The 72,089-nt window shown below is 47.1% G+C and overlaps 1 protein-coding gene across 2 annotated transcripts; it reads left to right on the forward strand.

Annotated features, from left to right (window-relative positions):
• The first annotated feature begins 21,243 nt into the window (after positions 1-21,243).
• Positions 21,244-45,390, forward strand: ZNF326 (zinc finger protein 326). 2 transcript variants are annotated; one of them, XM_069737540.1, is made up of 10 exons: positions 21,244-21,417; positions 25,810-25,885; positions 28,286-28,694; positions 30,244-30,442; positions 38,866-38,965; positions 39,256-39,403; positions 42,632-42,728; positions 43,289-43,419; positions 43,780-43,875; positions 44,771-45,390. In XM_069737540.1, the coding sequence occupies exons 2-10, from the start codon at positions 25,812-25,814 to the stop codon at positions 44,945-44,947; spliced, it is 1,431 nt and encodes a 476-aa protein (XP_069593641.1). In that variant the 5' UTR covers positions 21,244-21,417; positions 25,810-25,811; the 3' UTR covers positions 44,948-45,390. The 2 variants fall into 2 exon arrangements, with proteins under 2 accessions (XP_069593641.1, XP_069593642.1); XM_069737541.1 differs by having other exon boundaries at positions 38,866-38,953.
• Positions 45,391-72,089: the final 26,699 nt, after the last annotated feature.

Consider the following 72,089-nt stretch of genomic DNA (forward strand, 5'->3'; position numbering starts at 1 on the left):
GCGACAATGACCCCAGATGACGCAGCATCACGCGAGACTGCTACGTCATCACAGGTTATTGCCGAGAGGCATCACTGGGAATGGGATAATCGCGAGGAGCGGGAAGGCAGCGGGGGCCGCCGGAAGGTGAGAATATCATGATTTTTTATTTTAATTCTTTTTCTTTAACAATTATATGGTTCCCAGGGTCTGGAGGAGTCTCCTCTCCTCGACCCTGGGTACCAACCGCACATGATCCGCTTACTTTGCGCATGGTGGACATAGCCACATGCGGAAAGTAAGCAGATCAATGCATTCCTATGTGTGCGGAATCCCCGCGATTCCGCACAAAGAATGAACAAGCTGCTTTTTTTTCCAAAATGCGATTCCGCCGCGGAAAAAAATGCAGCATGTGCACAAAAAACGCAGAATGCTTTAAAAATGATGGGATGCTTATGTAAGCCTTTTTTAGCATTTCTTCAGCGGAAAACAGCCAAAAAAAACACGAAAAATCCTGAACGCGTGCACACAGCCTTACATCTCTGCCCGGGAAGCTCCACCTACTGTGCAAGAATGTCGCTGCTGCAGACAGGACCGGGGGCTATACAGGAAAAGACACACTGTGGTGACCCTGACCAATCAGCGCTGAGTGTATTTTTATTACAATAAGCAATAGTGATGAGCGACTGTACTCGTTGCTCGGGTTTTCCTGAGCATGCTCAGGTGGTCTCCGAGTATTTGTTAGTGTTCGGAGATTAAGTTTTCATTGCCTCAGCTGAATGATTTACAGCTACTAGCCAGCCTGAGTACATGTGGGGGTTGCCTGGTTGCTAGCGAACCCCCACATATAATCAAGTAGGCTAATAGCTGTAAATCATTCAGCTGCGGCGATGAAAACTAAATCTCTGAGCAGTCATAAATACTCGGAGATCACCCGAGCGTGCTCAGGAAAACCCGAGCAACGAGTACACTCGCTCATCACTAATAAGCAACACCAAAAATGTAGGTTTTATAAATCAGGAAAAAAAAAGAATTTAGCCCGAATACATAAAATCTATATATATAATTGCCTAAGGGGTACTTCCGTCTGTCTGTCTGTCCTTCTGTCACGGTTATTCATTCGCTGATTGGTCTCGGCAGCTGCCTGTCATGGCTGCCGCGACCAATCAGCGAAGGGCACAGTCCGGAAGAAAATGGCCGCTCCTTACTCCCCGCAGTCAGTGCCTGTGCCCGCATACTCCCCTCTGGTCACCGCTAACACAGGGGTAATGGGCCGCGGGTAACGCACTCCGTTACCGCCGCTATTAACCCTGTGTGTCCCCAACTTTTTACTATAGAATTGACGCTGCCTATGCGGCATCAATAGTAAAAAATGTAATGTTAAAAATAATAAAAAAAAAAAAAACCTGCTATACTCACCTTCCGTAGCCGCTCACGCCGCCCGCCATCTTCCGTTGCAGGTTCCGGTGGCAGAAGGACCTGCCATGACGTCACGGTCATATAACCGCGATGTCATCACAGGCCCTGCGCGCCTGCGCAACAAAGACCTGCCATGACGTCACGGTCATGTGTCCGCGACGTCATCACAGGTCCTGCGCTGATACCAACCCTGGGACTGGAAGCTGCCGTGGACTACAAGGGATCCCTCGGAAAGGTGAGTATATGTTTATTTTTTAACCTGTGACAAACCTGGCTGGGCAATATACTACATAGCTGGGCAATTTACTACGTGACTGGCCAATATACTACGTAGCTGGGCAATATACTACGTGCCTCTGTGCTGTATACTACTTTTCTGGGAAATATACTAGTTTGCTGTGCAATTTACTACGTGGCTCTGCGCTGTATACTACGTCGCTGTGCAATATACTACGTGGTTCTGTGCTGTATACTACGTCACTGGGCAATATACTATGTGACTGGCCAATATACTACGTGACTGGCCAATATACTACGTCACTGGGCAACATACTACGTCACTAGGCAACATACTACGTGTCTGGGCAATATACTACGTGGATGGACAATATACTACGTGGCTGGGCAATATACTACGTGACTGGGCAATATACTATATGGCTGGGCAATATACTACGTGACTGGGCAATATACTACGTGGCTGGGCAATATACTATGTGGGCATGCATATTCTAGAATACCCGATGCGTTAGAATCGGGCCACCATCTAGTACAGTATATACGTGTAAAAAAAAATCCATGTCTGACTTGTGATGTTTGCTCTATTACAACCTTGAGCATTTCCATAAAGAGAATTAAAAAAGATTAAAAAGCCAGATGGGGGATTAAATTGAAGAGTCTGTGAGGGTCCTGTATCCGACTCCAGTCTGTCTTGTCGGTGCTGGGTGGTCTGCATTGGAGGGGATCATCTGAGGCCCTCGCTGCAGCCCCTCTATTCTAGTCACTTCACCACTGCCGGGGATAATCTGAGGCCCTCGCTGCAGCCCCTCCATTCTAGTCACCTCACCACTGCCAGGGATTATCTGAGGACCCCGCTGCAGCCCCTCCATTCTAGTCTCACCACTGCCGGGGATTATCTGAGGCCCCCACTGCAGCCCCTCCATTCTAGTCACCTCACCACTGCCGGGAATTATCTGAGGACCCCGCTGCAGCCCCTCCATTCTAGTCTCACCACTGCCGGGGATTATCTGAGGCCCTTGCTGCAGCCCCCCCATTCTAGTCACCTCACCACTGCCGGGGATTATCTGAGGCCCCCCCCTGCAGCCCCTCCATTCTAGTCACCTCACCACTGCCAGGGATTATCTGAGGACCCCGCTGAAGCCCCTCCATTCTAGTCACCTCACCACTACCGGGGATTATCTGAGGACCCCGCTGCAGCCCCTCCATTCTAGTCACCTCACCACTGCCGGGGATTATCTGAGGCCCTTGCTGCAGCACCCCCATTCTAGTCAGCAGGGCTGGCTCCAGGTTTTCGAGGGCCCCGGGCGAAAGAGTCTCAGTGGGCCCCCCCCTTTAACACATACCCCGATTTATGATGCACAGATACGGCAGAGAAATGCATAGTACAATGCCAGATTTCACTTCTTACATGAGTGACAGCTGTTATAAATTCTGCAGTGTATATATACAGGGGGAGAGGTGCTGTGCAGTGTATATATACAGGAGAGGTGCTGTGCAGTGTCGTGAGCAGGGCGTTGTTGTATCAGAAAATCTTTTCTGTTTTGAGTTTTTCTATGAAACAAAGACTTTACACAGTAAAATATCGATATTTGCAGATGATACAAAACTATGTAAAGCAGTTAATACAAGAGAAGATAGTATTCTGCTACAGATGGATCTGGATAAGTTGGAAACTTGGGCTGAAAGGTGGCAGATGAGGTTTAACAATGATAAATGTAAGGTTATACACATGGGAAGAGGGAATCAATATCACCATTACACACTGAACGGGAAACCACTGGGTAAATCTGACAGGGAGAAGGACTTGGGGATCCTAGTTAATGATAAACTTACCTGGAGCAGCCAGTGCCAGGCAGCAGCTGCCAAGGCAAACAGGATCATGGGGTGCATTAAAAGAGGTCTGGATACACATGATGAGAGCATTATACTGCCTCTGTACAAATCCCTAGTTAGACCGCACATGGAGTACTGTGTCCAGTTTTGGGCACCGGTGCTCAGGAAGGATATAATGGAACTAGAGAGAGTACAAAGGAGGGCAACAAAATTAATAAAGGGGATGGGAGAACTACAATACCCAGATAGATTAGCGAAATTAGGATTATTTAGTCTAGAAAAAAGACGACTGAGGGGCGATCTAATAACCATGTATAAGTATATAAGGGGACAATACAAATATCTCGCTGAGGATCTGTTTATACCAAGGAAGGTGACGGGCACAAGGGGGCATTCTTTGCGTCTGGAGGAGAGAAGGTTTTTCCACCAACATAGAAGAGGATTCTTTACTGTTAGGGCAGTGAGAATCTGGAATTGCTTGCCTGAGGAGGTGGTGATGGCGAACTCAGTCGAGGGGTTCAAGAGAGGCCTGGATGTCTTCCTGGAGCAGAACAATATTGTATCATACAATTATTAGGTTCTGTAGAAGGACGTAGATCTGGGTATTTATTATGATGGAATATAGGCTGAACTGGATGGACAAATGTCTTTTTTCGGCCTTACTAACTATGTTACTATGTTACTATGTTACTATGTTACTTTTCTACATAAACAAAGTTGTTTGGTTTTGCGGCCCTAACAGATCTGTGCTACAAAGTAACAGGCGGCTCGGGCATTAATGAGGGACCTGATGCTGAATCCTTTCCACAAACCCTAATGACCCAATTAGTGCCCCGTCATTAGAAGCTCATTAAACGCCTCCCTGTCCCGAGCAGTCATGTACAGTATGGGGGGATCCTGCAGCCCACCCCCTGACTGCTCCATACCATACACTGCCCTCTGTCGCGCTCACTATTATCCTGTGCATTTCTCCTTCATCGTTACCTCATGTTACACTTGTCACCCCCCACTACAGAGTAGCAGGGCAGCCAATGTCACAGGTCACCCCCTCCCGGACCCTAATGGCAGCAGGAAATGTCTGCTCCTCTATTGGGTTGGAACCTGATTTAATCAAGGAATAATGTGGATTTGTTGCCGGTGGCTGCAGGGGAAGGGTTAAGTGATGCCATGTCCTTGGTGGGAGCAGTGGCAGCTGCTGGACCTGGACAGAGACAACCAATGTTGCTGTGACTGCACAGTGTGACCTGGAGGAGAGAAGCTGAGACTCCGGAGCAGAAATCACCCACATGCCAGCACTGGGCACAGTCCCTCCAGTCACCAGCCTGGTGAGTGAGAAGATGCTTGTGTCAGAGCTGGCACATAGGGGTTAGGAGAAGGCAGCCAGCAGTGACTTTGTGGGCGGAGAGAGCATGTTCTCCTGCTCTGCTCTCCCAGCTGTATCTATGACAGCGTGAGTGGGCCCCCCTCTCTCCCCAGGGCCCCGGCATTTGCCCAGGTGCGCCGGGTGCTGACGCCGGCCCTGCTAGTCACCTCACCACTGCCGGGGATTATCTGAGGCCCCCCCCTGCAGCCCCTCCATTCTAGTCACCTCACCACTGCCGGGGATTATCTGAGGCCCCCCCCCTGCAGCCCCTCCATTCTAGTCTCACCACTGCCGGGGATTATCTGAGGCCCCCGCTGCAGCCTCTCCATTCTAGTCACCTCACCACTGCCGGGGATTATCTGAGGCCCTTGCTGCAGCCCCTCCATTCTAGTCACCTCACCACTGCCAGGGATTATCTGAGGACCCCGCTGAAGCCCCTCCATTCTAGTCACCTCACCACTGCTGGGGATTATCTGAGGACCCCGCTGCAGCCCCTCCATTCTAGTCACCTCACCACTGCCGGGGATTATCTGAGGCCCCCGCTGCAGCCCCTCCATTCTAGTCTCACCACTGCCGGGGATTATCTGAGGCCCTCACTGCACCCCCTCCATTCTAGTCTCACAACTGCCGGGGATTATCTGAGGCCCTCGCTGCAGCCCCTCCATTCTAGTCTCACCACTGCCGGGGGCTCTGAAGCATTACAATGAAACCCTGCAAAGTGCTCTGGATGAAGCTGCTCCTCCTATACATAAAACAACTCAGCACAGACGGCAACAACCGTGGCACACGCTGCAAACACGTTTCCTGCAGCAGTCCTCCAGGTGCGCAGAACGTCTGTGGAGAAAATCTAATCTACCTGAAGATTTCATCCATTATAAGTTCATGCTAAAGACATACAATTCTGCCCTTCACCTCTCCAAACAAAGCTATTTCAACATCCTCATCACCTCCCTGTCCAATAACCCTAAACGTCTCTTTGACACGTTCCAGTCCCTACTCAACCCAAGAGAGCAGGCCCCAACCACGGATCTCCGTGCTGACGATCTGGCCAATTACTTCAAAGAAAAAATTGACCACATTCGACAGGAAATCATCTCCCAATCTCTTCATACCATGCAGTGTCCTCCCTCCCCCACTGCATCTAGTTCACTCTCTGACTTTGAACCAGTTACAGAAGAAGTAAGCAGGCTCCTTGCATCTTCTCGCCCGACGACTTGCACCAGTGACCCCATTCCGTCACATCTCCTCCAGTCCCTTTCCCCGGCTGTCACCTCTCACCTAACATAAATATTCAACCTTTCCCTCACTTCCGGTATTTTTCCCTCCTTATTTAAGCATGCCATCATACATCCATTACTTAAAAAACCATCCCTCGACCAAAACTGTGCCGCTAATTATAGACCTGTCTCTAATCTTCCCTTCATCTCTAAACTCCTCGAACGCCTGGTCCACTCCCGTCTTACCCGCTATCTCTCAGATAACTCTTCTCGACCCTCTTCAATCTGGCTTCCGCTCTTTACACTCTACTGAAACTGCCCTCACTAAAGTCTCTAATGATCTACTAACAGCTAAATCTAATGGTCACTACTCCATGCTAATTCTCTTGGATCACTCTGCAGCATTCGATACTGTGGATCATCAGCTCCTCCTCACTATGCTCCGCTCCATCGGCCTCAAGGACACTGTTCTCTCTTGGTTCTCCTCCTATCTCTCTGACCGATCCTTCACTGTATGTTTTGCTGGTTCCTCCTCCTCTCACCTTCCCCTTACTGTTGGGGTTCCTCAAGGATCAGTCCAAAACCCCCTCCTCTTCTCGTTGTATACTGCCCCTATTGGACAATCAGTAGATTTGATTTCCAGTACCATCTCTATGCTGATGACACCCAATTATACACTTCTCCTGATATCTCGCCTGCCTTATTAGAAAACACCAGTGATTGTCTTACCGCTGTCTCTAACATCATGTCCTCCCTCTATCTGAAACTAAACCTGTCAAAAACTGAACTCCTCGTGTTCTCTCCCTCTACTAACCTACCTTTGCCTGACATTGCCATCTCCGTGTGCGGTTCCACCATTGCTCCAAAGCAACATGCCCGCTGCCTTGGGGTCATCCTTGATTCTGACCTTTCATTCACCCCCCACATCCGATCACTGGCTCGCTCTTCTTACCTGCATCTCAAAAACATTTCTAGAATTCGCCCTTTTCTTACTTTCGACTCTGCAAAAACTCTTACTGTTTCACTTATTCATTCTCGTCTGGACTATTGTAACTCTCTACTAATCGGCCTCCCTCTTACCAAACTTTCCCGGCTCCAATCTGTCCTGAATGCTGCTGCCAGGATCATATTCCTCACCAACCGTTACACCGATGCCTCTACCTTGTGCCAGTCATTACACTGGCTACCCATCCACTCCAGAATCCAGTACAAAACTACTACCCTCATCCACAAAGCTCTCCATGGCTCAGCACCACCCTACATCTCCTCTCTGGTCTCAGTCTACCACCCTACCCGTGCCCTCCGCTCCGCTAATGACCTCAGGTTAGCATCCTCAATAATCAGAACCTCCCACTCCCGTCTCCAAGACTTTACACGTGCTGCGCCGATTCTTTGGAATGCACTACCTAGGTTAATACGATTAATCCCCACAGTTTTAAGTGTTCCCTAAAAACTCATTTGTTCAGACTGGCCTACCGCCTCAATGCATTAACCTAACGATCCCTGTGTGGCCTATTTAAAAAAAAAAAAAAAACAACAAAAAAATACACAACATAATCAGGTTCCTCGCATTCACTTTATGCAGTTAATAGCCCTCTGTGTCTGTACTGTTACATACTTAGGCAGTTAACTGGTTCATGCAGCTTTACATGAACACCCGAGCCTTACACTATGGCTGGTCCGAATAACTATAGCAATTGTTACCATCCACCTCTCGTGTCTCCCCTTTTCCTCATAGTTTGTAAGCTTGCGAGCAGGGCCCTCATTCTTCTTGGTATGTTTTGAACTGTATTTCTGTTATGCTGTAATGTCTATTGTCTGTGCAAGTCCCCTCTATAAGTTGTAAAGCGCTGCGGAATATGTTGGCGCTATATAAATAAAAATTATTATCTGAGGACCCCGCTGCAGCCCCTCCATTCTAGTCTCACCACTGCCGGGGATTATCTGAGGCCCCCCCTGCAGCCCCTCCATTCTTGTCTCACCACTTCCGGGGATTATCTGAGGCCCCCCTGCAGCCCCTCCATTCTAGTCACCTCACCACTGCCGGGGATTATCTGAGGACCCCGCTGCAGCCCCTCCATTCTAGTCACCTCACTACTGCCGGGGATTATCTGAGGCCCCTCCTGCAGCCCCTCCATTCTAGTCTCACCACTGCCGGGGATTATCTGAGGCCCCCCCTGCAGCCCCTCCATTCTTGTCTCACCACTGCCGGGGATTATCTGAGGCCCCTCCTGCAGCCCCTCCATTCTAGTCTCACCACTGCGGGGGATTATCTGAGGCCCCCCTGCAGCCCCTCCATTCTAGTCACCTCACCACTGCCAGGGATTATCTGAGGACCCCGCTGAAGCCCCTCCATTCTAGTCACCTCACCACTGTCGGGGATAATCTGAGGCCCCCCCTGCAGCCCCTCCATTCTAGTCTCACCACTGCCGGGGATTATCTGAGGCCCCCCCTGCAGCCTCTCCATTCTAGTCTCACCACTGCCAGGGATTATCTGAGGAACCCGCTGAAGCCCCTCCATTCTAGTCACCTCACCACTGCCGGGGATAATCTGAGGCCCCCCCTGCAGCCCCTCCATTCTAGTCTCACCACTGCCAGGGATTATCTGAGGACCCCGCTGAAGCCCCTCCATTCTAGTCACCTCACCACTGCCGGGGATTATCTGAGGCCCTCGCTGCAGCCCCTCCATTCTAGTCACCTCACCACTGCCAGGGATTATCTGAGGACCCCGCTGAAGCCCCTCCATTCTAGTCACCTCACCACTGTCGGAGATAATCTGAGGCCCCCCCTGCAGCCCCTCCATTCTAGTCTCACCACTGCCGGGGATTATCTGAGGCCCCCCCTGCAGCCTCTCCATTCTAGTCACCTCACCACTGCCGGGGATTATCTGAGGCCCCCCCTGCAGCCTCTCCATTCTAGTCACCTCACCACTGCCAGGGATTATCTGAGGAACCCGCTGAAGTCCCTCCATTCTAGTCACCTCAACACTGCCGGGGATAATCTGAGGCCCCCCCTGCAGCCCCTCCATTCTAGTCTCACCACTGCCAGGGATTATCTGAGGACCCCGCTGAAGCCCCTCCATTCTAGTCACCTCACCACTGCCGGGGATTATCTGAGGCCCCCACTGCAGCCCCTCCATTCTAGTAACCTCACCACTGCCGGGGATTATCTGAGGACCCCACTGCAGCCCCTCCATTCTAGTCTCACCACTGCCGGGGATTATCTGAGGCCCCCCCTGCAGCCTCTCCATTCTAGTCTCACCACTACCGGGGATTATCTGAGGCCCCCCCCCTGCAGCCCCTCCATTCTAGTCTCACCACTGCCGGGGATTATCTGAGGCCCCCCTGCAGCCCCTCCATTCTAGTCACCTCACCACTGCCAGGGATTATCTGAGGCCCCCACTGCAGCCCCTCCATTCTAGTCTCACCACTGCCAGGGATAATCTGAGGCCCCCCCTGTAGCCCCTCCATTCTAGTCACATCACCACTTCCGGGGATTATCTGAGGCCCCCCCTGCAGCCCCTCCATTCTAGTCACCTCACCACTGCCAGGAATTATCTGAGGCCCCCACTGCAGCCCCTCCATTCTAGTCTCACCACTGCCAGGGATTATCTGAGGCCCCCCCCTGTAGCCCCTCCATTCTAGTCACCTCACCACTGCCGGGGATTATCTGAGGCCCCCCCTGCAGCCCCTCCATTCTAGTCACCTCACCACTGCCGGGGATTATCTGAGGACCCCACTGCAGCCCCTCCATTCTAGTCACCTCACCACTGCCGGGGATTATCTGAGGCCCCCCCTGCAGCCCCTCCATTCTAGTCACCTCACCACTGCCGGGGATTATCTGATGCCCTCGCTGCAGCCCCTCCATTCTAGTCACCTCACCACTGCCGGGGATTATCTGAGGCCCCCACTGCAGCCCCTCCATTCTAGTCACCTCACCACTGCCGTGGATAATCTGAGGACCCCGCTGCAGCCCCTCCATTCTAGTCTCACCACTGCCGGGGATTATCTGAGGACCCCGCTGCAGCCCCTCCATTCTAGTCACCTCACCACTGCCGGGGATTATCTGAGGCCCTCGCTGCAGCCCCTCCATTGTAGTCACCTCACCACTGCCGGGGATAATCTGAGGACCCCGCTGCAGCCCCTCCATTCTAGTCACCTCACTACTGCCGGGGATTATCTGAGGCCCCCCCTGCAGCCCCTCCATTCTAGTCACCTCACCACTGCCGTGGATTATCTGAGGCCCCCCTGCAGCCCCTCCATTCTAGTCACCTCACCACTGCCGGGGATTATCTGAGGCCCCCCTGCAGCCCCTCCATTCTAGTCACCTCACCACTGGCGGGGATTATCTGAGGCCTCCACTGCAGCCCCTCCATTCTAGTCACCTCACCACTGGCGGGGATTTCTGAGGCCCCCCTGCAGCCCCTCCATTCTAGTCACCTCACCACTGCCGGGGATTATCTGAGGCCCCCCTGCAGCCCCTCCATTCTAGTCACCTCACCACTGCCGGGGATTATCTGAGGCCCCCCTGCAGCCCCTCCATTCTAGTCACCTCACCACTGCCGGGGATTATCTGAGGCCCCCCTGCAGCCCCTCCATTCTAGTCACCTCACCACTGGCGGGGATTATCTGAGGCCTCCACTGCAGCCCCTCCATTCTAGTCACCTCACCACTGGCGGGGATTATCTGAGGCCCCCCTGCAGCCCCTCCATTCTAGTAACCTCACCACTGCCGGGGATTATGAGGCCCCCCTGCAGCCCCTCCATTCTAGTCACCTCACCACTGCCGGGGATTATCTGAGGACCCCGCTGAAGCCCCTCCATTCTAGTCACCTCACCACTGCTGGGGATTATCTGAGGACCCCGCTGCAGCCCCTCCATTCTAGTCACCTCACCACTGCCGGGGATTATCTGAGGCCCCCGCTGCAGCCCCTCCATTCTAGTCTCACCACTGCCGGGGATTATCTGAGGCCCTCACTGCACCCCCTCCATTCTAGTCTCACAACTGCCGGGGATTATCTGAGGCCCTCGCTGCAGCCCCTCCATTCTAGTCTCACCACTGCCGGGGGCTCTGAAGCATTACAATGAAACCCTGCAAAGTGCTCTGGATGAAGCTGCTCCTCCTATACATAAAACAACTCAGCACAGACGGCAACAACCGTGGCACACGCTGCAAACACGTTTCCTGCAGCAGTCCTCCAGGTGCGCAGAACGTCTGTGGAGAAAATCTAATCTACCTGAAGATTTCATCCATTATAAGTTCATGCTAAAGACATACAATTCTGCCCTTCACCTCTCCAAACAAAGCTATTTCAACATCCTCATCACCTCCCTGTCCAATAACCCTAAACGTCTCTTTGACACGTTCCAGTCCCTACTCAACCCAAGAGAGCAGGCCCCAACCACGGATCTCCGTGCTGACGATCTGGCCAATTACTTCAAAGAAAAAATTGACCACATTCGACAGGAAATCATCTCCCAATCTCTTCATACCATGCAGTGTCCTCCCTCCCCCACTGCATCTAGTTCACTCTCTGACTTTGAACCAGTTACAGAAGAAGTAAGCAGGCTCCTTGCATCTTCTCGCCCGACGACTTGCACCAGTGACCCCATTCCGTCACATCTCCTCCAGTCCCTTTCCCCGGCTGTCACCTCTCACCTAACATAAATATTCAACCTTTCCCTCACTTCCGGTATTTTTCCCTCCTTATTTAAGCATGCCATCATACATCCATTACTTAAAAAACCATCCCTCGACCAAAACTGTGCCGCTAATTATAGACCTGTCTCTAATCTTCCCTTCATCTCTAAACTCCTCGAACGCCTGGTCCACTCCCGTCTTACCCGCTATCTCTCAGATAACTCTTCTCGACCCTCTTCAATCTGGCTTCCGCTCTTTACACTCTACTGAAACTGCCCTCACTAAAGTCTCTAATGATCTACTAACAGCTAAATCTAATGGTCACTACTCCATGCTAATTCTCTTGGATCACTCTGCAGCATTCGATACTGTGGATCATCAGCTCCTCCTCACTATGCTCCGCTCCATCGGCCTCAAGGACACTGTTCTCTCTTGGTTCTCCTCCTATCTCTCTGACCGATCCTTCACTGTATGTTTTGCTGGTTCCTCCTCCTCTCACCTTCCCCTTACTGTTGGGGTTCCTCAAGGATCAGTCCAAAACCCCCTCCTCTTCTCGTTGTATACTGCCCCTATTGGACAATCAGTAGATTTGATTTCCAGTACCATCTCTATGCTGATGACACCCAATTATACACTTCTCCTGATATCTCGCCTGCCTTATTAGAAAACACCAGTGATTGTCTTACCGCTGTCTCTAACATCATGTCCTCCCTCTATCTGAAACTAAACCTGTCAAAAACTGAACTCCTCGTGTTCTCTCCCTCTACTAACCTACCTTTGCCTGACATTGCCATCTCCGTGTGCGGTTCCACCATTGCTCCAAAGCAACATGCCCGCTGCCTTGGGGTCATCCTTGATTCTGACCTTTCATTCACCCCCCACATCCGATCACTGGCTCGCTCTTCTTACCTGCATCTCAAAAACATTTCTAGAATTCGCCCTTTTCTTACTTTCGACTCTGCAAAAACTCTTACTGTTTCACTTATTCATTCTCGTCTGGACTATTGTAACTCTCTACTAATCGGCCTCCCTCTTACCAAACTTTCCCGGCTCCAATCTGTCCTGAATGCTGCTGCCAGGATCATATTCCTCACCAACCGTTACACCGATGCCTCTACCTTGTGCCAGTCATTACACTGGCTACCCATCCACTCCAGAATCCAGTACAAAACTACTACCCTCATCCACAAAGCTCTCCATGGCTCAGCACCACCCTACATCTCCTCTCTGGTCTCAGTCTACCACCCTACCCGTGCCCTCCGCTCCGCTAATGACCTCAGGTTAGCATCCTCAATAATCAGAACCTCCCACTCCCGTCTCCAAGACTTTACACGTGCTGCGCCGATTCTTTGGAATGCACTACCTAGGTTAATACGATTAATCCCCACAGTTTTAAGTGTTCCCTAAAAACTCATTTGTTCAGACTGGCCTACCGCCTCAATGCATTAACCTAACGATCCCTGTGTGGCCTATTTAAAAAAAAAAAAAAAACAACAAAAAAATACACAACATAATCAGGTTCCTCGCATTCACTTTATGCAGTTAATAGCCCTCTGTGTCTGTACTGTTACATACTTAGGCAGTTAACTGGTTCATGCAGCTTTACATGAACACCCGAGCCTTACACTATGGCTGGTCCGAATAACTATAGCAATTGTTACCATCCACCTCTCGTGTCTCCCCTTTTCCTCATAGTTTGTAAGCTTGCGAGCAGGGCCCTCATTCTTCTTGGTATGTTTTGAACTGTATTTCTGTTATGCTGTAATGTCTATTGTCTGTGCAAGTCCCCTCTATAAGTTGTAAAGCGCTGCGGAATATGTTGGCGCTATATAAATAAAAATTATTATCTGAGGACCCCGCTGCAGCCCCTCCATTCTAGTCTCACCACTGCCGGGGATTATCTGAGGCCCCCCCTGCAGCCCCTCCATTCTTGTCTCACCACTTCCGGGGATTATCTGAGGCCCCCCTGCAGCCCCTCCATTCTAGTCACCTCACCACTGCTGGGGATTATCTGAGGACCCCGCTGCAGCCCCTCCATTCTAGTCACCTCACTACTGCCGGGGATTATCTGAGGCCCCTCCTGCAGCCCCTCCATTCTAGTCTCACCACTGCCGGGGATTATCTGAGGCCCCCCCTGCAGCCCCTCCATTCTTGTCTCACCACTGCCGGGGATTATCTGAGGCCCCTCCTGCAGCCCCTCCATTCTAGTCTCACCACTGCGGGGGATTATCTGAGGCCCCCCCTGCAGCCCCTCCATTCTAGTCTCACCACTGCCGGGGATTATCTGAGGCCCTCGCTGCAGCCCCTCCATTCTAGTCACCTCACCACTGCCAGGGATTATCTGAGGACCCCGCTGAAGCCCCTCCATTCTAGTCACCTCACCACTGCCGGGGATAATCTGAGGCCCCCCCTGCAGCCCCTCCATTCTAGTCTCACCACTGCCAGGGATTATCTGAGGACCCCGCTGAAGCCCCTCCATTCTAGTCACCTCACCACTGCCGGGGATTATCTGAGGCCCCCACTGCAGCCCCTCCATTCTAGTAACCTCACCACTGCCGGGGATTATCTGAGGACCCCACTGCAGCCCCTCCATTCTAGTCTCACCACTGCCGGGGATTATCTGAGGCCCCCCCTGCAGCCTCTCCATTCTAGTCTCACCACTGCCGGGGATTATCTGAGGCCCCCCCCTGCAGCCCCTCCATTCTAGTCTCACCACTGCCGGGGATTATCTGAGGCCCCCCTGCAGCCCCTCCATTCTAGTCACCTCACCACTGCCAGGGATTATCTGAGGCCCCCACTGCAGCCCCTCCATTCTAGTCTCACCACTGCCAGGGATAATCTGAGGCCCCCCCTGTAGCCCCTCCATTCTAGTCACCTCACCACTTCCGGGGATTATCTGAGGCCCCCCCTGCAGCCCCTCCATTCTAGTCACCTCACCACTGCCAGGAATTATCTGAGGCCCCCACTGCAGCCCCTCAATTATGGTCTCACCACTGCCAGGGATTATCTGAGGCCCCCCCTGTAGCCCCTCCATTCTAGTCACCTCACCACTGCCGGGGATTATCTGAGGCCCCCCCTGCAGCCCCTCCATTCTAGTCACCTCACCACTGCCGGGGATTATCTGAGGCCCCCCCTGCAGCCCCTCCATTCTAGTCACCTCACCACTGCCGGGGATTATCTGAGGCCCCCACTGCAGCCCCTCCATTCTAGTCACCTCACCACTGCCGTGGATAATCTGAGGACCCCGCTGCAGCCCCTCCATTCTAGTCTCACCACTGCCGGGGATTATCTGAGGACCCCGCTGCAGCCCCTCCATTCTAGTCTCACCACTGCCAGGGATTATCTGAGGAACCCGCTGAAGCCCCTCCATTCTAGTCACCTCACCACTGCCGGGGATAATCTGAGGCCCCCCCTGCAGCCCCTCCATTCTAGTCTCACCACTGCCAGGGATTATCTGAGGACCCCGCTGAAGCCCCTCCATTCTAGTCACCTCACCACTGCCGGGGATTATCTGAGGCCCCCACTGCAGCCCCTCCATTCTAGTAACCTCACCACTGCCGGGGATTATCTGAGGACCCCACTGCAGCCCCTCCATTCTAGTCTCACCACTGCCGGGGATTATCTGAGGCCCCCCTGCAGCCCCTCCATTCTAGTCACCTCACCACTGCCAGGGATTATCTGAGGCCCCCACTGCAGCCCCTCCATTCTAGTCTCACCACTGCCAGGGATAATCTGAGGCCCCCCCTGTAGCCCCTCCATTCTAGTCACCTCACCACTTCCGGGGATTATCTGAGGCCCCCCCTGCATTCTAGTCACCTCACCACTGCCAGGAATTATCTGAGGCCCCCACTGCAGCCCCTCCATTCTAGTCTCACCACTGCCAGGGATTATCTGAGGCCCCCCTGTAGCCCCTCCATTCTAGTCACCTCACCACTGCCGGGGATTATCTGAGGCCCCCCCTGCAGCCCCTCCAGTCTAGTCACCTCACCACTGCCGGGGATTATCTGAGGCCCCCCCTGCAGCCCCTCCATTCTAGTCACCTCACCACTGCCAGGGATTATCTGAGGCCCTCGCTGCAGCCCCTCCATTCTAGTCACCTCACCACTGCCGGGGATTATCTGAGGCCCCACTGCAGCCCCTCCATTCTAGTCACCTCACCACTGCCGTGGATAATCTGAGGACCCTGCTGCAGCCCCTCCATTCTAGTCTCACCACTGCCGGGGATTATCTGAGGACCCCGCTGCAGCCCCTCCATTCTAGTCACCTCACCACTGCCGGGGATTATCTGAGGCCCTCGCTGCAGCCCCTCCATTGTAGTCACCTCACCACTGCCGGGGATAATCTGAGGACCCCGCTGCAGCCCCTCCATTCTAGTCACCTCACTACTGCCGGGGATTATCTGAGGCCCCCCCTGCAGCCCCTCCATTCTAGTCACCTCACCACTGCCGTGGATTATCTGAGGCCCCCCCTGCAGCCCCTCCATTCTAGTCACCTCACCACTGCCGGGGATTATCTGAGGCCCCCCTGCAGCCCCTCCATTCTAGTCACCTCACCACTGGCGGGGATTATCTGAGGCCTCCACTGCAGCCCCTCCATTCTAGTCACCTCACCACTGCCGGGGATTATCTGAGGCCCCCACTGCAGCCCCTCCATTCTAGTCTCACCACTGCCGGGGAGTATCTCTAAGGCCTCTTCCCACAGGTATGCACTGACTTTACCCAGCTCTCCCTGGCTCCAGAATATCTCTGTATACTGCATTGATTTTCCATGGTATGCACTGACTTTACCCAGCTCTCCCTGGCTCCAGAATATCTCTGTATACTGCATTGATTTTCCATGGTATGCACTGACTTTACCCAGCTCTCCCTGGCTCCAGAATATCTCTGTATACTGCATTGATTTTCCATGGTATGCACTGACTTTACCCAGCTCTCCCTGGCTCCAGAATATCTCTGTATACTGCATTGATTTTCCATGGTATGCACTGACTTTACCCAGCTCTCCCTGGCTCCAGAATATCTCTGTATACTGCATTGATTTTCCATGGTATGCACTGACTTTACCCAGCTCTCCCTGGCTTCTGAATGTCTCTGTATATTGCACTGGCTTTTCTATGCTTCCCCTGGATCTGAGTGTCTTGGTGCAGCACATATAATCCTTTTAGTAAGCTTTCTCACCTATGAGCTTGTTTCCACGACCTGTTTTCATGTCTCTCATTGTGTGATCCTGGCATCTCTTTGAGTGGTCAGTCTTACCCCTCCCTCACTTTATGACCTTTGCTTAACTCTCTACATCTGGTCTCCCATACCCAGCCACCCCCTCATTCACACCTGATTGCCCTTAACTGGGGATATATTCACATGCAGGAGTCTGCTATAGACTCAGTCTGCTGCAAATCATCTTTTAAATTACATCTTTTTAATTATGATTCTGAATTAGACTGAATTACATCTTTTTAATTATGATTCTGAATTAGACTGAATTGGACTGGAATTGACTGGAAGGTAACAGAACACCGACCACTACAATGTTTCGGTTTCTTTTCTCTTTCACCCCCATACTACTTTCCTTCTTACAATCTCCTGCAATCCCTCCTCCTAGTAAGGAACTAGTCATTTCTTCCTCCATACTCCCCAGCCATCTCACCTTCCCCTCAGAACTGTTCCTCCACATACAATCCTTTTTATCCAGACACACACGGCCACATCATGTCCTATCCTGCTCCCACCTTCTAATGATGTCTGTTACTCCTCATTGCTGGTGACATATCCCCAAATCCCAGCCCTCCCCAATTCATCCCCACACTCGTTTCTAACCCCCTGCCACGATCCTCCGCACGTTTTCCCAACCACGACAACCTCATACCCATTCATCCAGCCCCCACTCCCCCGCTCCCCCTACTTGGAGCACTATGGAACGCACGCTCCATCTGCAACAAACTGCCATTTATCCATGACCTCTTCATCACCAACAAACTCTCCTTCCTCGGCCTCACTGAAACCTGGCTCACCCCCTCTGACTCGGCCTCTCCAGCTGCGCTCTCCTATGGCGGATTCCACCTCTCTCACACCCCTCGCCCCAGCAACAAACGCGGTGGAGGAGTTGGCTTGCTCCTGTCCGACACCTGCTCCTTTACTCCAATCCCGCTACCACCCTCCGCTACTCTTCCCTCGTTTGAGGTGCACTCTGTCCGCATCTATTCCCCCTCCAACCTCCAGCTGGCTGTCATCTACCGCCCCCCAGAACTAGCCATCTCCACCTTTCTCGACCACTTCACCACCTGGCTACTTCATTTCCTCTCTGTTGACATCCCCACTATCATCATGGGTGATTTCAATGTCCCCATTGACACTTTCACCTCAGCTACCTCTAAACTTTTATCACTGACTGCCTCCTTTGGCCTCACTCAATGGTCCTCTGAGGCCACTCACAAAGATGGCCACACGCTGGACCTCATCTTCACCCGCCTCTGCTCCCTTACTAACCTCACTAACACACCCCTCCCCCTGTCTGACCACAACCTACTGACATTCTCGTCCCTCTCCTCTCCTAGTGTGCAACCCCCACTCCACAAACTCACTCACCCTCGCAGAAATCTCAAACATCTCAACTTACAATCACTCTCTGAGTCCCTTCTCCCTCTCACAGACATAGCCTCCCTTCATGACACAGATGCTGCTGCCACTTTTTATAACACCACAATAACACTCGATTCGGCCACCCCACTCATGCATAGTAAAACTCGTACAATTAACAGGCAGCCCTGGCTGACCAGCCTGACCAAAGAATTGAGACGGGCTTCCAGGATTGCTGAGCGGAGATGGAAGCGATCCCACTCTGCCGACCACTTCACTGCATACAAGCAGTCCCTCGCCAGCTTCAAGTCTGCGCTCACTGCCGCAAAACAAACTTACTTCCCTCATATCCTCCCTGTCCCACAACCCTAAACAGCTTTTCAACACTTTCAATTCTCTACTCCGTCCCCCCGCACCTCCTCCCTCCCCCCTCATTTCTGCTGATGACTTCGCCTCTTTCTTTAAACAGAAGATCGATACGATCAGAGAAAGCTTTGGCCCACAGCGCCCACTGCCCCTCTTAGCTGCTCAACCCTGCTCCTCCAAAACCAGCTTCTCCACCATGACAGAAGATCAGCTCTCCACCCTCCTGTCAAGATCACACCTCACCACCTGCACGCTTGACCCGCTCCCATCCCACCTCATCCCTAACCTTTCCACGGTCTTCATCCCAACACTAACACACCTCTTCAACCTCTCACTCACAACAGGTGTCTTTCCCTCATCCTTCAAGCATGCCAAGATCACACCCATCCTCAAAAAGCCCTCCCTCGACCCATCCTCTGTGTCTAGCTATCGCCCAATATCTCTTCTCCCTTATGCCTCCAAATTGCTGGAGCAACACGTCCATCTTGAACTGTCCTCCCACTTCTCCTCCTGCTCCCTCTTTGATCGGTTACAATCAGGCTTCCGTTCCCATCACTCAACTGAAACTGCCCTAACTAAAGTCACCAATGACCTACTAACTGCCAGGAGCAAGCGACACTACTCTGTCCTCCTTCTCCTGGACTTGTCTTCTGCCTTTGACACTGTAGACCACTCCCTTTTGCTACAAATCCTCTCATCCCTTGGCATCACAGACTTGGCCCTTTCCTGGATCTCGTCATATCTGACAGACCGAACATTCAGTGTCTCCCTCCCCCACACCACCTCCTCACTTCGCCCCTTGTCAGTCGGTGTTCCTCAAGGCTCTGTTCTAGGACCCCTACTCTTCTCCATCTACACTTTCGGCCTGGGACAGCTCATAGAATCCCACGGTATGCAGTACCATCTCTACGCTGATGACACGCAGATCTACCTCTCCGGACCTGACCTCTCCTCCTTGCTTACCAAAATCCCGCACTGTCTGTCTGCCATTTCAGCCTTCTTTTCTGCTCGCTTTCTACAACTGAACATGGACAAAACAGAATTCATCATCTTTCCCCCATCTCACTCTACCCCTCCACCAGACCTATCCATCAATGTCAATGGCTGCTCACTATCCCCAGTCCCACACGCCCGGTGCCTCGGGGTGATCCTCGACTCTGCCCTCTCTTTCAAGCCACATATCCAAGCCCTTGCCTCCTCCTGTCGTCTCAAACTCAAAAATATTTCCCGGATCCGTGCTTTCCTTGACCGCAACACTGCAAAAACGCTAGTGCATGCCCTTATCATCTCCCGCCTCGACTACTGCAACCTCCTACTCTCTGGACTCCCCTCTAGCACTCTGGCACCGCTCCAATCCATCCTACACTCTGCTGCCCGACTAATCCACCTGTCCCCCCGCTATTCCCCAGCCTCTCCCCTGTGTCAAGCCCTTCACTGGCTTCCTATCGCCCAGAGACTCCAGTTCAAAACCCTCACACTGACATACAAAGCCATCCACAACCTGTCTCCTCCATACATCTGTGACATGGTCTCCCGGTACCTACCTACACGCAACCTCCGATCCTCCCAAGACCTCCTTCTCTACTCCCCTCTCATCTCTTCTTCCCATAACCGCATCCAAGACTTCTCCCGTGCTTCCCCCATACTCTGGAACTCTCTACCCCAACACATCAGACTTGCGCCTACCATAGAAACCTTCAAAAAGAACCTGAAGACTCATCTCTTCCGACAAGCCTACAGCCTGCAGTGATCCTCAACCTACTGAACAGCCGCACAGCCAGCTCTTCCCTCTCCTAGTGTATCCTCACCCACCCCCTGCAGACTGTGAGCCCTCGCGGGCAGGGTCCTCCCTCCTTATGTACTCGTGTGCCTTGTTATCTGCTCATGTTTAATGTATTTGTCTATATTTGCCCCGTATTCACATGTAAAGCGCCATGGAATAAATGGCGCTATAAAAATGTATAATAATAATAAATAATAAGGCCCCCACTGCAGCCCCTCCATTCTAGTCACCTCACCACTGCCGGGGATTATCTGAGGCCCCACTGCAGCCCCTCCATTCTAGTCTCACCACTGCCGGGGATTATCTGAAGCCCCCCCTGCAGCCTCTCCATTCTAGTCACCTCACCACTGCCGGGGATTATCTGAGGCCCCCCTGCAGCCCCTCCATTCTAGTCTCACCACTGCCGGGGATTATCTGAGGCCCTCCCTGCAGCCCCTCCATTCTAGTCTCACCACTGCCGGGGATTATCTGAGGCCCTCCCTGCAGCCCCTCCATTCTAGTCTCACCACTGCCGGGGATTATCTGAGGCCCTCCCTGCAGCCCCTCCATTCTAGTCACCTCACCACTGCCGGGGATTATCTGAGGCCCTCCCTGCAGCCCCTCCATTCTAGTCTCACCACTGCCGGGGATTATCTGAGGCCCCCCCTGCAGCCCCTCCATTCTAGTCTCACCACTGCCGGAGAGTATCTCTAAGGCCCTCGCTGCAGCTCCTCCATTCTAGTCCCACCACTGCCGGGGGCCTCAATCCCCTCTGAATAGTGTTGCAGGGGGCGGAGCACTCCTCCCCCTTCATCCCACGTGATTGATTATTCCGTAACCGGCCAATCGCGTCCCGGGTGCGGTTTCGGTCACGCCCTTCTCTGTTTCAGCCATTTCTGTGGCGCCTAGTAAGCAGCGAGCTCTCATTAGCGTCTTCCCTGCAGTCACCCGGACACGAGGAGGAGACGCCGGACCGACCGAGGACACTTCGCACAGTCACAGTCGTCTTGCTCTACATTCGCAGGTGAGCGGCCCCGCGCTGTCCGCGCCGTTACCTCAGGGTGGAGGCTCCTCTCGGCTAACATGGCGGCCGCCGCCATTGTTCTCATCGTCGCTGCGCTGTGTACGTCTCTGTGTGACCGTGTTGTGTGAGCAGGATGCTGTGAATGACGGTGTGAGACCGGCTCTGACGATGTGTCGCGGGGCCCGGGCCGTGACGAAGCGGCAGTGAGGCCTCGTGCATCCGCGGGGCAGGCGGTGGCTGCTCCCCAAGATGGCGGCGGCCTCACTGCGCGGACGGACGGAGGAGGCCTCGTGTCTGCTCATGTCCGCAGTATGTTCCGCCATTCCTCTCCCCCAGGAGTCGCCGCTCGGCCATTGTCACGCTCCAAGGACAAATCCCCAGACGGGTAGTGAGTGGCGGCAGGAAATGTCCCTTCCCGGCTGCTGTAGTGCGAGCGGCTCTTTGTTCCTCCTGCCTGCACCGCTCCTGTGACTGTAGGATGTGGCTGCCGTCTGCCGGCCTCATTACTGCCCTGAGGGCCTGTGCGCACGGTGCGGATTCGTGGTTCAAGGCTATGTGCACACGTTCAGGAATTCATGCAGAAAATTCCTGTGGAAATCCGTTCATTTCTGCCAGATTTCCGCATGAAATCCGCATGCGTTTTTTGCGCGGTTTTGACGCGTTTCTTTGCGCGGTTTTTTCCGGACATTTCCCAATGCATTAGACAGTGGGAAATCCGCGAAAAAAACGCAAAATTATAGGACAAATTCATTATTTTTCCGCAATTCGTTTTTCATGCGGAAAAACGCACATCGTGTGCACAGAAATTGTGGATTTCATTAAAAATGATAGGATGCTTAATGTAAGCAGATTATTTGCGGTTTTAGGCTATGTGCACACGTTCAGGAATTCATGCAGAAAATTCCTGACAATTCCGGACATTTTCTGCATGAAATCCGCGTGCGTTTTTGCAGCGGTTTTGACGCGTTTTTGCCGCGGTTTTTTCCGGACACTTCCCAATGCATTTTGGAGTGGGAAATCCGCAAAAAAAACGCAAAAAGATAGAGCATGTCCGGATTTTGTGCCTGATGCGTTTTTTTTGCGGAATTAAACGCATCATGTGCACAAAACATGCGGAATTCATTCTAAATGATGGGATGCTTATTGTATGCGTTTTTTTGCGGTTTTATAGCGTTTTTATCGGAAAAAACCGGAACGTGTGAACACAGCCTTATAGCGTTTTTATAGCGCATAAACACTAGAAAACCGCAAATAATCTGCAACGTGTGCACATAGCCTTAAAAGGGTTTCCTAATGCCACCAAAGTGAGTGAGAATGGCGACATCTCGCCCACACGATGCTCCTTTGTGACCTGCAGATTTCATCCATGGACTCATCAGCCACCTCCGGACCCATAACTTTTAATTCTCTTCTAACCCCTGAAGTCATGGTCATCTTCGAAAACGAAGGACGAACATCATCACTCATACTAATAAATGGGGGGAAATCTGCAGCAATAATGTTCTTCCTGTAGAAATTTCTTCCCCAAATGCTAAAATCTCCATTATCCTGAAGATATGGGGTGAAACTGCAGGTCAATAGCTTTATTACCTGCCTGCACTTAACCAAACCTTATTTCCCCCACAGTGCTCAGGTTTCAGGCGCTACATAATGCATGGATAAAAATATTACCTCTCAGTATACAGGGAAGTTGCTGTAACTGTGCCCCTGTCCCGGCCCACAGAGTGAGTGTCCGTCAGGGGTGCGCTAACAGCCAGCACTGGATATACTTAGCAATGACTGAAACCCAAACACTGCAGAAGGGAATAAAGTTCATTTTCTCCCCCCAGTGTTCAGCTATGTTCTGGCATCATCATGCCCAAGAGGCAAATGTCATGGCAAAAAATGCAAGACTAACCAAGCAAAACCTGCTTTGTTTTGCTGCAGAAAAAGCAGAAACATCTTGTGTGAACATGGCCTAAAGCAGTGCTCCTCAACTCCAGTCCTCAAGAGCCACCAACAGGTCAGGTATTCAGGATTTCCTTAGTATTGCACAGGTGATGGAATTCTTGCCTTTCCAGGTAATGCAATTATCACCTGGGCAATGGTAAGGCCACATGCAAATGTTGCTGAAAGTGGTGCGGATTTCCTGCAGAATTAGTGCTGATTTCTCGTGATTTTTGTGCAGATTTCACCTACAGTTTTACACCTGCTGATTCCTATTATGGAGCAGGTGTAAACCGCTGCGGAATCCGCACAAAGAAGTGACATGCTGAGGAATAAACAACGCTATGTTTCCGCGTGGTATTTTCCGCAGCATGCACACTGCGGATTTTGTTTTCCATAGGTTTACATGGTACTGGAAACTCATGGCCAATCTGCTGCGGATACGCAGCAAAATCCACAACATATGCACATACCCTAAGGAAATCCTGAAAACCTGACCTGTTAGTGGCTCTTGAGGACTGGAGTTGGGGAACACTGGTCTAAAGGTACCTTCACACTAAACGATATCGCTAGCGAGCCGTGACGTTGCAGCGTCCTCGCTAGCGATAGCGTTTAGTTTGACACGCAGCAGCGATCAGAATCCTGCTGTGATGTCGGGGCTAGAGGGCCAGACCTTTCTTTGGTCGCTGGCTCTCCCGCTGACATCGCTGAATCGGCGTGTGTGACACCGATTCAGCGATGTCTTCGCTGGTAACCAGGGTAAACATCGGGTTACTAAGCGCAGGGCCGCGCTTAGTAACCCGATGTTTACCCTGGTTACCATCCTAAAAGTAAAAAAAACAAATGCTACATACTTACCTACCGCTGTCTGTCCCCGGCGCTTTGCTTCTCTGCTCTGGCTGTGAGCACAGCGACCGGAAAGCAGAGCGGTGACGTCACCGCTCTGCTTTCCGGCTGCCCGGCGCTCACAGTCAGAGCAGAGAAGCACAGCGCCGGGGACAGACAGCGGTAGGTAAGTATGTAGTGTTTGTTTTTTTTACTTTTAGGAAGGTAACCAGGGTAAACATCGGGTTACTAAGCGCGGCCCTGCGCTTAGTAACCCGATGTTTACCCTGGTTACCGGCATCGTTGGTCGCTGGAGAGCGGTCTGTGTGACAGCTCTCCAGCGACCAAACAGCGACGCTGCAGCGATCCGGATCGTTGTCTGGATCGCTGCAGCGTCGTTTAGTGTGAAGGTACCTTAAAGCATCAGCTAACTTATTATTGCTATAGTGAGAAGGGGCCAGAGATGTTTAATTTTGTATGCCTTTTACAGATCTGCTATTCAGTATTGCAGTTTTCTTCATTTAGACTATTCTTTTATTGTTTTATAAAATTAGGTAACTAAAATAAGTCAAACATATTTGCACCGGCATCTTCCAAGCACTTGTCGTCTTATAAGCTGTGATGGGTCTTCCTTGGCATCTATGTACATAATTGTCTAAGGGTCACTTCCGTCTGTCTGTCCTTCTGTCACGGTTATTCGTTCGCTGATTGGTCTCGGCAGCTGCCTGTAATGGCTGCCGCGACCAATCGGCGACGGTCACAGTCTGATTAGTCACTCCCCTGCACTCACTACCCTGCGCCCGCTCCGTAATCCCGCTCACACAGGGTTAATGACAGCGGTAACGGCCCGCGGTGTAACAGACTCCGTTACCGCTGCTATTAACCCTGTGTGTCCCCCAACTATTAACTATTGATGCTGCCTATGCAGCATCAATAGTAAAAATATGCATGTTAAAAATAATTAAAAAAAACAAAAAACCTGCTATATTCGCCCTCCGCCGCCTTTCTCGCTTCTCGCCACACTCCCGGGACCGCTCCATTGCAAGTGGCAGCTTGAGGTGAGGTCCCGTCCCAGGGCTGGTGTGCGACAAGGACCTGCCGTGACGTCACGGTCATGTGACCGCGACGTCATCATAGGTCCTGCTCACACCAGCCCTGCCACTTGCAATGGAACTCTGCTTCAGGAAAATGGCCGCCGCAATCTCCATCTGCGCACGCGTGGCATCCCGTGGCCATTTTCCTGAAGCCCCGGGAAGCCGAGCCCTCCTGAAGATGGCCGCCGCCAACGCTAATCCGTGGACAGTGCTACAACGCGCCTGCGGAAGGTGAGTATGTGGTTTTTTTTTTTGTTTTGTTTTTTTCACCTGTCATACGTGGCTGGCCAATATACTACATGGCCTGTGCAATATACTACGTGGCTCTGTGCTGTAGCCAATCTACTACGCGGCTGGCCAATCTACTACGCGGCTGGCCAATCTGCTACGCGGCTGGCCAATCTACTACGCGCACATGAATATTCTAGAATACCCGATGCGTTAGAATCAGGCAACCATCAAGTCTTTCCATATTGATCTACTTTAGGCATTGTTTGTGTGCAAGGAAGTTACTGATTTAGGAATTCTACGTACTTAAATCTTTCAGGCATGGAACGGGATTACGGGCATACATCCTATGGCCGTGGCATGGATAACTTTAGTATGGATAATTCTACTGAGAGGTAAGTGGTGGATATTGTGTAGCCCAGGAATATTGAACATTTCATGTTTAACGTTAATTTGCTCATCTTCAGCTGCTTAGAGACAAAACTTGTACCATAAATGACGAGATGAAACCTCAAATAAAAAATTTTCACATACAGGTTAAGAATGTATCAGTAAAAAAGAGCTACAACATCCTAATACTTTGTTTCAATTTCTAGCAAATTCCACCATAGTTTGCACTCAGTGACTGAAATTGCATTGAGTCTAGTTGTCAGAATTTTATGTGCACCATCAAAAACTTCTGCTAGCTTGCAGTAGTGTTTGTAGTTTGTTTAATGTTCTGAGCTAAATGGCCACATACAGAATACTTATCCCTCATTTGAGAACAGAATTGACCGATTTCTAGTCTGTAGATGTATAGCATAGCAGGCTGTTCTCATTCTGACTGCAAAGTAATATTTTGAAAATGGTGAGGAATTAAAACAAAGTATATTAAAGTGTAACTCGTTAACATGAAAACCAGATAGTGTTTTTGCAGGGAAAGCTTTCTCAGTGTTTGCCCATATTTCACTGTTTATTGTCCATAACGTTATCATACTTTACACTTCTAATTTATCCCTTGAATTCCTGGTTTGTATGCATAATAATAATCTAATGGGTCGTCCTACACAGTGATTGACTGACAGATTTCTGTATGCAAGCATATAGAAGAAGCTGACGGCACTCACTATACTGGGGTGCTCGTTCCAGATCCAAGGAACACTCTTGGGAAAAATCCAGCAATCAAAAAATGAATGAACAGTGCCACATCCAGGTGTAGTAGTAGAAAAAAAGACTTTAGTAGAAAAATACTTTATTCCGCCATCGAAGTGCACTCTTCTATGGCAGAATAAAGTTGTTGTTTTTTTTCCCACTACTACACCTGGATGTGGCGCTGTTCGTTCATTTTTTGATAGCTTTCTCCATGCATTCATACAGGGAAGACTGTCAATCAGTGAATGCAACCACACGCTTGACTTGTGCACACACCAGGGATTTTGCTAAATGAAATGCAAGGTTTACTGAAACTTTTACCACAAAAATTGTATATAAATCTAATCAGCTCTTCATCCGCTAAAGCAATACTGTCTTCAGATCAGGTACCATTTTCAACGTGAGAGGTTCTTTTTGATGAGGTTGGCCCACAGTAAAAATCTTCTTTTTAGCTCTGAATTGACTTAATGCAATAGGCATGCCCCCACGGATCTGGAGCAGGTCACTTCGGAGGTTCCAACCAAAGCTGTCTGGCCTCTTTCGAAGGCCTAGGTCCTCCGCAGCTTGTAATTGGCTACAGCAGTCAGGTGACTAGAAGAGCACAGCATTGGAGAAACATCAAATGCAGCTCACTTCTAGTCACACGACTGCTTAAGTGGTGGGACTTCAGATGCAAACACTGCTTCTGGAGTGGCCTGTTCTGCATCCATGGGTGCTCTGGACGGCATGCATGCCTCCCTTCACATTTTAATCAATCCATGCCAAACTGCCATGCGCCCCCCCCCCCCCCCCCCAAAAAAAAAAAAAATAATAATTTTTACATCTGTTGGCCTTGGGCAGATGTTGCACATGATCCCACTTTTAATAGACGTGCACAGTGTAATTTCCAATGTTGAATTAAATTTGATACAAGAAGTTGTGAACTTTTGTTGCCAGATTTCAGTCAATTTTGCAATCCAATTTACCATTCCTGTAAAAAAAAAAATGAGAAGGATAGAATTTTTTATTTTTTTAAAACAAATATTTCTCTAATTGTTGTAACTATGCCCCCAATTTGTGGTGTTCAGATGTCTGGCAGCCTGCTACTTAAAGGATTGGGTTAGAAGGTTTGAATTGCATGTAAAAAGTCCTTTTTAATTATTCTGCATTTTCAGCAACAAATTAGCAATCCTTTGTTTTGTTTGCATTATGGAAAGAAATCTTAATGTGTTGTATTTCTTCAAATGGTTTTATATAGCTAGCAATAGTAAACTTAAATATGATTTCTCTCCTGTTAAGTAAAACTGAGCATTTTATGCTCTGATAGAATGCAAACTAAACTAATATCTGAAACTGTATGCTACTTGTACGCTTTGAAAGCGGCCTACATAAAAGTAACGCAAGCGTTTCAAATCTGAACATTCTGTCAAGATCTAATCTGCTTGGGTTGGGCGTTGATTTACTTTAAAGCAAAACTCCAATCTGTTTGGTCATTTCAATTCTATTGACCATCCAGCATTTGGCAGGTTTGCCTTTATAAGCTATTAACTTTAAGATATTAGGTTAGTTGATGCTCTTATAATATCAAATTTGATGTAAAGTTGATAAATGTCAACTCATGTTTGATGTTTTGTATTTTTCTGGAAAGCTGACCTCTATTTTTCTCCTCACGTCAATTCTTCCAGGTATGGACCTTATGAGTCTTTTGACTCCAGGTCTTCTGTGGGTGGGCGAGATCTGTACAGATCTGGCTATGGTTATAATGAATCCGATCAAGGCTACGGAAATAGTTATGATGATCGATATGAGACCCCATACCGGAGTAGCGTTGACTCTTATGAAACTAGAAACCAGGGCGGGTCTAGCTGGGATCCGTCATTCACACGAGCAAAAGTAAGGACTGGGTTTATGGAGGAGAGAGGAAGAGACAATTACTCTTCCTACGGCGGCTCTTTTTCTTCGCCCTATATGAAGCCTGCAACAGTAGGCTCTCGGGGAAGAGGAATGCCTGCTTATTCCGACGGTGCATTTGGCGGCAGAAGCAATGATGCTTTTGGAGGACCAGCAGCAGGCAGAGGCCGTGGCAGAGGAGGAGTAAGTACAGAATCTTCTCAGATTCTTTTTGATAGTCACTTTGAATTATTTGAAGACCAGAACTTTAAAATGGCAAATTGTCCATAAGCTATTGCATGGACGTTTATGTATTCCCAGTGTGAAAGCTGACTTTTAAAGAAGTAATGCTTTAAAGGTTCAACTGGGAATTTGCCCATATTTGCTAAATTCTTTCCAAGTGAAAGAAATATTTTTCTAAATAGCTTGTTCTGTTTATAAAGAAATATAGTCTTCTTTAGCCTTATTAAAGCAATAACTGAAAAAAAAAAAATTACAAAAGGTTACAAGAAGACCTTTTTGAAGTTCTGAGTAGGTTAAAGGTGCAATGTATTATAGTAAAATGTTTCATCATAATTTTCAGTGTTCAGTATAAGGGAAAAAATCAGGCGGCCATGTAAATTGGATGGTGATCAGAACATAATACTCGGACTGGTCGGCAGCTCTCCCAACCTGAGCGGGACATATGCAGTTGTCACACTCAGGTCGGAAGAGCAGCCGGCCAGCCCGTGCACTGTGTTCTGATCTGGTCCGATTAATACGGCTGTCTGACTCTTCCCTTAATGGTTGTCATGTTTGTATAGCTTCTTCTCCCTACTCTAAACTTTGTTCTTTAACTCTTGCATCTTGCCTCTAGAGCATAGGATTAAATCTGTAATGAAAATCACAAGAATCTGACATGGTTAGACTTCTTTTGGTTGTTACAAAAAGCCCCATAGGAAAACCATAAGACTGCGGTTACTCACTTTTTATGGCTTTAAAGTGACACTAAGTCATGTTGGAGCCCTTCCCTAAGAGGCAACATGTGAGCGTTCATTCCCGTAGGGAGTTGACCATGGCATGACTTCTCGCATATTGTCTAATTCATATTGGGCTTAATTCACTCACATGTTCAGGAATTTCAGTTTTCTTCCTTTTCAAATAGGTGGAAAAACAGAATTCAACCATGGATCTGTCACATGATAGACTTCCAATGGTACTCCAGTGGACTTGTGTGGTCTATTGGCTTTTCTGTCATGGTAACCCTGATATTACCATGAAACTATAAAGCGCAGCATTCTGTGCTATTTTCCCCTCAATGCAGCCATAGACTACCTTAGTTATATGTAACTCCTCCATTATCTATGGTAACTTCTCCTTTACAAATACTCAACTTAATGTAAATTCACACAATCCTGCCACAATAAAGGGCCTAGGGTGTTCCACCCTTTTGCCCCAAGGGAATTTTTTAGCTTTCAGTAAATATTATTTCTTCCTTCATGTAATTTTTTAAAATGCATTGCACCTTTAATAAGAATTTGATAAACTTGTAATGTGTAAGTTTTCTTTGTGTTATTTTGGGGAGGGGGAGAGCATGTGTTTTTTTTTTTTTTTTGTTTTTTTTAATCTACAATTTTTACTACTATTTTTCCGTAGCTCTTTACAGATCAATGTGGTTCTGTATATTACTAGTGCCACTTGGTTTGGAAAGGGAAAATTTTTAATACTGCTTTTTATTCTTAGTAGGCTAACTTGTTTTTTACACTAATTTTAGCAACTTGGCCGTGGCATGCGTAGACCTGGTATGTTGGAATTCCCTAAGTACCAGCCTATGGCGGCTGGTGGCATGGTCCGAGGAATTAAGAGAAAGCTAGGCCAACCACCTCCTTTCAAGCAACCTGGAACTTTTGGCAAAAAACCAAAGCTGACAAAAGTTGGAGGAAACCAAAATGTAAAAAGTACCCCAGCACCAGGTAATATTTACTGCAACATATTCCATATAGTAATAAGCGCAAAACTGCAAATGTGAATTGTTTATGGGTTGGTTATGGATTCAGTTTGCAGCAATAATCTGTTATGGCTATGCAGTGCAGTCCTCAGCAAAATAGGCATTTCTTGCACGTAGATTTTATTTTGGATGTTTCCTTCAATGAGGATTTTACCCAGCTCATTGATATCTGTGCTGAAAATCTGAAGCATAAATTTACACGCTATGGTTGTTGGATGTCTGTAAAGCTGTGTGCACATGTTTAGGAATTTTCGCGTGTTTTTTGTTTTTCTTTTGCTTTAAAAACGTGATAAAACCGTGAAAAAAAACTAAGCATCCTGTTATTAGAATGTATTCCGCATTTTTTGTGCACATGCTGCGTTTTTTTCCACAGCGGAATCGCATTTCGGAAAAAACCGCAGCATGTTCGCGGTGATTCCGCACGCATAGAAATGCATTGATCCGCTTACTTCCCGCATGGGGCTATGCCCACCATGCGGGAAGTAAGCGGATCATTTGCGGTTGGTACCCAGGGTGGAGGAGAGGACTCTCCTCCAGACCCTGGGAACCATATAATTGTTAAAAAATAAAATAAAAAATAGTGCTATTCTCCCCTTCCAGCATCCCGTGCAGCTTTCCTGCTCTCTTCGCGACGCTCCCATTCCCAATAATGCTTTGCGAAAATGAGCTGTGATGACGTGCGGTCTCGTGAGACCACTACGTCATTTGGGGTCATGCCGCAAAGCATTACTGGGACAGGAGCATCGCGAGGAGCTGGAAAGGCTGTCGGACGGAAGGTGAGAATATCATGATTTATTTATTTATTTTTTTCCAGGACGTCCCCCTGACAGCACACTGGAGGACGTCCCCTTCTCCTTGCAGGGACAGGAAAAAACACACGAGAGGTTAAAAGGTCCCACTCCTCCCCCTTTCCTTCAGTGTTTTTTCCTGTCCCTGCATGGAGGGAGCAAGCACGCGTGCAAGAGGCTTAATGGAAGGCTCAGGGGGATCGTGCGGCTGGTCCAATATCCTTCCCCCCCGTCCAGCGGCCCATGGCAGAAACTTCCCGGTGGGGAGTCCCTCTGCCACAGAGACCAGTCGAGCGGACGGGCTCCTGGGTAGAGCCTCCCCCCCCCCCCCCCCCATCCTGGTGGGGGGCTCTGGGCTCAGGTGCCAGAAGAGGCGCCGGAATGAGATGCTCCACACTGGATCACAGAGGACTCGGTATAGTGCGACACTTCTGGTGACGTCTGTGGGGAATAGCCATCGTCACTTCTGGTGACGTCAGCGGAGGCCCAGCGTGCGTTCCACATTGTGGAATGCGGAAGTAAAGGGGAGAATAGCTGGAGTCACTTCCGGTGACGTCGGCGGTGTATCTGGGCTGGTTTACACAGCGTGGAGGAACGGCAGGCGCCAGATTTGATTTAATCAGTCTGGCTGCCTAAGTGTCTACTGGTGCAGTACCTGCATTTCAGACGATCGGAGGCTGATTTATCACAAGATCCACAGGATCGTGTCAGGATGCCTGAAACAAAGGATGATGTTGAAGTCAGAAGTGAGGCTGTTGGGGTAATGCGCATAGCGCAAATACACCTCAGCGCACACATAGACACCGAGCCCAGTCCCTATTGTATTATTAGGACAAAGATCCCCCTCAAACACTCCTCAACGGCAAAAAAGCCAGGCAAGGCCTCGGCAAAATCTAGCCGTTGCTCCATGTGCCATGTAAAGCTTCCAGAGGCGTACAAAAAAGCACTCTGCAGCGTCTGTATTTCTAAAGTTGTAAGAGAAGAGCAGCCAACATTCTTATCTGAAATGAGGAGTTTAATCAGGGAAGAAGTACAGGCTTCCCTGGCTACCATATCAGAACGGCACAGCTATAGTCCAGGCCCGAGCCGTAAGAGGCCCAGATGGGATCCAGAGCAGGATGACATGGATAAATCATGAAATGAAGATTCAGACTTCAGAAGCTCTGATCAGGAAGAGGGAGAACTTCCAGGGGAAGAACAAGATCAGGGAAGGAAATACCTCTTCCCGGTAGAAGACACGGAAGATTTAGTACAAGCAGTGAGGAATACTATGCAATTGAAGGAAGAGCCGCCGCGTCCAAAATCCAGACAGGATCTGATGTTCGGAGGATTAACATCTCAGAAGCAGACGGTGTTCCCTGTAAGCGAACATATCCGGATGATGATACTGCAAGAATGAAAAGAAGCAGAGCGTAGACTAGTGATGTCCCGTGAATTTAAGGGTCGTCTACCATTTGATCCGGAGGATGTCAAGACGTGGGAAGAAATCCCTAAGGTCGATGTTCCTGTAGCTAAAGTTATTAAAAAGACTTCTATTCCCTTTGAGGATTCATCAAGCCTCAGGGATGCTATGAACCGCAAGGCAGAAATTCTCCTACGTCGTGCTTGGGAGACGTCAGCAGCCCTGATCCGGGCAAATATTGCGGCAAGGTCCATGTTCATATGGATGGGGCAGTTAGAGGAACACTTGATTAATAAAACCCCACGGGCGGAAATAATTTCTTCCCTTCCCATTATAAAATCAGCTACAGCTTTCATGGCTGATACTTCAGCCGAATCTGTGAGATTTGCGGCGAGAAATAGCTCTTTATCAAATGCAACCCGTAGAGCCATATGGCTTAAATCCTGGTCGGGAGATAACTCCTCTAAAAATAAGTTGTGTGCCATTCCCTTTGCAGGATCCCGGGTATTTGGACAGGCGTTAGATGATATCTTGGAGGTTGCGTCGGATAATAAGAAGGGATTCCCTGAGGATAAACCCCAAAGGTTTCAGCCTTTTCGGAGAAGGCCGCCACCCCGTAAACAACCCGAATACAGAGAACAGTGGAGATCCAATAGAGCAGGGGTCCCCAACTCCAGTCCTCAAGGCCCACCAACATGTCATGTTTTCAGAATTTCCTTAGTCTTGCCCAGGTAATAATTGCATCACCTGTGCAATGCAAAGGAAATCCTGAAAACATGACCTGTTGGTGGGCCTTGAGGACTGGAGTTGGGGACCCCTGCAATAGAGGGTCCTATAAAGGCTCCTATACTCAAAGCAGAAGGGGAAAAAATTCCCTTTTTGGATCAAGCGCTAGACCTAGGAGGCAATGACGCCATAGGCATAGGGGGCAGACTCAGGTTTTTCCTTAACAACTGGGGTCAGATCACACAAAACAAGTTTCTTAAACATAATATCCAAAGGCTACAAAATAGAACTAGTATCCCCGGCACCCCAAAGATATATCTTACCGACGTCGGTGGCTGCCGATTCTCCCAATGCTCTGACCTTCAGGAACTTTTCAGTTCCCAGGTCATAGTTGGGGTTCCCGCATCAAAAATAGGCAGGGGTCACTACTCTTCCCTATTCTCAATCCCGAAACCATCAGAGGAAAGTCGCACCATCATAAATCTAAAACCATTAAATGCTTGGGTCAAATACAAACGGTTCAAGATGGAATCCATAAGATCAACCATCTATCTCATAGACAAAAACTCAGTAATGTGCACTCTCGACCTGAAGAGTGCGTATTATCAGGTTCCAATTCATCCAATCTCTCAGGAACTTCTGAGGTTCGCGGTATATTTATCGGATCAGACCTGCCACCTCCAGTTTCAATGTCTCCCATTTGGTTTTGGTTTGGCTTCAGCCCCAAGGATATTCACGAAGCTGATCGCAGAAGTTGTTGCATACCTAAGAAGCCAAGGAATTACAATAATTCCTTATTTGGACAATTTTCTCCTGGTGGCTCGATCAGAAAGTACCCTACTCCTACAGAGATCGAACCATAACGGTGCTAGAACATCTGGGATGGGTTGTAAATCAGGAAAAATCTTGTCTAAAACCAGAATCTCGGAAGGTATTCTTGGGAGTGCTTCTGGATTCAACTTGCAGAGAGTCCTTTCTACCAAAAGAAAGACAAAAGTCTTAGAAACATGATCATACAGTTTATGCGTTTCCTCCATTGGCACTCATTCCGTTGGTGCTCAGGAAAATTCAGGAAGACCAAGCAACAGTCCTGATGATTGTACCATTCTGGCCGAAAAGAAGCTGGTTTCCGCTGCTGGGAGCCATGACAAGAGAACCCAATCAAACGTCCTCCATGGAAGAACATTATTTATCAAGGTCCGGTCTTAAGGTACCGTCACATTTAGCGACGCTGCAGCGATCTAGACAACGATCCCGATCGCTGCAGCGTCGCTGTTTGGTCGCTGGAGAGCTGTCACACAGACAGCTCTCCAGCGACCAACGATGCTGGTCCCCTGGTAACCAGGGTAAACATCGAGTTACTAAGCGCAGGGCCGCGCTTAGTAACCCGATGTTTACCCTGGTTACCAGCATAAAAGTAAAAAAAAAACACTACATACTTACATTCCGCTGTCTGTCCCCCGGCGCTGTGCTTCTCTGCACTGTGTAAGCGCTGGCCAGAAAGCAGAGCACAGCGGTGACGATGTCTGCAGGAGGTCCAGCGACGAAATAAAGTTCTGGACTTTCTGCACCGACCAACGATGGCACAGCAGGATCCTGATCGCTGCTGCGTGTCAAACTGAACAATATCGCTAGCCAGGACGCTGCAACGTCACAGATCGCTAGCGATATCGTTCAGTGTGAAGGTACCTTTACACCAAGACCCAGAAAAGCTACACCTTTCAGCTTGGATCCTGAAAGGGACATGTTGAAGGCTCGGGGTTTATCAGATGGAGTCATTTCAACTATCCAAGCAAGTAGAAAGCCGGTAACTTCGGCAATTTACTACAAGATCTGGAAGAGATTTTGTATAGAAGGTGGTGGATCTACCGTGATGCCGGATGTTCCCAGAGTGCTGGACTTTCTGCAATCTGGATTCAGCATGGGATTTAAGGTACCTTCACACTGAACGATATCGCTAGCGATCCGTGACGTTGCAGCGTCCTGGCTAGCGATATCGTTCAGTTTGACAGGCAGCAGCGATCAGGATCCTGCTGTGATGTCGTTGGTCGCTGCAGAAAGTCCAGAACTTTATTTCGTCGCTGGACTTCCTGCAGACATCGCTGAATCGGCGTGTGTGACGCCGATTCAGCGATGTCTTCGCTGGTAACCAGGGTAAACATCGGGTTACTAAGCGCAGGGCCGCGCTTAGGCTACGTTCACATTAGCGTTTTGCGTGTTTGCGTCGGGCGACGCAGCGGCAACGCATGCGTCATGCGCCCCTATATTTAGCATAGGGGACGCATGGACATACGTTGTGCTGCGTTGTGCGACGCATGCGTTTTTTTTTGCCGCAAGCGTCGGACGCAGAAAACGCAACAAGTTGCATTTTTCTTGCGTCCAAATTTCGGCAAAAAACGACGCATGCGTCGCAAAACGCAGCGTTTTTGCGTGCGTTTTGGTGCATCTTTATTTGTGTTGTGCGTCGCCGACGCAGCGGCGCACAACGCAAATGTGAACGTAGCCTTAGTAACCCGATGTTTACCCTGGTTACCAGCATAAAAGTAAAAAAAACAAACACTACATACTTGCCTTCCGCTGTCTGTCCCCGGCGCTGTGCTTCTCTGCACTGGCTGTGAGCGCCGGCCAGCCGGAAAGCACAGCGGTGACGTCACTGCTCTGCTTTCCGGCCGCTGTGCTCAGTCAGTGCAGGAAATCACAGCGCCGGGGACAGACAGCGGAAGGCAAGTATGTAGTGTTTGTTTTTTTTACTTTTACGCTGGTAACCAGGTTAAACATCGGGTTACTAAGCGCGGCCCTGAGCTTAGTAACCAGATGTTTACCCTGGTTACCGGCATCGTTGGTCGCTGGAGAGCTGTCTGTGTGACAGCTCTCCAGCGACCAAACAGCGACGCTGCAGCGATCGACATCGTTGTCGGTATCGCTGCTGCGTCGCTGAGTGTGAAGGTACCTTAAGGCCTAGTACCCTTAAGGTACAAATTTCGGCACTCAGCATTTTCCTACACTATCCTTTAGCTTCACACCTATGGATAATTAGGTTTGTTAAAGCCATACAGAGATTGCGTCACACCTTTAGACAATTAGTTCCCTCTTGGGACTTGAATTTAGTCCTCAGGGCTCTATGTAAGGATCCTTTTGCCTTAGGAGAAAATATGCCTATCCCAGTCCGTACCTAGAAAACCGCATTTCTTGTAGCAATTACGACGGCTAAGAGAGTTGGAGAAATGCAGTCTTTATCTATTAGGGATCCCTACCTTCAGGTTCACGATCACATAATTTTAAATTAGACCCATCATTTATCCCTAAGATAGCTTCAATACAAAACCGAAACCAAGAGATAATCTTACCATCTTTCTGTGAAAACCCCTCAAATGCAAAGGAACAATCATTACACTCCCTTGATGTCAGACAAGCAGTGTTAGTCTATCTAGAGGCCACTAAATCCTGGAGAAGGGACCCTAACCTATTCATCTTGTTTGGGGGTAAAAATAGGGGCAAAAAAGCTTCTAAAGCTTCCATAGCTAGATGGATTACAACGGTAATTTCAAAAGCCTATGCATCAGAAGGGGTAGATTGTCCAGAGGGAATTAAAGCTCATTCTACTAGGGCTATCTCCGCATCATGGGCTGAACGAGCGGGTGCGACGCTAGAACAAATATGTAGGGCCGCAACCTGGGCCAGAGTAAATACATTCTGTAAACATTACAAACTTGATGTATTAGCAACCCAGTATTAGCAACATTCTATCTTTTTACTATTGATGCTGCATAGGCAGCATAATAGTAAAACGTTGGTCACACTTGTCAAACACTGCTTGACAAGTATGATCAACCTGTCAGTTTTCAAAGCAATGCTACAGATCGCCTGGAAAACGCTAGCACTCTGCAAGCTAATTACGCTTGCAAAATGTTAGTGTTAGCGGGAATACGCATGCTAATTCCGCATGCGATATACCCGTGGCAGGAGTTGCGGAATTGCCGTTGAAATTTCCGCGGCAATTCTGCAACGTGTGCACTTACGCTGGTTTCACATTTGCGTTTTTTGCCGCTGCGTTTTAGCGCAAAAAAGGTGTTTTTTTTCCTTAACATTTACTTAACATTAAAAACGCATGTGTTTTTTTTTTTTTGCATGCGTTTTGCCGCCGCATGCATCTTTTCTATGCATGCGTTTTGTTGCAGAAATGCAACATGTAGTAATTTCTAGCGGCGTTTTTTTTTTTTTGGCCGCAAAAAAATGCATGCTTTTTTTTGCGGTAAAAAAACGTATTGCTGTCTATATAAACGCATGCGTTTTTAAAAAGCACATGCGTTTGCATGCGTTTTTAAACGCATGCTTTTTAATAGAAAAACACAATACACAGATAAGCCAACCCCTAACCCTAACACTTAAAATCCCTAGGGTTACTAGGGATCCTAACCCTAGGGATCCTAAACCTAACCCTTAGGATCCCTAGAGTTACTAGGGATCCTAAACCTAATCCTAGGGATCCTAAACCTAACCCTTAGGACCCCTAGGGTTACTAGGGATCCTAACCCTAGGGATCCTAAACCTAACCCTTAGGATCCCTAGGGTTACTAGGGATCCTAAACCTAACCCTAGGGATCCTAAACCTAACCCTTAAAATCCCTAGGGTTATTGGGGATCCTAACCCTTAGGATCCCTAGGGTTACTAGGGATCCTAACCCTAAGGGTTAGGATCTCTTAGGGTTAGGATCGGTTAGGATCCCTTAGGGTTAGGATCCCTTAGGGTTAGGATCCCTTAGGGTTAGGATCCCTTAGGGTTAGGATCCCTTAGGGTTAGGATCCCTTAGGGTTAGGATCCCTTAGGGTTAGGATCCCTTAGGGTTACTAGAGATCCTAACCCTAGCTATTTTAGTTTATAGTGGGTTTTCTTGTTGATTTTGATGATTGGCAGCTGTCACACACTTCTCATCATGCGTTTCAAAAACGCAGGAAAAAACGCATGTAGACACGTCAAAACGCCGCGTTTGATTAAAACATGCAAAAACGCACGCTTCTAAAAAAAGCGTTTACATGCCTTTTTTCACCAAATGCGTTTGCTTTTAAAACGCTGCGTTTTTAAACGCAAATGTGAAACCAGCCTTAGCCTAAGTTTGTTTTTGTTTTTTTGTGTTTTTTTTGTTTTCTTATTTGAACGATTCCATAAGACATTTTTGATTGAGGTTTGTATTTACATTGAAATAGTAGTCACTCTTCAGCCTTGCATATTTTGGCTCATGTAGAGCAAGGGAATGTATGATTTGGGACATTCTGATACAAAATCGTTTGTCTGAGCAATATCTGCAGTGGTTTTAATCTTCCAGTTGTTGGAAAGGTCTTACCAGGGAAATTACTTATTACTGACTGACAAGTGGATGAGTAGTTCTATTTGACAGTTTTAATTTCTCTGAATATTAATAGTAGTGTGCTATAGTGCACATTTATTTATTTATTTTTCATTCCATCTTTCAGAGCCAGTTGATGCAGAAGAGGAAGAAAAGCGCCGCACAGAGGCAAGAAGAGAGAAACAGAGGCGCAGAAGAGAGAAGAATAGTGAGAAGTACGGGGATGGGTATTTATCTGCTTTTACTATTTTGCCATGTTATTTTTATAATTGAGAACTGAGGATAGTTCTTGATCAGACCGTGCTGGCTAAACTCCTAAAAAACCCCATTTAGGAGAGCTAGCCTAAACACTAAACGCACTATTTTGCAATGTTTCAAATTGTTTTACACTGGATTAATGGCATAAACCGAAGGGTTGGCCCATAGATGTATTTATGCATGCATTTTTTTTATATTCATTGATCTGCTCTTTTATCATTACATAAGGTAACAAATACTTAAAACCCACTATTTTCAGAATGGCCTTCACATGCTCCTTCTGCAAGTTCAGATCTTTTGATGAAAAGGGTATTGAAGAACACTTGGAAAGTCAAGCTCATCAAGACATGTTGGATCATATTCAAAAACAAACCAAATTTGACAAACCAGTCATGGAGTTCTTGCATGTAAGTACAATATAAAGTCCTGTTATATACTTTATTAGAAAATTGCCGTATATACTCGAGTATAAGCCGACCCCCTAATTTTGCCACAAAAAACTGGGAAAACTTAATGACTTGAGTATAAGCCTATGGTGGAAAATGCAGCAGCTACCGGTAAATTTCAAAAGTAAAAATAGATTCCAATAAAAGTAAAATTAATTGAGACATCAGTAGGTTAAGTGTTTTTGAATATCCATATTGAATCAGGAGCCTCATATAATGCTCCATAAAGTTTGATGGGCCCCGTTAGATGCTCCATATTAAAATATGCCCCATATAATCCTGCATAAAGGGTAATAAGGGCCCCATAAGATGCTCCATAGAGATATTTGCCCTATATAGTGCTGCACAAGCGTTATGGCCCCATAAGATGCTCCGTACAGCCACTTGCCCCATATAGTGCTGCACAAGTGTTATGGCCCCATAAGATGCTCCGTACAGCCACTTGCCCCATATAGTGCTGCACAAGTGTTATGGCCCCATAAGATGCTCCGTATAGTCACTTGCGTTTTTATAGAAAAAAATCAAAACACACTGATAAGCCCCCCCCCCCACCATAAAGGTTATAAAGGGATCCTAACCCTAACCCTAGGGATCCTAACCCTAATGGGATCATAACCCTAACCGTAACCCTAGGGATCCTAACCCTAAGGGTTAGGGTTTAGGATCCCTTAGGGGCAGGATCCCTTAGGGGCAGGATCAGGATCCCTTAGGGTTAGGATCCCTTAGGGTAGGGTTAGGATCCCTAGCGTTACTAGGGATCCTAACCCTAGCTATTTCTGTTTATAGTGGGTTTTCTTGTTGATTTTGATGATTGGCAACTGTCACACACTTCTCATCATGCGTTTAAAAAACGCAAACGCATGAAAAAACGCGTCAAAACGCCACGTTTGTATTAAAACATGCAATAACACATGCGTCAAAAACGCAGCGTTTACATGCGTTTTTTCACCAAATGCGTTTGCGTTTAAAACGCTGCATTTTTAAACGCATATGTGAAACCAGCCTAAGATGCTCCATATAGTCACTTGCCCCATATGCTTTTGCCGCCATAAAAAAAAAATCACATACTCTCCTCTCTTCGCTCAGGACCCCCGGCACTGGCAATATTTACCTGCTCCTCGTGCGGCTCCGTCTTCGGGAATGATGTTCAGCAGAGGGCGCGCACTGACTACGTCACCGCGCCCTCTGACCTGAGCGTCACAGCCAGAGGACGCTGAAGACTGAGCCGCACTGGAACGAGGAGAGGTAAATATCGCGCAGCTCTGCGCTCCCCCTCCCCGTATACTCGCCTACTGCTGGCGCTGCGTCCCTGCTTCTTCCACCGCAGCATCTTCTTTTTGTACTGAGCGGTCACACTTACCGCTCATTACAGAAATGAATATGCGGCTCCACCTCTATGGGAGGTGGAGCCGCATATTCATTTCTGTAATGAGCGGTACCATGTGACCACTCGGTGCAGGAAGAATCTGCAGCGCTGGAAGAAGCAAAGACGTCCAGGGACCGTGCCGGGAGTAGGTAAGTATAATTACACTGCCCCCCTCCCCTGCCGACCCCCGGGTATGACTCGAGTATAAGCCGAGAGGGGGACTTTCAGCCCCAAAAAATGGGCTGAAAATCTTGGCTTATACTCGAGTATATACGGTTAGTGACACTGGCTCCCTGGCTTTAAACTATTCATACAACGGTAACGTCTATAGTTGGCTTTAGTTTGTCTGCCTTATCTATAGAATAATATTCAGAATTGAGTCCTCAGTGGTTGATACCTTTTTAATGGCTAACTGAAAAGATGGTAACAAATTGCAGGCTTTCGAGACTACTCAGGCCTCTTCATCAGGCATAGAAATATTATTCTATTTACTGACTAACACAATACAAAGGTATATATCTTTCCTGCCTTATCTATAGGAACATCTCTTGAGATAATGCTTACCGTATTTTTCGGATTATAAGACCCACTTTTGTTCCTCAAAATTTTGGGGGGAAATTGGGGGTGCATCTTATAATCCAAATCTGTGTGCTGTAGGGGAGGCGGCTCTGAAGTGGTGTCAGGGAACTGAAGTGGGCTGGCTGCAGAGACTGCAGGAGGTCCTGTGCTCCCGCTCATTAGCCTCATACATATTCACTGCACCCTCTGTCCATCACCTCAGTGTTGAAGCCGCCATGAGTTGGTGGGGAGCATTGCATATGCCTGCACTCACCCCAATCATGAATATGGCCCCACCCCCCGGTCACTCTGTGAAACCCCACCGCTGGCACACACATGGGGCCCCCCCAGTCACTACATGGCCCCCCTGCAGGCACGCACATGATAAAATCACAAACACTTAACTCAACCTTCTGATGATGGCTCCGTGCTCCCAGTTCTCCCGTGGCTCTTCCTGTGTCTGTGCTGACATCCGAAGTCATCACTGTGTCACATGATCTGATGCCTGGGAAACAAAGTGCAACCGAGGAGCTGGGAGCACGGAGCCATCATCGGAAGGTGAGTTGTTTGTTTTATCATGTATGTGCCAGCAGGGGGGCATATAGTGACTGGTGGGGGCCATGTGAGTGCCAGCAGCGGGGCATATAGAGAGGGGGGCCATGTGCGTGCCAGCAGGGGGGCTTATAGTGACGGAGGGCCATATCCAGGATGAAATGGGGGGGCAAGTGTGCCAGCAGCACAGGGGGAGGGCAGGTGTTCCAGGATGGGGGTTATATAGATACCAGGATGAGGGATATATGATTTGTAAGACGGACACTGGCATTGTAAGACAGACCCCTATTTAACATAGAAAAATTTTTCTTCACCAATTTTGGGGGTGCGTCTTATAAAGCGAAAAAAAAGTGGTAATGGCTAAAGAGTCTCAAGGCAAAACTGATGTACCCCATAACTTGTAGTTCTTACACTAGGTATAGCACATGGCAGTGTAAACCAGATACATAATACTCCAACATCCTTACTACAGCCTTAAGATCCACATATGGAGCACAACAAGGCTAATGGTTTTGCTTGGAGTGTTTTTTTTTTTTGTTTGTTTTTTGTACTTTGTGACGTAGTCCCTTTCACATCAGTGATTAACTTTACTGCACAGTGACTCGAAGAAAACTTGCTATAGTAATCTGTAAAGTAGTGGCATGCTGAAAATCCGTCGACATCTGGTAGTACAAGGTCATGGGAGTTTTACAATTTATTTTTTATGCACTTAGGAATGCATCGTAAACAAATTCAAGAAAACTGCAGCACGTAAAGCACAATCTTTCCAAAATGAAACTGTAAAAGCTCCAGAGAAGGAGATCATGGAAGGTAAAGCTCCTAATTTTTGGTTATGACCCTCAATGTTTAATTCTGCTTTGGTTGGCTGGCTTGAAGCAAGCTTGTAACTTTTTCTCTTTATCGAAATTAAGTTTTATAATTAAGACTCTTAAATCGCGTAGTTCTTGCAGGCTTGATTTGGGTAATGGTATGGTGCTAAAATCCAATCTGATACTGTTGAGGGAAACTAGTCACAAAGAAACAGTAGGGTGTTCAGTCACTAGTTCTTCTCAAATCAATGTTGCCCAACGATTTTACTTTTCAATCTATTGGGTGAGCTTTTGATTCTTGCGCTGCCAGCACTACTTTGTTAGGCTGCCGTCACACTATCAGTATTTTGTCAGTATTTTACATCAGTATTTGTAAGCCAAAACCAGGAGTGGAACAATTAGAGTAAAAGTATAATAGAAACATATGCTCCACTTCTGCATTTATCACCCAGTCCTGGTTTTGGCTTACAAATACTGATGTAAAATACTGACCAAATACTGTTAGTGTGAAGGCAGCCTTAGAAGGTAATTAGTCTGATTAAACCATGCATTTTCTTTTAGGAGTTGCTCCTGATGATCACATGATGAAGGTGGAAACTGTGCACTGCAGTGCTTGTAGTGTGTATGTCCCTGCGCTGCATAGCTCTGTCCAGCTGCACCTCAAGTCTCCTGATCATTCCAAGAGTAAACTGGTAAGAATGTACATCTTGTCTGGCTGGTTCCTGTAACTGTCAGCTGGTACAAATCTGTTATGCTGGAAAACCCCTGTCCCCATCTTACAGAACCACTGAGTGAAAATAAAGGTCTGCCGCTGACTCTGATTGCATTTATCTAGTTGTCAATTGATTTGAATGGGAGCCATGTAGTAAACCCTTCTGCAGTGGCCAAATGCAGTTAGTTTCTTTGAATCACCTAGCAATAATGGCCCATTGCTTCCGCAGCCTCTTTTCGGGAAGGGTTGTTCATTTGTTACAACACTGTAATTATTCACATATCTGTGAATGGTCAGTGGCAAAAAAAAACACATGAAAATTTAATTTTTTTTTCTTCAGGCCTATAAAGATCAAATAAAAAGAGAGAGCATTTTGACAGCTACAAGCATCTTGAATAATCCACTTGTAAAGGCAAGATATGAACTGTATTTGAAGGTAAGGTAACTCTATAGGACACTTGAGTGTTTTGTATGTATATTCTAATACCGAGTTAATGGATTCCTCTTGTGAGCCTGGTGACTTCATTTGTGCATAAATACTCTTAAGTAACTTTACTTGTGACTAATCATTTTTTTTTTCTTCTACTGGTGGAGGGATGGGTGGGCTACTCCTTCTTGAAGCAACATTTGCTTTGATTTATAGTCCTACTTTTTAAATGAATAAGCAGATGTATAAATTACTTTGTCTACTAGTCTATGGTGACTAACACATTTAAAGAAAACATTAAGGTACCGGTGTTTAGTCCTGCTGCAAACAGGTGATTTAAAGGAGTTGTTGCTTCTTGCTTATCAACTGGAGAGGTGATAAATGCCAAATAAGTGAAGGCCAAAATCTGCAACCTCAAATGATTGCCGTGGCGTTGCTGTTCGTGGTGAGCCGGTGTGCTTGGATAAGTTATCCATGCACGCTCATCCTAGTCGATTATTTTCGTCGTGCTCGAGTTGCCACAGCTGCATGTCCCGCAGCTGTTTGACAGCCACAACACATGCCTAACACAAAATTTCCTAACACAAAAAGGATTGCCTAACACAAAAAAGTACTTGGGTAGGACACAAGCGTGCTCTGATAATACCTTATCTGAGCATGCTCGCTCATTATTAATCGCTGTCTCGATGGTGTCAGACTACGGCTTAAAGGAATTAAACAGTGGTGGGCATTTGCCCTGCTGCTCCAAACTCTTGTCATGTCCATGTGATTGGGATGGACCAGGTTCCCCATTGGGGCAATATGCTGCGGAGTTGGCTTGCTAAAATCTAGCATTTCTCACCCATCCACTGGACCTCCACTTATCAAACCCTTCTGCTAATATTCTCAAAATACTTTTTTCTAGGGTGAAAATCCATTTGAGGCTCAGACTGGAGAAGGTACTGGAGATAATACAGCCGAGGCTGTTGGTGAAGATGCAGCTGAATGTGGCCAATCCGAGGATGTCGAAGCTAATGCAAATGACGTCACCTCTGCATCGGAAGATTTCACCGCAGATCTGGCATCTGTTGAAGAAAACTAGTCATGATACTTAAAAGCAAATTTGATCTCTCCTTTTTTTTTTTTAACTGTTCTGCCATCCTATTTTAAACCTTGGCTTTGTGGACAATTAATTTACAGTAATACATGCAAAAATATAATTTTTTTTATCCATCATAATGCCGCATATTTGTAGAATGAGTTTAATTTCCCTTTGCATTTTTTTAAACTGTTTATCCTATGTTTATCGATCAGGAACCATCCTGATGTTTAACATGTCAGTTTTATTTTCAGTCTTGTATTCTCGGTTGTAATTTTATCCTAAAGATGCTGTGAAGTCTTGGAATGTATTTGTGCCATGTTGGACAGTTAGTGTTTATATTGTTTGTGACACCAAAATATTGTGGCATTGTAACTTTTTTTTTTTTTTGGTTTGCTACTTAGATCCCTGTGTCTCAGATAACTAAATAAATCTTATAAACTGTTCACTAGATTTAAGGCTTTCATAGTAAAAAAAAAAAAAAAAAATGTAACACCTGCATATTCTGTTTGATTTGGGACAAGTACCTGCTATAAAAATCAAAGGACTTTTATGTAAATAAAGTTACATTTTATAATGGAACTTTGCAGTTTGCTGACATATATTGCGTTTCAATTCCTCACTGTATTTTCAAATATTTGCATTTAGTGGATTGAAACCGTTTACATCCTTAAGAGCAGAACTCATACAGGCCTATATCTGCTGTCATCAGATAAATGTATTTTATGTGGCCAGTGATGAGCGAAATTTACTACAAAAATCCCCCTCCCACCTCTCCTTTTCATAATAGCTTGAGACAATGTTGAAAGGGAATCTTGTCAGTAGGATCAACCATTCTAAGCAGTCTGTATGAACATGCAGGTCATAGGAAGCTAAATATAATGATGCCTTGAGATCTGTGGATCTGATGTCTTATTCAAGATAAATCTGTATTTCTTGTATGTAAATGAGATGTTAAATAGTGATGAACGAATATACTCTTTACTTGAGATTTCTCGAGCTCGGGGGTCCTCCGAGTATTTTTTTTAGTGCTCAGTTTGTTTTTCTTGCCGTAGTTGAATGATTTACATCTGTTAGCCAGCATAAGTACATGTGGGGGTTGCCTGGTTGCTAGGGAATCTCCGAGCGCTAAAAAAATACTCCGATCCCCCTGAGCATGCTTGAGAAATCTCAAGTAACAAGTATATTCGCTCATCACTAATGTTAAACTATAGGCCGGACATAAATCTCGAGACTCTGCCTGCAGAGCTTACTGTAATGAATGGAAAGTTAAGTGTTAGACATCTAATGACCGCGCTATTCTCTCCTGACCTCACTGCAGAGCTGTGATTATACGGCCACGTTCAGTATTTCACATCAGTATATGTATGACAAAACCTTTTTATTGTTTTTCGCATCACTGTTTTTGACATGCTTCAGGTAGACCCCTATAGCTTATTGTATTTGATGGTGCCCTCCGCATTCTGTTTTTTACCAAAACCCAGGAGAACAACCAGAGAAAGTATGATAAAAAAAAAAAGCTTCACCACTTTTTAGGAGGGTTGATCCTACTGATTACTTTAGAGTGCTAATTCCCTCTCCCAAGATCCTACCCATATGTAATAGTGTTAATATCAGCAATTGCTTCCAATTATAAATGTATAGTTCAGATTCACTGTCTTTCCTCACGAGCAGGACATTGCTGTAGCTTAATCTCAGTTACGACCATTTGTAGTGCGTTACTTGCGAGTGGTCGTAGCCATGGATCCCAAAGCTACTGCAATGCCTGCACATGGGGAAAGACAAGGCGAATCAAAAATTATACTACACTTCTAATTGGAGTTAATTGCTAATATTACACTATCATATTAGGATGGGAATGCCATGTTCAGCTTTGCTGAGCTAGACTCAATGATTTTTAATGTTTATGCTGCCTGTTATCCCTTTTGGTTTCGATGTATACTTTTGTGAGTAATTGAAACTCAAAATATGTTACTGCTAAATTAAAAAAGTCTTTAATAGTACAATAGCCATGCTGTAAAGGAGTTTTGTAAAGTTGAAAGTTTCAATGGGGTATTCCGTTTAGAAAATTTTTTGCCCTATAAATAGAATTGGTGGTCTGACTGCTTGTATCCACCCCGATCACCAAAACAGGACACTTTTTTCGCTGTTTGGAATGGAGTAGGAGTGCACATGTCCAACTACCACTTCATACAGTCTGTAAAAGGCTGCCAAAGCACTACATTTAGGCTTTATTCAGTCGCCATGACAGCACTATGAGAGAGGGGATCCGCCCTTCAGGGACAGGAAACCTACAGACATAAAAGGGCGGTACCTCGTACCTCTCTCCCGCATCAGTTGGTTTCCTGTCCCTGACAGGGGAACCTCTTCAGGCAGGCCTTAAGAAGAAGGTCGAAGAAAAAGAAGGTATCCCACTCCTGACAGACTGATGCAGGTAGCGGGGGTCCCCTTCCTCGGCCTTATCAGGATGCTGGAAGCGCCACACCTCAGGGGAACTGGCTGGTGTTGGTGACAGCAGGGAGAAGCAGCCTTGGGTAAAAAGGGCTGGCTTCCGATATGGTCCATCATCGCGAGTACCTGGTGAGTATGTGGGGTCTCTCCTCAGTGACCGCGCCTTCTGGGGTCTGTCCGTTACCTACTGGGGGCGTCGGTCGCGTGTCGGCTTGCAAAGCTGCGGTCGTGACTGGAAGGGGCGTGTCCGGTGGATGCGACTAGGCGGGGCCTGATGGCGGGGCATGCGCAGTAGCGCCGTCTTGGCCGATGGCGGCGCTCCGGCATCCGAGCCGGGCTTGGGCCCAGGAAGGGGCGGGGGTTCTCACTGGTCGGTGACAGGGGCGCGGTCCTGAGGGGGGGAGCACGCCCTTTCAGTTTATGGTACCGGGCAGGCCACCTGGAGATCCTGCTAACCCCTATCCGAGGGCAGTACCTTGGGGGTATTTAAAGTATTGTATGAGGGCTGCAAGGTGCTCCGGACCCATTCTAAGGCTAGGTTCACATTGCGTTAGCGCAATCCGCTAGCGCTTAACGCAATATATCTGTAGGGTCCGCGTTCGCCGTTCCCGCTAGCGAGGAACGGACCTCCGTCACAAAAGAACGGCACATCGCTAGCGTGTGACGAAAATGGCATGCGCTACAGAGAAAATTCACATTGCTGTCAATGGGTGCACTAACGGACCCGTTGCACGGTGTTAATTGCGACAATTTCGACGTGCAACGCAGTCCGTTAGCGTTAACCCATTAACGCAATGTGAACCTAGCCTTAGGATGGAAACCTGATCCCCTTTATCTTCCAAAAGTTGCTTCAAAGTTTCATAGGTTACAAGAGGTGGTCCTACCTTTTTGTTCTAATCCCACTAATGATAAGGAACATGGATTTAATTCTTTAGATGTAAGAAGATGTCTTCTTAAATATATTTCAGTTACAGATACCTGGAAAAAAGATTACTCCTTATTTATAGCCTACCAGGGAGTTAGAAAGGGTCTTGGAGTATCTAAAAACACACTAGCCTGATGGATCAGGGAGGCGATCTCTCTCGCTTATACAGCAGGTGGCATGGAGATCCCAGAAGGTATAAAGGCTCACTCCACTGGAGCCATGGCAACATCCTGGGCGGAGAGAACAGCGGTGGCGATTGGAGACATTTGTAAGGCGGCCACATGGTCTTCTACAGTCATGGCCAAAAGTTTTGAGAATGACACCAAAATTATATTTTCACATGATCTGCTGCCCTCTGGTTTTTATTAGTGTTTGTCTGATGTTTATATCACATACAGAAATATAATTGCAATCATATTATGAGTACCAATAGGTTACATTGACAGTTAGAATGAGTTAATGCAGCAAGTCAATATTTGCAGTGTTGACCCTTCTTCAAGACCTCTGCAATTCTCCCTGGCATGCTCTCAATCAACTTCTGGACCAAATCCTGACTGATAGCAGTCCATTTTTGCATAATCAATGCTTGCATTTTGCCAGAATTTGTTGGTTTTTGTTTGTCCACCCGTGTATTGATGATTGACCACAAGTTCTCAATGGGATTAAGATCTGGGGACTTTCCAGGCCATGGACCCAAAATCTATGTTTTGTTCCATGAGCCATTTAGTTATCACCTTTGCTTTATGGCAAGGTGCTCCATCATCCTGGAAAAGGCATTGTTGGGTGCCAAACTGCTCTTGGACGGTTGGGAGAAGTTGCTCTTGGAGGACATTCTGGTACCATTCTTTATTCATGGCTGTGTTTTTAGGCAAGACTGTGAGTAAGCCGATTCCCTTGGCTGAGAAGCAACCCCACACATGAATGGTTTCAGGATACTTTACAGTTGGAATGAGACAAGACTGGTGGTATCGCTTACCTCTTCTCCGAATAAGCTGTTTTCCAGATGTCCCAAACAATCGAAAAGGGGATTCATCAGAGAAAATGACTTTGCCCCAGTCCTCAGCAGTCCACTCCCTGTACCTTTTGCAGAATATCAGTCGGTCCCTGATGTTTTTTCTGGAGAGAAGTGGCTTCTTTGCTGCCCTCCTTGAAACCAGGCCTTGCTCAAAGAGTCTCCGCCTCACAGTGCATGCAGAAGCACTCACACCAGCCTGCTGCCATTCCTGAGCAAGCTCGGCATTGCTGGTAGTCCGATCCCGCAGCTGAAACCGTTTTAAGATATGGTCCTGGCGCTTGCTGGTCTTTCTTGGGCGCCCTGGAGCCTTTTTGACGACAATGGAAGCTCTCTCCTTGAAGTTCTTAATGCGATAGATTGTTGACTGAGGTGCAATCTTTGTAGCTGCGATACTCTTCCCTGTTAGGCCGTTTTTGTGCAGTGCAATGATGGCTGCACGTGTTTCTTTAGAGATAACCATGGTTAACTGAAGAGAAACAATGATACCAAGCACCAGCCTCCTTTTAAAGTGTCCAGTGATGTCATTCTTACTTAATCATGACTGACTGATTGCCAGCCCTGTCCTCATCAACACCCACACCTGTGTTAATGGATCAATCACTAAAACGATGTTAGCTGCTCCAGGACTGCAATGATGTTGAAATGTGTTTTGATGGTTAAAGTTCATTTTCTGGGCAAATATTGACTTTGCAAGTATAGTAATTGCTGTTAAGCTGATCACTCTGACATTCAGGAGTATATGCAAATTGCCATTAGAAAAAATGAAGCAGTAGACTTTGGAAAATTAATATTTGTCTCATTCTCAATTTTTGTTCATGACTGTACCTTTCTTAGACACTATAGGTTGGATCTGGGTGGCTCCTCTGAGCTCACGTTTGGTAGAAGGGTGCTTGAGGCAGTTATCCCTCCCTAAATCTTCTCTGAAAGTCTCTCGTAGTGCTGTCATAGCGACTGAATAAATACGTAAGCTACTTACCAGTAGCGGTGTTTTTTCAAGAGCCCATGACAGCACCCTTAATTCCCTACCCTATTCTTTCTTGGATGGCTCAACACTTTCGTTTTTTTTCTTTAATCCTACTTTCACTCATATGGTGAATTTTACCATAGTTTATGCTGTTTCTGTGTTAACTAACCAAGGGGATCCTCTCATGCTCTGGAACCAACTGATGCGGGAGAGAGGTACCGCCCTTTTATGTCTGTAGGTTTCCTGTCCCTGAAGGGCGGATCCCCTCTCTCTCGTAGTGCTGTCATGGGCTCGTGAAAAAACACTGCTACCGGTAAGTAGCTTACGTATTTTTCCAACTGTCCTTTAAGGAGCACAACACTATGCACCCATTCTAATGGGTATAAAAGTGCTCCCTTTTGGTGATTTGTGGGGGTCTCTGATAATACCTCTTTAAAGGGAACCTGTCACCCCGTTTTTTCAGATTGAGATAAAAATACTGTTAAATAGGGCCTGCGCTGTGCGTTACAATAGTGTATGTAGTGTACCCTGATTCCCCACCTATGCTGCGAAATACATTACCAAAGTCGCCGTTTTCGCCCGTCAATCAGGCTGGTCAGGTCGGGTGGGCATGGTCAAATCAGGCTGGTCAGGTCGGGTGGGCGTGGTCACAGCGCTGTTTCTTCCCCAGCTTTACATTGGTGGCGTAGTGGTGTGCGCATGTCCCAGTGCCGAATCCACTTGCGCGCACGTGAAGAAACCGCGCGATCTGCGCTATTACTGTCTTCGGTGGGGGCGGCCATCTTCCTGGGGCCGCGCATGCGCAGATGGAGTGCTCTGCTGCACAGGGCTTCAGGAAAATGGCCGCGGGATGCCGCACGTGCGCAGAAGAGATCGCGACGGCCATTTTCCTGAAGCCGAGTATGCGCGCAAGTGGATTCGGCACTGGGACATGCGCACACCACTACGCCACCAACGTAAAGCTGGGGAAGAAACAGCGCTGTGACCACGCCCACCCGACCTGACCAGCCTGATTTGACCACGCCCACCCGACCTGACCAGCCTGATTGACAGGCGAAAACGGCGACTTTGGTAATGTATTTCGCAGCATAGGTGGGGAATCAGGGTACACTACATACACTATAGTAACGCACAGCGCAGGCCCTATTTAACAGTATTTTTATCTCAATCTGAAAAAACGGGGTGACAGGTTCCCTTTAACCCCTTCATGACCCAGCCTATTTTGACCTTAAAGACCTTGCCGTTTTTTGCAATTCTGACCAGTGTCCCTTTATGAGGTAATAACTCAGGAACGCTTCAATGGATCCTAGCGGTTCTGAGATTGTTTTTTCGTGACATATTGGGCTTCATGTTAGTGGTAAATTTAGGTCAATAAATTCTGTGTTTATTTGTGATAAAAACGGAAATTTGGCGAAAATTTTGAAAATTTCGCAATTTTCACATTTTGAATTTTTATTCTGTTAAACCAGAGAGGTATGTGACACAAAATAGTTAATAAATAACATTTCCCACACGTCTACTTTACATCAGCACAATTTTGGAAACAAAATTTTTTTTTGCTAGGAAGTTATAAGGGTTAAAATTTGACCAGCGATTTCTCATTTTTACAACGAAATTTACAAAACCATTTTTTTTAGGGACCACCTCACATTTGAAGTCAGTTTGAGGGGTCTATATGGCTGAAAATACCCAAAAGTGACACCATTCTAAAAACTGCACTCCTCAAGGTGCACAAAACCACATTCCAGAAGTTTATTAACCCTTCAGGTGCTTCACAGCAGCAGAAGCAACATGGAAGGAAAAAATTTTTAGTCACAAAAATGATTTTTCAGCAACAATTTTTGTATTTTCCCAATGGTAAAAGGAGAAACTGAACCACGAAAGTTGTTGTCCAATTTGTTCTGAGTACGCTGATACCTCATATGTGGGGGTAAACCACAGTTTGGGCGCACGGCAGGGCTTGGAAGGGAAGGAGCGCCATTTGACTTTTTGAATGAAAAATTGGCTGCACTCTTTAGCGGACACCATGTCAAGTTTGGAGAGCCCCCGTGTGCCTAAAAATTGGAGCTCCCCCACAAGTGACCCCATTTTGGAAACTGGACCCCCCCAAGGAACTTATCTAGATGCCTAGTGAGCACTTTAAACCCTCAGGTGCTTCACAAATTGATCCGTAAAAATGAAAAAGTACTTTTTTTTCACAAAAAATTTCTTTTCGCCTCAATTTTTTCATTTTCACATGGGCAATAGGATAAAATGTATCCTAAAATTTGTTGAGCAATTTCTCCCGAGTATGCCGATACCTCATATGTGGGGGTAAACCACTGTTTGGGCACACGGCAGGGCTCGGAAGGGAAGGCGCGCCTTTTGACTTTTTGAATGGAAAATTAGCTCCATTTGTTAGCGGACACCATGTCGCATTTGGAGAGCCCCTGTGTGCCTATGCAATGGAGCTCCCCCCACAAGTGACCCCATTTTGGAAACTAGACCCCCCAAGGAACTTATCTAGATGCATACTGAGCACTTTAAACCCCCAGGTGCTTGACAAGTTTATAATGCAGGGCCATGAAAATAAAAAATAATTTTTCTTTTCTCAAAAATGATTTTTTAGCCTGGAATTTCCTATTTTGCCAATGGTAATAGGAGAAATTGGACCACAAATGTTGTTGTCCAGTTTGTCCTGAGTACGCAGATACCCCATATGTGGGGATAAACCACTGTTTGGGCGCACGGCAGGGCTCAGAAGGGAAGGCACGCCATTTGGCTTTTGAAATGGAAAATTAGCTCCAATCATTAGCGGACACCATGTCGCGTTTGGAGAGCCCCTGTGTGCCTAAACATTAGAGATCCCCCACAAATGACCCCATTTTGGAAACTAGACCCCCAAAGGAACTAATCTAGATGTGTGGTGAGCACTTTGAACCCTCAAGTGCTTCACAGAAGTTTATAACGCAGAGCCATGAAAATTTAAAAAAAAAATTCTTTTCTCAAAAATGATTTTTTAGCCCGCAATTTTTTATTTTCCCAAGGGTAACAGGAGAAATTTGACCCCAAAAGTTGTTGTCCAGTTTCTCCTGAGTACGCTGATACCCAATATGTGGGGGTAAACCACTGTTTAGGCACATGCTGGGGCTCGGAAGTGAAGTAGTGACGTTTTGAAATGCAGACTTTGATGGAATGCTCTGCGGGCGTCACGTTGCGTTTGCAGAGCCCCTGATGTGGCTAAACAGTAGAAACCCCCCACAAGTGACCCCATTTTGGAAACTAGACCCCGAAAGGAACTTATCTAGATGTGAGGTGAGCACTTTGAACTCCCAAGTGCTTCACAGAAGTTCATAACACAGAGCAGTGAAAATAATAAATACGTTTTCTTTCCTCAAAAATAATTTTTTAGCCCAGAATTTTTTATTTTCCCAAGGGTTACAGGAGAAATTGGACCACAAATGTTGTTGTCCAGTTTCTCCTGAGTAAGCTGATACCCCATGTGTGGGGGTAATCCACTGTTTGGGCACACGTGGGGGCTCAGAAGGGAAGTAGTGACTTTTGAAATGCAGACTTTGATGGAATGGTCTGCGGGCGTCACGTTGCGTTTGCAGAGCCCCTGGTGTGCCTAAACAGTAGAAACCCCACACAAGTGACCCCATTTTGGAAACTAGACCCCCAAAGGAACTTATCTAGATATGTGGTGAGCACTTTGAACCCCCAAGTGCTTCACAGACGTTTACAACGCAGAGCCGTGAAAATAAAAAATCATTTTTCTTTCCTCAAAAATGATGTTTTAGCAAGCAATTTTTTATTTTCTCAAGGGTAACAGGAGAAATTGGACCCTAGTAATTGTTGCGCAGTTTGTCCTGAGTATGCTGGTACCCCATATGTGGGGGTAAACCACTGTTTGGGTGCACGTCGGGGCTCGGAAGTGAGGGAGCACCATTTGACTTTTTGAATACAAGATTGGCTGGAATCAATGGTGGCGCCATGTTGCGTTTGGAGACCCCCTGATGTGCCTAAACAGTGGAAACCCCTCAATTCTAACTCCAACACACCCCTAAACCTTATCCCAACTGTAGCCGTAACCCTAATCACAACCCTAACCCCAACACACCCGTAACCCCAACACACCCCTAACCCTAACCACAACCCTAATTCCAACCCAACCCTAGCCCTAAGGCTATGTGCCAACGTTGAGGATTCGTATGAGATTTTTCAGCACCATTTTTGAAAAATCCGCGGGTAAAAGGCACTGCGTTTTACCTGCGGATTTACCGCGGATTTCCAGTGTTTTTTGTCCGGATTTCACCTGCGGATTCCTATTGAGGAACAGGTGTAAAACGCTGCGGAATCCGCACAAAGAATTGACATGCTGCGGAAAATACAACACAGCGTTCCCGCGCGGTATTTTCCGCACCATGGGCACAGTGGATTTGGCTTTCCATATGTTTACATGGTACTGTAAACCTGATGGAACTCTGCTGCGGATCCGCAGCGGCCAATACGCACCGTGTGCACATAGCCTAATTCTAAAGGTATGTGCACACGCTGTGGAAAACGCTGCGGATCCGCAGCAGTTTCCCATGAGTTTACAGTTCAATGCAAACCTATGGGAAACAAAAATCGCTGTACACATGCTGCAGAAAAACTGCACGGAAACGCAGCGGTTTACATTCCGCAGCATGTCACTTTCTGCGGATTCCGCAGCGGTTTTACAACTGCTCAAATAGAAAATCGCTGTTGTAAAACCGCATTGAAATGCGCAGAAAAAACATGGTAAATCCGCCATAAATCCGCAGCGGTTTAGCACTGCGGATTTATCAAATCCGCAGCGGAAAAATCCGCAGAGGACCAGAATACGTGTGCACATACCGAAACCCTACCCCTAACCCTACCCCTAATCCTAACCCTAGTTTTTACCCCAACCTTAGTGGGAAAAAAAAAATTATTTTTTTTATTGTCCCTACCTATGGGGGTGACAAAGGGGGGGGGGGGGGGCATTTACTTTTTTTTTTATTTTGATCACTGAGATACAACCTATCTCAGTGATCAAAATTCACTCTGGAACGAATCTGACGGCCGGCAGATTCGGCGGGCGCACTGCATATGCGCCCGCCATTTTGGAAGATGGCGGCGCCCAGGAAAGAAGACGGACGGTCCCCGGGAGGCCAGGTAAGTATAAGGGGGGGGGGGAGATCAGGGCACGGGGGGGGGCGTCGGAGCACCGGGGGGTGGATTGGAGCACGGAGTGGGGGATCGCTGTGCGGGCGGGTGGATCGGAGCACGGGGGGGGGATTGGAGTGCGGGGGGTTTGATTGGAGCACGGGGGGTGTGATTGGAGCACGGGGGGGAGCGGGCAGGAGGACAGGGGAGCGGAGCACAGGACCGAGGGGAGCGGACCACAGATCGGGGGGCGATCGGAGGGGTGGGGTGGGTGCACATTAGTGTGTCCAGCCATGGCCGATGATATTGCAGCATCGGCCATGGCTGGATTGTAATATTTCACAATTTTTTTAGGTGAAATATTACAAATCGCTCTGATTGGCAGTTTCACTTTCAACAGCCAATCAGAGCGATCGTAGCCACGAGGGGGTGAAGCCACCCCCCCTGGGCTAAACTACCACTCCCCTTGTCCCTGCAGATCGGGTGAAATGGGAGTTAACCCTTTCACCCGATCTGCAGGGATGCGATCTTTCCATGACGCATATGCTGCGTCATGGGTCGGAATGGCACCGACTTTCATGACGCAGCGTATGCGTCAAAGGTCGGGAAGGGGTTAAGGGCAAAGCGTACCACTAGTGCCTTTCTCTGTAGTACCTACATTTCCTTCTGATTGGCGAGTGTTTCAGTTTCATCTTTGCTTTACCACCTTTTGTTCTGCAGCGATCAAAACATAAGTATTCTTTGGAGCGTTACTAAATGTATGATTGACCAAGTGGGACCCCACAAATTTGGAGAACATGGATGTATTTATGAATGGAGTACTAGTCCAACGGGATAGTGGAGATCACATGCAGACCTGTCAAGTCCATAAAAATGAATAGACCAGTGACTGTCCAAAAGCGCTACAATTTCAGTCACACGTCTGGTGCCTCCCTATTTTGATTATTGGCAAGTCTTTGCAATCATTTGTTATGTTTACTGTGGTTAGATGACAGATTTCTCCTTTTAAATTGTTCATTAACATACTTCCCTTCACTCATGAAGCGACACTGGGAGTCATGCTGTACATTTGGACATGAAAACTAGTGCAAATAAATAGCATCCCTTGCTTCCTCAAGTCTGTCACACGTACAAAAGAGCTAGTTGAGTGGTGAAGCATGGCACACCCGTTGTGCGGCGCATCAAACGCTAGCATCGGAATTTCGGCCCGACGCAATGCGATGGGCCAAATCCGACTCTAGTGTGAAAGTAGCCTTAGTGAAATATTTGTAGGCAAAATTTGTCACACCATGCAAATCTGCTGAGACAGACATTGGGGGACCTATGTAGTACTTGGCCTACAGTGTTTTTTTTCTAATTTATTCCTACACACCTAACAGCACTGCAAAGGGACTATCTTCCCCCAAGAATAGGAAACCTACAGAATAAAAAGGCAGACTTTGTCTATACACCTCAGTGTTGGTTTCTTGCTTGTTGGGGGGGGATCAGTCGTTAACCAGTCTGCCACAATGAAGTCAGTTGTCACAAGGAGAGTTCTTCCCAAGGGACTGTGTGGGTATCCTGGCTGTACCGGGCATAGACCAGTGGGTGTCATATCTGAGAACCCTTAAGTTACTATTCCATTTCATGTCAGTTGCTTGGCAAGAAAGCTGCAAAGTTCCATATTTGGCAATTTCTGTGTTTGAGTACTACACTGGACGTGGCATGATGGATAGTGGCCAGTTTTGGGCCCTCATTGCCATACTCTTCCACATGCTTCGGAGAATTGTGTAATTATGGAGGATGATGCTTGCTTTTATTAGACCATTCACATTAGCCTTACTAAATTGAACGGCGGTCATGAGTACCCTCCATTTGGAACTCAAGATCCCAGAGTAGTAATCCACCAATCCGGGCCGTGGGAACGAGAACTAAATGTGGCGCCTGTGATGAAAACCTCTGTGCGGATAAGGCTGCATACACTGTTGGTAAATGCAAAGGCCTCATCAGCAACCACTGCAAATGGAGTTGGTTCCCTGCTGGAGCCGGGCAGGATCTGTGGTGATGGCACACCCATTTGATTTTTCTGAAGCTGCTGATCCATTTTTGAAGAATTTTGGTTCTCCAGTTCTTCCATAGGCCCCTGATATCTACAATTACGGTAATGTTTAAAATAATAGTCCAATATGACAATCCAGATTAATCCTGGAGCTGATCATTGGCTGAGCCTTTGGCATTCTGGCTATTCCATCCATTCGAATGGTAGGCTTTTGTTTTCTTCCATGTCTCTGTGGTTTGGTTTTCCATTTTAAAGCATTGGAGATCATTTTAGCGGAACATCCCTATCATTGCATTTCCTTAAGTTTTACCCTCTCCAATCAACTTTTTAATCACAGTATGCTGTTCCTCTGAACAGTGTCTTGAAGGACCCATATTTTTCAGACTTCAAGGGGAAATTCATGTAAAACATGTCCTGGCTTCACCCTTAAATAAGGGACACCTGATTCACACCTGTCTCTTCACAGAATGATTGACCTCACTAATTGAACTCCACACTGATATTTTGCACAATCCCCTTTTAATTATTCTAATACACAGACTCAAAAACATGCAGATCATGATTTCGGAGTCTGATTTCATAGAATCTACTGTACGAACTGGTAAATTGAAAATAGATCAATGGCTGCACTCAACTGTACTAAAGCAAGGAAATGTGCGATACATGAAATGTGAATAGCTTAATGGCTTGTGAAATCTATGAAAAAAACACATGAGATGCTTAGCACAAGATTTGGCCAAACAATGTGAGCCCAACCACCAAACGTCAAGGTAATCTCAGATCGGAGATTTTGGCCAAATCTTGTGTGAAGCATCTCGTGTGTTTTTTCATAGATTACACAAGCCATTAAGCTATTCACATTTCATGTATCGCACATTTCCTTGCTTTAGTACAGTTGAGTGCAGCCATTGATCTATTTGCTATGCAAGTCTTTTTTGGTTATGCACCAGTTCAGACTAGATTGCTGTTCAGTCCGTTTACCAATATTTATCAACTGGTAAATTGACATGTGGTAATATAATTTATACCAAAAACAGTGATTAATCTGGTTAGTCATATTGGACTGCTATTATCTTGTACACAACTGTATGTGGCTTAGCAGAGTGGATTGTGGCTTATGCCTCTTGGGTTTGATAGAGGAATGCTGTGCCAACAGACAAGCTTGTGAGGAAGTCACAGCACTCCGCAAAGGAAGGGCTGCAGCGCCTCTGTTATAAATTGTGCACCACCAGAATCCCAATCATTACTGTCAGATATTAATGAGACCATTCCAGAAAAGGGTGAAAATATGAAGGAAACAGCCTTAATTGAAGGAGACATAACAAATAAAATTCACTTTAGTGGAGATATTAAGGTAACTGGGCTGCGTATGCGAGAATGAAGAATCCTCGATGGTATAAGGTTTTGAGTACACCGTTGAGGTGACGGGCTGGTGCCTTTTTAAAAATAAAAAATAAAAAGTTGAAACTTACCTCAGAATTATATAAAATCCTCAGCAGAATACAACGCCTCGTATTTAGGAACAGAAGGTCAGGATGAAGCTCCTACAAGAGCCAATCAAAGACTAGGCAAAAAGAATTGGGTTGGCGCTGTAGCTCCCCATAAAGCTGCCATTAGAGACCCATTGACTGACCAGAGGATGGATCCATAGGCTTGGACGCGAACTATCATACGGATTGAAATCGTCTGACTTCTCTGGATGAAAATCCGGCCATTATTTTAATACGCTCATGTGATCCTATTCTAAAACTTTTAAGAACCTAGATGTAGAGCAGGATAATGTTGGGTGAAACATCTCCAATTCTTGTTTTGTGCTCTCCCTGAAATCCGTTTTTCATTTGTATGCAAATCCACTTTGCGAGTGCACTTTTTTGGCATACCAGATCACTTGCAGGCCTTGGCTCAACCTGGCACCTACCTGGTGGCGCAGACCTAGTTTCTTGCTTGATGTGGAGCACAAAGGTGACCATATGCAGCATAGCCTCTGTTTCCACTGTCGATCAAGAAGCGGGAGCAGTGCTGGTGTGGAGAAGCTAAGAAGAGCAGAGGACCACACTTGCAGTGCTGCAACTTGGTGCTGCTGACCGCTGGTGTGTAGCACTGGCAGAGTGGAGTGACACCATTAGGGTTTGCTCACATCTACGTATAATAAAATGCTTAGATTCTCAGCCAGAAAAGTTGGCGAGTGTCATGCGTATGTCATTCTGTATGTCTTGTGAGTGCTAGGCGAGTGTGCGTTTTTTTCTTGCCTAGCATCCTTATGCAATGCGTTTTGAATATCTTTTACATACTATAATACTCTATGTAAATTAAACTCTTTACCACCTGAGATGTTTCCATACATCCCTGTGACCTGGTACTTTATGGATACATGCCTGCGATTTTGCGATCACAGAGGCTGTGCGCACACGATCGCCAATGGGTGTCCGCTGATCCTGACAGCTGGCGCCCGGCACTCAATGCCAGGAGCGGTCTCGCACCGCTCCCGGCACTTTAACCCCTATATGCTGCGATTGAAGTCGATAACAGCATTTTGGGAGCAGGCAGAGAGAAGAAAGCCCCTCTGCCTTTGGAACAGAGACGTCATCACGGGGTCCCGATTGTTGCCATGGGGACCCAATGTCATGACATTCGAGTCATCAGAGCTAGCAAAGTTGATTGATCATGATCAGAGCAAGATCAACAACTTTGTCAGTGTAGCGAGCGCTGACAGTTTGCATAGCATAGGGATGCTGCTGCATCCCCATACTATACAAGCGATCAGCCTGCAAAACATCATAGTCCCATAGTGGGACAAGATAAAAAAAAGTTAAAAAAAATGTTTTTTAAGAAAAGTAAAAATAAAATAATCAAAATATATTGTACCCATGAATAAATACTTTCATGAAAAAAAAGTAAACAATAGTGATAAGCGAATATACTCGCTACTCGAGATTTCTTGAGCATGCTCGGGTGTCCTCTGAGTATTTTTTAGTGCTCGGAGATTTAGTTTTTATTGTCGCAGCTGAATGATTTACATCTGTTAGCCAGCATAAGTACATGTGGGGGTTGCCTGGTTGCTAGGGAATCCCCACATGTACTTATGCTGGCTAACAGATGTAAATCATTCAGCTGCAGCGATGAAAACTAAATCTCCGAGCACTAAAAAATACTCAGAGGACACCCGAGCATGCCCGGGAAATCTCGAGTAACAAGTATATTCGCTCATCACTAGTAAACAATAAAAGTACACATATTTGGTTTTGTCGCATCTGGAATGGCCCAACCTATAAAACTGTCTCACTAGTTAAACTCTTTAATGAACACCATCAAATAAATAGATAAAGCGTTGTTTTTTGCACCTTGTTTTTTATCATACCACCGAACAAAACGTGGAATAAAACGCAATGAAAAAGACAAATATAAATAAACATGGTACCGCTAAAAACGACATCTTGTCCTGCAAAAAAATAAGCACCCATAGAGCTCCATCAGCAAAAAAATAAAAAAGTTAGAGCTTTCAGAATAAAGTGATGCAAAAATAATTATTTTTTCTATAAAATAGTTTTTATTGTGTAAAAGCATCAAAACATAAAAAATCTATATAAACGGGGTATCACTGTAATTGTACTAACCCGAAGAATAATTCTGCCTTATCAATTTTACCACACTGGGAATGACTTACTAAAAATCAGCAATTCAGGGTTTTTTGTATGTAACATAGTAAGGCCGAAAAAAGACATTTGTCCATCCAGTTCAGCCTATATTCCATCATAATAAATCCCCAGATCTACGTCCTTCTACAGAACCTAATAATTGTATGTTACAATATTGTTCTGCTCCAAGAAGACATCCAGGCCTCTCTTGAACCCCTCGACTGAGTTCGCCATCACCACCTCCTCAGGCAAGCAATTCCAGATTCTCACTGCCCTAACAGTAAAGAATCCTCTTCTATGTTGGTGGAAAAACCTTCTCTCCTCCAGACGCAAAGAATGCCCCCTTGTGCCCGTCACCTTCCTTGGTATAAACAGATCCTCAGCGAGATATTTGTATTGTCCCCTTATATACTTATACATGGTTATTAGATCGCCCCTCAGTCGTCTTTTTTCTAGACTAAATAATCCTAATTTCGCTAATCTATCTGGGTATTGTAGTTCTCCCATCCCCTTTATTAATTTTGTTGCCCTCCTTTGCACTCTCTCTAGTTCCATTATATCCTTCCTGAGCAGCGGTGCCCAACACTGGACACAGTACTCCATGTGCGGTCTAACTAGGGATTTGTACAGAGGCAGTATAATGCTCTCATCACGTGTATCCAGACCTCTTTTAATGCACCCCATGATCCTGTTTGCCTTGGCAGCTGCTGCCTGGCACTGGCTGCTCCAGGTAAGTTTATCATTAACTAGGATCCCCAAGTCCTTCTCCCTGTCAGATTTACCCAGTGGTTTCCCGTTCAGTGTGTAATGGTGATATTGATTCCTTCCCATGTGTATAACCTTACATTTATCATTGTTAAACCTCATCTGCCACCTTTCAGCCCAAGTTTCCAACTTATCCAGATCCATCTGTAGCAGAATACTATCTTCTCTTGTATTAACTGCTTTACATAGTTTTGTATCATCTGCAAATATTGATATTTTACTGTGTAAACCTTCTACCAGATCATTAATGAATATGTTGAAGAGAACAGGTCCCAATACCGACCCCTGCGGAACCCCACTGGTCACAGCGACCCAGTTAGAGACTATACCATTTATAACCACCCTCTATCACTAAGCCAGTTACTAACCCATTTACACACATTTTCCCCCAGACCAAGCATTCTCATTTTGTGTACCAACCTCTTGTGCGGCACGGTATCAAACGCTTTGGAAAAATCGAGATATACCACGTCCAATGACTCACCGTGGTCCAGCCTATAGCTTACCTCTTCATAAAAACTGATTAGATTGGTTTGACAGGAGCGATTTCTCATAAACCCATGCTGATATGGAGTTAAACAGTTATTCTCATTGAGATAATCCAGAATAACATCCCTCAGAAACCCTTCAAATATTTTACCAACAATAGAGGTTAGACTTACTGGCCTATAATTTCCAGGTTCACTTTTAGAGCCCTTTTTGAATATTGGCGCCACATTTGCTATGCGCCAGTCCTGTGGAACAGACCCCGTCACTATAGAGTCCCTAAAAATAAGAAATAATGGTCTACCTATTACATTACTTAGTTCTCTTAGTACTCGAGGGTGTATGCCATCCGGACCCGGAGATTTATCTATTTTGATCTTATTTAGCCGGTTTCACACCTCTTCTTGGGTTAGATTGGTGACCCTTAATATAGGGTTTTCATTGTTTCTTGGGATTTCACCTAGCATTTAATTTTCCACCGTGAATACCGTGGAGAAGAAGGTGTTTAATATGTTAGCTTTTTCCTCGTCATCTACAACCATTCTATGTGACAGCAGTCAAACATAAAAAACTATATAAATCTGGTATTGCTGTAGTCGCACCAATCCGAAGAGCAGAGTTGCCATATCACTTATACAACACGAGGAATGCCGTAAAAAAAAAATAAAACCAATTCTTCACCTGCTGTTGATTTCTTCTTTCTGCCTCCCAAAGATTGTAGTAAGGATTGGCATACATTTATCCTCTGCTCTGCGCTGAGCGCTTACACCTGTGTTTCTGTGTAAATCTCAGAAATGCATGATTCAGACTGAACCCCCATTGGAATATTCCCTATAATGAGGCAGATGGAGGAACTGTGGACGCCATAGGACCTGTGATCCGGCGATACCCGTCTTTTTAAGATTGCATAAAAGTGCTGTCAGCTACAGTTTTGTGCACTTCTGAAAAGCAGGAAAACACTGAACAGAGGCCAGATGGAGTCCAGTGTAACTCTGCTGGCTCATTATAATGAATGGATCCCTCGGGGTTGGGGGTTTCATCTGAATCATGTCACTTGGAGAATTAGATTTCCTGATATAAGTGTGCAGTGTAGACTGCCGGATAAATGTGATCACAAACTATGTAAAATGTTCCTCACAAAAGCTTCAGCTCAGTCCACAAGAAAGCAAGTTCCTACTCAGGTCTGTCATCTATTAACCGAAATATAGTGGCTTCCACATTACTGGTAGCACAAAGGCTCGGGAAAAGGGAAATATCTCCTCGCCCCTCAAAATAAATTCAGCCATGTCTGCGCTCCCAAATCCAAATGTCCCCTCCCTTCTGAGCCCCAGTGTGCCTAAACTTCATTTAGCTTCCTCATGTTTGGCATTTCTGTACTTATGAGAGCCCGCCTAATTTACAGGTGCGTTCCTCCAGAAGCATGAGCTGTGCACTACTACGTACTAGGAACTACAACGTACTGGTGACTACTTCTAGCTCTTCGCACTACAACGGTAGTTTGCAATTTTCACCCAGAAACATCCACAGCTGCTTTTTTCTGGAAAACAACTATGGAGTCAAAGTTATCACTACACCTGTAGATAAATTCCCAAGGAGGTGTAATTTCTAAAATGAGGTCACTTGAGGGGGGATTCTGCTCTTCTAGCACTTAGGGGCTCTGTAAATGGAGTCCGCAAACTATTCTAGGAAAATCTGGAAATCCAGTGATCAAATAGAGCTACGTCCCTACCAAGTCTCACTGTATGGCTAAGCAGTAATGTACAGCCAAATATGGGGTATTTCTATATTCAGCCGAAATTGTGGTACAAATTTTGGTGCCATTTTTTACCTATTTCCACGTGTGGAAATGTAAAATCTTGGGCTAATCACTGCAAAACTGATATAAAATTCTGTGACACACCTGTGGTGTCAATATGATCATTACACCCCTAGATGAATTCATTGAGAGGTGTAGATTGTAAAATGGGGTCACTTATGCGGGGTTCTGATGTTCTGGCACCTCAGGGTTTTTGCCTCAAACCAGTCCAGCAAAATCTGAACTTGGAATGTGGTGCTCCTTCCCTTCTCAGCTTTGCACTGTACCTCAAAAGTAGTTTTCAACCACACATGGGGGATTGGTGTACTCAGGAGAAATTGCACAGCAAATTTCAGTATGCACAGGAACATGAGCTATTTTCATGTGAGAATGGATTTTGCAGCTCTGTATTTCTTCAGCTGGAGCCATGATGCCATGGTGGCTACTGTAATGTAGAGTCTCTCTAAAAACAGGCAGATCCTCCATTTTTATAGTTCAGGCATTTCTCCACAGCCTAGGGGACAGGTGGAAGGAGATCATCCCTCACTGCTGGATTGTTCAAACAACATGCATAGATTGTCCTTTATATTTGCAGAGCAACAATGGGTCATCAACATATTAACAAACATTGCTCAATTATCATGTGCCTTTGTTTCCCAAGGCAGACAGGCATAAGGGGCAGGCAGACCAGGCAGCTGCCTAGTGTCCGCGCTCCTCCAGGGGCCCCTAGCCAGTGGCTGCTACGGGGCCCTGAGTAAGAGGGGCCCGGTGCTGCCCCCTCCCCATATCGTGCATTCAACTAATCAGCATCATAGATGCCGATAAAGTTGAAAGCAGTGATGGAGGAGAGAGCTTTATGTGACTCTCCCTCTCCCATCACTGACACTCCCCCTCTGCCTCTGACTCAGCATGTTTCAGCAGTGGAGCTGATAAGACACTGAGATGCTCTTAAGAAGTCAGAGCAGCTGGGGATCAAGGAGAGGTAAGTATTGTGTGTGTTTGTGTCTGCATTATAGTGTGTATGTCAGCATTATATTGTGTTTGTGTCTCTGCATTATAGTGTGTGTGTGTGCTGCATGATAGTGTATGTGGGGGTACTGCACTATACTGTGTGTGGGGGACTGCACTATGCTGTGTATGTGGGGGCTGCATTGTACTGTGTGTGGGCTGCATTATACTGTGTGTGGGGGCTGCACTATAATGTGTGGGGGGACTGCACTATGTGTGAGGGGGGCTGCATTATACTGTGTGTGGGGGCAACATTATACTGTGTGTGGAGGGGGCTGAACTATACTGTGTGTTTGTGGGTGGCTGTATTATACTGTATGTAGGGCTGCTTTATACTTTGAGAGGGCTGATTTATACTCTGGGGGCTGCATTATACTGTGTGTGTGTGGGGGGCTGCATTATACTCTTAGGGAGCTGCATTATACTGTGTGGGGGACTGCGCTATACTGTGTGTGTGTGGGGGGCTGCACTATACTGTGTTTTTGTGGGGTCTGCATTATACTATGTGTAGGACTGCATTATACTCTGAGGGGGCTGCTTTATACTCTGGGGGGCTGTATTCTGTGTGGGGGGCTGCATTATACTGTGTGTTAGGGCGGCTGCATTATACTGTGCTTGGGGGGCTGCATTACACTGTGTGGGGGAGCTGCATTATACTGTGTGTGAAGGGGGCTGCATTATATTATGTGTGTTTGTAGGGGGGTTGAATTATACTGTGTGGTGGTGGGGCCTGCATTATATTGTGTGTGTGGGGCTGCATTATACTCTGAAGGGGCTGCATTATACTCTGAGGGGTTGCATTATACTGTGTGTGGGGGGCTGCATTACACTTGTGTGTGAAGGGGCTGCACTATACTGTGTGTGTTTGTGGGCGTGGGGCCAGCATTATACTGTGTGTGTGGGGCTGCATTATACTCTGAGGGGGCTGCATTTTACTCTATGAGGGAGGCTGCAGTATAGTTTATGAGAGAGGCTGCAGTATACTGTATGAGGGCGGCTGCAATATAATCTGAGGGGGCTGCATTATATTCTACCAAGGACCATGGGGAGTGCATTTTACTATGTACTATATGGGACCTGCATTATTCTGTATCGAGGACTATCTGTAACAATCATCCTTCCTCAGCCGTAGTAAGGGTAGGTGCTCACGGTCCAGATGTTACAGCATAGTGGATGGGATTTCAAGAAATCCCATGCCCACTATGAGTGGACAGACGCCCGCAGCTCACCCATGGAGACGGACATGCAGCGCGTCTTTCCAGAATGCAGCATGTCTATCTTTATTTGTCTACACAAGATAAATTTCACCCATACAATGTATTGGACGCAGTGAATCCACACGGTTCAATGAACACAGAGGATTCACCTGCGTTCAATAACCGGCAGCGGACCTGTGCTGCGTCCAAAGCGCTGCCAATTACTGAACATGTGCACCTACCCTAAGGCCAGCCTCACACTAGCGTGTTTTACGGACGTAAGAGAGGTGCTGAAAATACGGATTGCATACGGTACAATGCTTCTCTATGCCCCACCTCCTATCAGCCGTATTTACTGATCCGTATTATATGGTGTTCTACAGCCGTAGAAAATCGCAGCATGCTGCATTTGTCACCGTATTGCGCAAAAAATACACCAATGAAAGTCTATGGGGGCCAGAAAAATACGGATTACACACGGACCAACAGTGTGACTTGCGAGAAATATGCAGCCGTGTTAGAGAGAAAAGCAGGCAATTCAGTGCGGTGTACAGTAAAATCACACTGACAGGTTAGAATAGAATAGCTAAAATAAATGTCTACACATAGTATAGGGGTATATATATATATATGTCTGTGAGACACATATATGTATATATATTAAGATTTCATGCAGCGTTAGATAGCTTAAAAGCCGGTAATTCAATTGCCGGCTTTTCTTATCTCCTTCACAAACCCGACATGATATGAGACATGGTTTACATACAGTAAACCATCTCATATCCCCATTTTTTGCATATTCCACACTACAAATGTTAGTAGTGTGTATGTGCAAAATTTGGGCGCTCTAGCTATTTAATTAAAGGGTTAAATCGTGGAAAAAATTGGCATGGGCTCCCGCACAATTTTCTCTGCCAGAATGGTAAAGCCAGTGACTGAGGGCAGATATTAATAGCCTGGAGAGGGTCCATGGTTATTGGCCCCCCCTGGCTAAAAACATCTGCCCCCAGCCACCCCAGAAAAGGCACATCTGGAAGATGCGCCTATTCTGGCACTTGGCCACTCTCTTCCCATTCCCGTGTAGCGGTGGGATATGGGGTAATGAAGGGTTAATGTCACCTTGCTATTGTAAGGTGACATTAAGCCAGATTAATAATGGAGAGTAGGGTTGAGCGACCTTGACCTTTTTAGAGTCGAGCCGTGTTTCGCGAAACCCGACTATCTTAGAAGTCGAGTCGAGTGGAATCGGCCGATTATCGCGAAAAGTCGGGTATCGCCCGAAACACGAAACCCAATGCAAGTCAATGGGGGAGCATAGTCGGCAGTGAGTGAGGCCAGGAAAACACCTACACTGCCCATTTTAATGGCAAAAACATCCATTCTTGTTAAAGAAGCTTGTCAATCGTAATTTACCTTATAATAATTGGAAGGCATTTGAAATTGGGGGTCATTTGGCTAAAGTTGTGGGGGGTAAGGCTGGTTCAAGTAATTAGTGGGCCCAGTAAATCTGGACCACGTCACGGCAGTGGAGCAGGGAGAGGTAAGTATTTCAACTTTGCAAGTGCTGTGATCCTGAGCAAGCAGGGGGGGCCCACTCGTTGGCATTGGCACTGGCACAGGGCCCCTCAAAGTACAGCGGTGTGTTTGCATGGCGGGGGCGCCTCCCACCGGCAGCAACACTTTTGCGTACTATGAGAGGCCCTGTGCCAGTGACGTCGCCAACTAGTATTCCTCCCCCCACCTGATGAAGGAACCTGCACTTTCATCTGCACCTTCCTCTTTGTCCCCGTGTAAGGTGGTATGGTATGCGGGAAGAGGAACCTGACTTTCAGCAGGGTCACAATCTTGCTGTGTAGCGTGCACGGGGAATTTTGCGTTATGGGTCAATGTACCAGCAGACTCATCTATCACTGGCTCGGCAATGGGCAGGATGAGGAGGAAACACAGATATAGGCCCAAAGAATAAAGTTGGCTAAATGCAGTTCAAAATTGGTAACACAGGACTAACCAGGGGGCATTGCAGTGGAGGACAACTGGAATGAGAGGCTGACACAGAGAGTAGGCCCAAATCAGTAAGTAGTCGAAATGCAGTTTAAAATTGGCAACCGTAGTAAACAGGCGGCACAGCTTTGTTCAGTGGAGGAGAACAGCAAGGAGTGGCAGACACCGATAGTAGGCCCCAACCCAACTAGTAGGCCAAATGCAGTCTAACATTAACAACTACTTAACGAGAGCCTGAAAATGGAATTTCAGGACAGGAAACCAGGAGAACAGCAAGGAGTGGCAGACACCGATAGTAGGCCCAAAACCAACTAGTACGCCAAATGCAGTTGTTCCGTTTAACCACAATTTAATGAGAGCCTGAAGATAGAAGTTCAGGAAAGGCAACCTGGAGAACACCTTGGAGTGGAACACACCATCTCTCTACACCCCATACCCAATTTGTAGGCCTAATGCAGCGTAGTTTCCAACAACTACTAAACGAGAGCCGGAAGATCGAAGCTCAGGAAAGGCAACCTGGAGAACACCTTGGAGTGGAACACACCATCTCTCTACACCCCATACCCAATTTGTAGGCCTAATGCAGTGTAGTTTCCAAGAACTACTAAACGAGAGCCGGAAGATCGAAGCTCAGGAAAGGCAACCTGGAGAACACCTTGGAGTGGAACACACCATCTCTCTACACCCCATACCCAATTTGTAGGCCTAATGCAGTGTAGTTTCCAAGAACTACTAAACGAGAGCCGGAAGATCGAAGCTCAGGAAAGGCAACCTGGAGAACACCTTGGAGTGGAACACACCATCTCTCTACACCCCATACCCAATTTGTAGGCCTAATGCAGTGTAGTTTCCAACAACTACTAAACGAGAGCATGAAGATCGAAGCATTGGCGAGGAAACCTGGGGAACACCTTGGAGTGGAACACACCATCTCTCTACACCCCATACCCAATTTGTAGGCCTAATGCAGTGTAGTTTCCAAGAACTACTAAACGAGAGCCGGAAGATCGAAGCTCAGGAAAGGCAACCTGGAGAACACCTTGGAGTGGAACACACCATCTCTCTACACCCCATACTCAATTTGTAGGCCTAATGCAGTGTAGTTTCCAAGAACTACTAAACGAGAGCCGGAAGATCGGAGCTCAGGAAAGGTAACCTGGAGAACACCTTGGAGTGGAACACACCATCTCTCTACACCCCATACCCAATTTGTAGGCCTAATGCAGCGTAGTTTCCAACAACTACTAAACGAGAGCCGGAAGATCGAAGCTCAGGAAAGGCAACCTGGAGAACACCTTGGAGTGGAACACACCATCTCTCTACACCCCATACCCAATTTGTAGGCCTAATGCAGTGAAGTTTCCAAGAACTACTAAACGAGAGCCGGAAGATCGAAGCTCAGGAAAGGCAACCTGGAGAACACCTTGGAGTGGAACACACCATCTCTCTACACCCCATACCCAATTTGTAGGCCTAATGCAGTGAAGTTTCCAAGAACTACTAAACGAGAGCCGGAAGATCGAAGCTCAGGAAAGGCAACCTGGAGAACACCTTGGAGTGGAACACACCATCTCTCTACACCCCATACCCAATTTGTAGGCCTAATGCAGTGAAGTTTCCAAGAACTACTAAACGAGAGCCGGAAGATCGAAGCTCAGGAAAGGCAACCTGGAGAACACCTTGGAGTGGAACACACCATCTCTCTACACCCCATACCCAATTTGTAGGCCTAATGCAGTGTAGTTTCCAAGAACTACTAAACGAGAGCCGGAAGATCGGAGCTCAGGAAAGGCAACCTGGAGAACACCTTGGAGTGGAACACACCATCTCTCTACACCCCATACCCAATTTGTAGGCCTAATGCAGTGTAGTTTCCAAGAACTACTAAACGAGAGCCGGAAGATCGGAGCTCAGGAAAGGTAACCTGGAGAACACCTTGGAGTGGAACACACCATCTCTCTACACCCCATACCCAATTTGTAGGCCTAATGCAGTGTAGTTTCCAACAACTACTAAACGAGAGCATTAAGATCGAAGCAATGGCGAGGAAACCTGGGGCACACCTTGGGGAGGCAGACACCGTTAGTAGGCCCTACCAAAGTTGTACCCCCAATGCAGTTTTAAAATTCCTAGAGGCTGAAAACAAGACTATTGACGCTCAGCTTTTTTCAAAGGAACACAGCTGAATTGAGTGGCGCAGACAGACACAGGTAGTAGGACTTAACCCAAAAATGTGGCTCACTGCAGCTTAAAAAAGTTACAGGGGTACACAAGCAGCAGTGCTCTGGGCAGTGGAGGACAATTTCAATAGTGCAGACTGTGAGCCCTCGCGGGCAGGGTCCTCCCTCCTTATGTACTCGTGTGCCTTGTTATCTGCTCATGTTTAATGTATTTGTCTATATTTGCCCCGTATTCACATGTAAAGCGCCATGGAATAAATGGCGCTATAAAAATGTATAATAATAATAATAATAAAATAATAGTGGACCGCAGACAGACTTTGTACGCCTACTATTAAAAAAAGGATGCTCTATGCAATTAAAAATAGGTTCCAGGGGTCCACGGGCAGCAGTGGTGTGGTCAGTGGACGAGTATTGGAAGGAGGGACCGCAGACAGGCGTAGTAGGCCTAACATAACAAAATTAGGCTGTAGACACTGTAAAATTGGTTCCAGGGGTACACGGGCAGCAGTGGTGTGGTCAGCGGAGGAAAATTGGAATTAGGGACTGCAGACAGACTTTGTAGGCTGTCCCCTGTGGACCATGCATCCAACACATTAACCCAGTGCGCCGTTATGGACACGTATCTTTTTGTGGACATGCCTACTGGTCCATGCGTCTCTTGTCAGGTGCACCTTTCTACTGTTTGATTGCCTGAGTGCTATGACAATGCAGACTTTTTCATGCCGGTGGAGGGCTGGGATGGCTTTTCTCGCAAAAGAAATGTCGACTGGGTAGCTTGAACCGTTGCACAGCGTAGTTCATCTGGGCTTTCTAAATATAAAACAAAGAAAAAAAGGAGGCTACATGCACTTTCAGCTGGGTTCCAGGGGTACACGGCCAGCATTGGTCTGGTCAGTGGAGAACTATTGGAAGGAGTGACCGCAAACAGGCATCGAAGGCCTAACATAATAACACATTGCTGTTGGCAATTTTAAATTGGCTCCAGGGGTACACGGGCAGCAGTGGCCTGGTCAGTGTAGTAGTAGTAGAAAGAATGGACCGCAGACAGGCATCGAAGGCCTAAAATAAAAAAATTGGGCTGGCTGTAGGCAATTTTAAATTGGTTCCAGGGGTACACGGGCAGCAGTGGTGTGGTCAGTGGAGGCCTAGTGGAAGGAGTGACCGCAGACAGGCATCGAAGGCCTAAAATAATAACACATGGCTGTAGGCAATTTTAAATTGGTTCCAGGGGTACACGGGCAGCAGTGGCCTGGTCAGTGTAGTAGTAGTAGAAAGAATGGACCGCAGACAGGCATCGAAGGCCTAAAATAAAAAAATTGGGCTGGCTGTAGGCAATTTTAAATTGGTTCCAGGGGTACACGGGCAGCAGTGGTGTGGTCAGTGGAGGCCTAGTGGAAGGAGTGACCGCAGACAGGCATCGAAGGCCTAAAATAATAACACATGGCTGTAGGCAATTTTAAATTGGTTCCAGGGGTACACGGGCAGCAGTGGCCTGGTCAGTGTAGTAGTAGTAGAAAGAATGGACCGCAGACAGG

Source organism: Ranitomeya imitator, chromosome 8 (genome assembly GCF_032444005.1).
Source record: "Ranitomeya imitator isolate aRanImi1 chromosome 8, aRanImi1.pri, whole genome shotgun sequence".
NCBI classification, from domain to species: domain Eukaryota; kingdom Metazoa; phylum Chordata; class Amphibia; order Anura; family Dendrobatidae; genus Ranitomeya; species Ranitomeya imitator.

Coding starts and splice junctions, on each gene's coding strand:
- ZNF326 (XM_069737540.1), top strand. CDS start 25,812: ATGGAACGGGATTACGGGCATACATCCTATGGCCGTGGCATGGATAAC. Junction 30,443..38,865: donor AAAAAGTACCCCAGCACCAG/GTAATATTTACT, acceptor TCCATCTTTCAG/AGCCAGTTGATGCAGAAGAG. Junction 43,420..43,779: donor ATCATTCCAAGAGTAAACTG/GTAAGAATGTAC, acceptor TTTTTTCTTCAG/GCCTATAAAGATCAAATAAA.